The sequence below is a fragment of the Sapajus apella genome, unplaced genomic scaffold, assembly GCF_009761245.1.
Source record: "Sapajus apella isolate SASKATOON/1434 unplaced genomic scaffold, GSC_monkey_1.0 scaffold10, whole genome shotgun sequence".
NCBI classification, from domain to species: Eukaryota; Metazoa; Chordata; class Mammalia; order Primates; family Cebidae; genus Sapajus; species Sapajus apella.
This window is the reverse complement of record NW_022436950.1, coordinates 9,167,928-9,238,555: the sequence shown is the minus strand read 5'-3', so window position 1 is coordinate 9,238,555 and position 70,628 is coordinate 9,167,928. Positions and strand designations below refer to the sequence as shown.

At 48.8% G+C, this 70,628-nt stretch overlaps 2 protein-coding genes, 1 non-coding gene and 1 pseudogene across 6 annotated transcripts in view; all 4 read left to right on the top strand.

The window, feature by feature from the left end:
• The window catches only part of CAB39 (calcium binding protein 39), a 102,491-nt gene extending 97,003 nt beyond the window's left edge, over window positions 1-5,488 (top strand). For both annotated transcript variants that reach the window (XM_032277948.1, XM_032277949.1), the window contains exons 8-9: window positions 2,136-2,279; window positions 2,898-5,488. In XM_032277948.1, the coding sequence (XP_032133839.1) occupies window positions 2,136-2,279; window positions 2,898-3,086 (333 nt within the window). In that variant the 3' untranslated portion in view covers window positions 3,087-5,488. The remainder of the gene's footprint in view (window positions 1-2,135; window positions 2,280-2,897) is intronic.
• Window positions 5,489-20,860: 15,372 nt separating this feature from the next.
• LOC116552100 lies at window positions 20,861-20,967 on the top strand. The gene has a single exon (XR_004269217.1). It is a non-coding gene; the product is annotated as a U6 spliceosomal RNA (small nuclear RNA).
• Window positions 20,968-37,054: 16,087 nt separating this feature from the next.
• On the top strand, window positions 37,055-38,737 carry LOC116551673 (annotated as a pseudogene). The gene has a single exon (XR_004269036.1). The product of XR_004269036.1 is annotated as a 5'-nucleotidase domain-containing protein 2 pseudogene (transcript).
• An 11,744-nt stretch (window positions 38,738-50,481) lies between these two features.
• Window positions 50,482-65,326, top strand: ITM2C (integral membrane protein 2C). Of its 2 annotated transcripts, XM_032277946.1 has the most exons (6): window positions 50,482-50,809; window positions 59,827-59,967; window positions 61,985-62,173; window positions 62,947-63,057; window positions 63,489-63,639; window positions 64,098-65,326. In XM_032277946.1, the coding sequence occupies exons 1-6, from the start codon at window positions 50,690-50,692 to the stop codon at window positions 64,187-64,189; spliced, it is 804 nt and encodes a 267-aa protein (XP_032133837.1). In that variant the 5' UTR covers window positions 50,482-50,689; the 3' UTR covers window positions 64,190-65,326. The 2 variants fall into 2 exon arrangements, with proteins under 2 accessions (XP_032133837.1, XP_032133838.1); XM_032277947.1 differs by lacking the exon at window positions 59,827-59,967 and having other exon boundaries at window positions 50,575-50,809.
• Window positions 65,327-70,628: the final 5,302 nt, after the last annotated feature.

Below are 70,628 nucleotides of genomic sequence, written 5' to 3'. Positions count from 1 at the left end.
GGGTCTCTCCTAGTCTGTGATCCTCAAAGAGCTGAGGTGTACTACTCTTGCTGGTGGTTACACGAATGCACACAGTTCACTGGAGTCAGTATCTTCTAAGACCACAAAGGCCAGGCAGGATAGTCTAGGATAGTAGCTTCCAGGGCCATTATAGAAGGAAGTGGGGAGGGGGGCTACTGGCAACTTTGACCAAATGTTAGATTCTTGGGCTGTTTGGATAAGGAGAAAGGCTTTCAAGACCCTTCTGCCATTCAGAGTTACCAACATGAAAAGAAAGGCCGAGACCACCATTTGCAAGCCCTTAGGAGTGGATATAAAGCAAGTCGCTGGCTCCTGCAGTTCATGTTAGTGGGGGCCTGTGAGTGCCTCCTGAGCACACAGAGTGGCTTCCGCACCACTAGTGCTTTAAAGATGGATTTTAATTTGCACTCTCTTTTTTGTAGCCACATTGGCATTTATTTATTCCCATATTTATTTTGCCAGAAAATTTATATTTCCTATGCAAGACTTCAAGTTTTTTAGTGAAGGATTACATGTTTGGGCTGAGCACGGTGGCTCACACCTGTTATCCTAGCACTTTGGGAGGCCAAGGCAGGTGGATCACCTGAGGTTAGGAGTTCGAGACCAACCTGGCCAACATGGTGAAACCATGTCTCTAACTAAAAATATCCCCAAAAATTAATTAGCTAGCTTGTGGTGGCACAAGCCTGTAGTCCCAGCTACTTGGGAGGCTGAGGCATGAGAATTGCTTGAGCCTGGGAGGTGGAGGTTGCAGTGAGCCAGGATTGTGCTGCTGCACTCCAGCCTGGGCAACAGAGTGAGACTGTCTCAAAAAATTAAAAAAGAATTATGTGTTTAAAGCCATCTTCCTTTAGATAACTGAAATGATCCGTTTTCAGATTTTCTTTGGTTTCTGTGATAGAAAAAGAGTGCCATGAAAGCTGTAAGTCACATAATACAAACTTTTGAGTCTTCCTAAGAGTAGATGCTGGTTGCCTCTCACCGTAAGAATAGATTTTGTGATTCATGTTGATATGAAGCCTGTCTAAGCTTTTGAGTTCTTCCTATGAGTTCCTTATAAAGCCTAAGTAAAATAGATTTGTTTTCTTGCACATCAGCTTATTTTTTGTTTATGATGATGATCAGTTACTTACCCAGAGATCAGTTGTCTGGAGACTTAAGCTATCTAGAACATAGCCAGAAACCCAGACAGGAAGCAACAAAAGCAGTAAAGCAAAGACACAGCGGCGCTGCTCGCACCTTTTCTTCCCTTAGCCCTCACAAGAAGTAGGGAGCCAGGACTGGAACCCAGGCATTCTGGCACCAGGGACCAAGCTCTCCACTGCCCACAAGGACCGCAGCTTGGCACCTGCCCCACTGCCTGCAACCTGAAGAAGTGACTGCTGGTTTTAGGAAAAGGAAAATCTAGAGTGTGCAGTGACATAATAAAAGCTAGGAGTTTATATGGTACAACCAGCTCTCCAGAAATTAGTAAACCCTGAAGTAAACAGATGCTTTTTAGCATAATTGGTATCATTAATGAGGATGAGGGGTCAGAAAACACTGGATTGTCTTCAGGATACTTGAGGAGGAGCAGAAAAATACTCACTGGTGTAAATCTTTCTGAATTCGCTGTAATAAAAATTGAACCTGCGGCATGTGCAGCATACACATATGGAAAACTTCAGACAGAAAACCCTTTATCCTGGGAAGTCCTGCTAAATAAAATTTAAAAATTGTTTTAAATTAGCGAAGGTTTGTGGTTAACAGGAATAATTGATAACTTTGCTTTTGACCATTTTCTTGAATAGTTTTTTAGTGAGCCAACACAGATGCACACGTTAAGTGATAGGCTGTAACAGTCTCCCACCCTGGGCGAAAGGGGCATCTCGAACATCCCCTGCAGAGAGCAGTGTCAGGCCTGCCCTAGATGTCATCTCCTCGAGGAAAGGTGGCAGAGAGTAGGCCCTTGATAGCTTTTGAGTCATAATTCAGTTCAGTTCTTCAAGCTTTTGAGTGCCTGCTAATACTCTATACTTAATGATGATTATAAAATACATTGGTTTTTTTTGAACTTTGATTTTTCTTTAAATCTTAATGACAGTGTAAGACTAATTGTTTAAATGTCTTTTCAGCTTCTCGGTGAACTACTACTAGACAGACACAACTTCACAATTATGACAAAATACATCAGTAAACCTGAGAACCTCAAGTTGATGATGAACCTGCTGCGAGACAAAAGCCGCAACATCCAGTTCGAGGCCTTTCACGTTTTTAAGGTAAAGCAGGAAGGCCGTCAGCGACGCTTTCCACCCGGACTGGTCATCTTCCATTCACAAAGAACCGAAAGTATTAGCCTCATTTTGGTAATCCAGGTGACATAATTAAGTTCAGTCACTTTTCATATTTGTGTGCTATGACTTTTAAACAGAAAGGTAGACCCAGAAACAGGGGCTACTATTTGGATTTGGGAACAAGAAAGTTTACAGAGGAGTGTCACTTATCTTTGGCATAGAAGATTATTAACTGCAAAACAAAAGCATTACTTCATGCTTTCTGTAGAGGTTTCATTCTTAAAATCCAGTCTGACCTCTTGTGCTGAGAAATAATTTCTGCCCATTTTATTCTAAAATCAAAGTCTGTATTTATTACTAGACACTGTGTTCCAGGGTTGGCAGAGTGAGTTTATCAGCCATATTTGTGTTAAAACATGTAATTATTATGATTTTTTTTCTCCAAATTGTAAAATAAGGCTTAAAGCAAAACCTGATTACCCCGACTTCACCACCACCCCCAGAGAGCATAGACGCGTGCTTTTCTGTGCTGTGGCTGCAGCTCACATGTGTCTCTGCATTTTGTTCTTTCTTTGTGCCTGATGTGCATTTCTCTCCATGCAGGTGTTTGTAGCCAATCCCAACAAGACACAGCCCATCCTAGACATCCTCCTCAAGAACCAGACCAAACTCATAGAGTTCCTCAGCAAGTTTCAGAATGACAGGACGGAGGATGAGCAGTTTAATGACGAGAAGACCTATTTAGTTAAACAGATCAGGGATTTGAAGAGACCAGCTCAGCAAGAAGCTTAATCTCCAATAAACATCTATATTAAATCCAAATTCAGCGTTTGCTGTTAGCTATTCAGCATCAGGCACTCTTATTGATTCGTGAGGAACATTACTGCTAATCTACTGTTACGTGAGCGGTTTTCATTTTACCCTTTTGTTTTTCAGTCCAGGCTGGAGAGCGTAGCTGCTGCTGCTTGCACACTAGGGCACATGTGGGCTTTCTCTTGATCTTTGTGTCATTTCAGAATTCAAAGACTCTGTGTGCTACGGGAGTTCTGAACATGGCTGGGTTCATGAAGGCAAATGTGTGGATGAGAGTGTGGCTTAGGGAAGAGGGCATTGATACGATCAGATTAGACCTATGTGTTTGCACCCATCTTTGCTGGCGATCTGAGTGCAGTGTGGCGTGCGCACACCTGGCATCCCTGCGTCAGATTGCGCGCCTTCGCTGAAGGAAGATCACGCAGAGCCTTATCTGAAATCAGAGGGGAACTGTATCCAAAAATGGGAGTTTCGGGGCAAATAAAGTTGACATGCGAATAAATTGATACTGAAACTTAGCAACTTCTTAAAAGCGTGAAGAAGCCTCATAAGGTCATAAGGAAAATGTATATATGCTTTTCACAGCTTTCTAGAATTTTTTGACATTTGATTTTCTTGAGACTTGTAAACCTGGATATGTTGAAGAGTATTTGTTAATTTTACTTTTTGAAGATATTTTAAAACAGTAGAGCTAGCAATGACACCTTGCATTTCATTTCAACACTGCTTACAGGTTTCTTTTGTATATAATTCTTAGAATGCTCATTTCTTTTAAATGGTTTAATTTGTACAGCAGAGGAATGTTATTGTAGTAGTATGTAACTATTACCTAATACTGAGTTTTTGCAAAAAACAATGAATGCTCATATGTAATTGAAATACTTCAGATCACATGAAAATGCTGATTTAACATTTAAGTATCACAGCATTAAAAGAAAAAAAAGTAAACCAATCCTTTGTATTCAGTTACCTAATGGGGTGCCATCAATAAGCCTAGATCCAGCCCTGGAACTCAGTCAGCCACACCTTCCTGCGTCCTATTGGCCTTATTCATTTAAAGTGAGTTAAGAGTCCGCCAGATCTGTGAATGATAGAGATTATGCTAAATTAATGCTGATTCTTTGTGTGTGTGTGTGGGAAACCTCTGTACAGCACCTTTTCTTTCTTAGACTAAGTAACCCAGTACAGTAGTTGTGAAACTGAATAATGAAAACTTCGGCTTCTCTTAGAAAAAGAAAGAGTTCCTAGTCATAGGTGTCCTATGGGGAAATTTATTTTTTTTAATGTCCTGTTCCTTAATGCTGCAAATTATCAGTATTTATAAAGTAACTGATTTTGCACCACTTTTTTGTTACTGTGACCACGGCAGAACAATGTCTTCTAGACTCTATCCATGTCAAGTTATTAGAATGGTATCTGTTCATTTTAGTGATATGAAGATCACAACTAACGACTTACAAATCAGAGTTTGCCAGTTCAAATTCAGCATGGCTGCAGCTGATTAAGAAATTGATATGATTATTCTTTGCTAGCCTCTCTAACTAATGGAATTATATATTGGCCAGTAAAACGGGCCTCCCAATTGCTGTTTCAGCAGGTTTTTAAACCTTCAAGGAACACCAGCTAGGAAGATAGTTCCAGAACATAGAGATATATTTTATTTTTATTAAAACGGCAGTCTGTGTCCTAATTGGCTCTTCCTGAGACTGTCTGTACCAGAATCTGTGTGAATTCATTCATGTTTTTCTAGGGAAAGTAGGAAAGGCAATCTAGTCTCCTTGAAAAGAAACTCTTGGGTGTTTAGGAAGGCAGACTTGGCGGTGATGTGGCGTCCTGGCTATTGTGGTGTCGTGCTGTGTGTATGGAGTTAGTGTAAAAACATGGATTACACCAAGTGGAAGAAATGTCTCCCTGCCAGGCTCATTCTTAGAACCTAAACAGTAAAACAGCTTCCACTTTGGCAATGATGTCGTAGCCTCGGTGGAAGACAGTGGGGGAGGGGTGCAGCGTGGCAGAGGCATTCATGTGTTACTCTTGCATTGGAATCTGAAGGTAGTAAAGACTTCTGGGTTTTGTTTTTAAGCAAAACAATGTGAAAACATTTAAGGATGAAATGTTGCATTTGAAGTTATGATCGTTTAATATATTCATATTACCAAGACTATGATACTGGAAGTGGTTTCTTTTTGTGTTATAAAGGTTTAATTTTACCTAAGGCAGTGACTTAATGTGATTTTTAACCCTTAAAAAAGTGGAGATGTATACATTTGTTAACAATGCCATGAAAGCATTTTCTTTCTCCTGAGGAAAAGTGAATTTCTTATCAGAATATCTGGCTGGCCCTGTAATTTAAATTAAAATAAAATTTTGGAGAAACAGCATCGTCTATCTTTATGGTGTATTGTAGATAGTTGTGTTTGTGTCACTGTGAACAGCTGCATCAGGAGACACACAAGCACGAATTTTATCACCAGCTGAAAGCAGATGGACAGTTAACACCCATTCCTGTCCACCTAACACCCATTCCTGTCCACCTGTCCTATTCAGGGCTTCACTTGACTCTCCCCTGCCCATGTTTTCCATACCTTTCCTAAGTTAAACTAAATGGCACCATTTCTTAGACCTAACTTTGGAGGAGTAGCTCCTCGGTCTTTGGTTCTGTGCTGCTTTGTTGTCAACACTACAAGGCTGAACTAGAGCTCTCAGCCCGGAGTATTTCCAGGTTACTAGAGTGAAAAGATTGTGAAGACGAGAGGACCATGGAAGCAGGAACAAGAACTCTGCCGCCATAAAGAATGTCCCTCATCTGTCTTCCAGGGTGCCTTGTAATCCTTAATTACGGATTTATTTAAACCTGTCTGTAAACGAAGCCTTTATTCTCTGGAATGAAGGCACGGGACGCACTTTTGCCAAAAACATTTCATCCGGGTAACAAGGTCCTATTTGTTATTTCTGCCAAGTAGTTCAATCTCCTTGTATGCTGTAGTTCCCCGAAGACGACAAAGGCCCATTAAGTCATAACCTGTGACTTTGCTACTTCCTGGGATCTCCAGGCTAAGGACTGGATTCACGCTTCAGCTCAAATTCCACTTCCTACACAATTACCAATCAAATGCCCTCATCCCCATGCCAAGAAAGCCCCCGAACATTGCACTTCAGGCAGCTCAGGAGCAGTGCATTTCTCACCCAGCCTTCCCAGTCAGGATCTAACAAGGTCCCTCCAACCCCCACAATCAGGAAAGTGCTCTGAGGCTGCAGTCAGTGTCCAATACCATGTTCATTCTGGAGGCTAGAGCCAATCGAGGTCATGAGAAAGCCAACCCGCCGATATGCCAAAGTCCAACCTTCAGTTGCTCCTGGATGTGTCGGGAGTGTTCTCCCGGGCCATTGTTGTGTCCTCACCACATTTTTCAGGGCCAAATGCTCACTGACCATCTGATTTCCAGAAGACGTGAAGGACAGGGTAAGATTCTCCCCGCTCAGCAATCTCAGTCCTGTTGGCTCCCAAAAACCAAGCCTGCAGAAAACCTCAGGAACAGTCTGAACATATCCCACCGGAGCTTTTCATCTACCTGCTAACATTCTGCTTACTGTCAGCCGGCACACCTGCCACCAAGCACTTAAGACCCAAGAAGTGCCTAATAAGGACCATAAACTTTCAAGCCTCCAGGAACTCTGCCACTGTCATTCACGCTGACTGAAGAGGGTGGTGGTGGTTGCACAAGGCTGGCTGTCGCCGTCATGCTGTGCATGCCCTTAGTGTCCTCTAAAGCCTTGCTCATGTCTGCGAGAACTGGCAGCCAAGTGCCTGTCCCCACCCTGGCTGGAAGGTGGAGCATGTTCCACCTGAGGGGACGTTCCCCAGGAGCTAAATCTCAAAGGATGGTGACCCCCTGGTTTCTATGCAGGAGACTTCCTCCTCTGCAGTTTGTTAAACATGTTTTTTTCCAGGTAGCACTTCAGTGGTAATACCCCAGAGATTGCAGGAAAAGATTGACATTTTTTCAACATTCTGCACAAGATTGACAGGTTTTACAGATGAGCTTTAGCTCCTAAAAGCCCCTTTCCCTTGGTAATAATTTATCATCACCTAAATCTTGGTATTCTGTGGCAACAGCATGGTCTGGCTCTCAGTTTTGGTAGCCGAATCTTCTGTTGAGATGCAACTGGCGTGCAAAGGCGGGAAGAGCCCCAAGTTATCTGGGAAGGCTTCTGCCCAGAGGAAGTTTCCAGGCAAGATTGCACCCTGGTGGCTCCCTCTTTCCCATGGGCTGCAGCTTGAAGACCTGAAGTCCCCTTCAGCCCAAACCAGTCCCAGGGAGCAAAGACCCCGCTCTAGAAACTGCTCACGGAGACCTTTGAATATATCCCCATCATGTTAAAGTCCTCGCCTTTAACATGATGAAAAAGGAAGTGAGAGTCCCACTGCACCAAGCCCCCTCCTAACCTCAGGGGCACCTTCTCATGCTTAGCTCAATCTCCCCCCGCCCCCAAATGGAGCTTCACTGTTGCTGCCCAGGCTGGAATGCAATGGCGCAATTCGGCTCACTGCATTCTCTGCCTCCTGGGTTCAAGTGATTCCCCTGCCTCAGCCTCCCATGTAGCTGGGATTACAGGCGTGTGCCACCATGCCCAGCTAATTTTGTACTTTGTAGTAGAGACGGCATTTCTCCATGTTGGTCAGGCAGCTGGTCTCAAACTCCTGACCTCAGGTGATCTGCGTACCTCACCCTCTCAACGTGCTGGGATTACAGGTGTGAGCCACTGCGTCCAGCCCTCCCTTAGCTGAATCTGTGTGGTCCTGGGCTCTCCCTAAGGTTTCTGGGATCTTGCTCCTTTGAAGATCCAGGGCATGAGGTAGGGTTGGGTGCCAACCTGTGTCATCTGAACCCTGTCAGTCCCCATGCCCTGCCCTTGACACCTACTTCTGCTAATTGTGAACACCTGTGACTCTGCCTCGGCACTCCCCTCTGGCTCCAAATGCAGGAAGGACTGTCCCTAGAAGCAGCCCTCAGCTGATGAAGATGATGATGGCTAGTGGGTAAATACCCCAGTGTCCTTGGCCCTCAGCTGGGACAGCTGCACCCTCACCTTCCAGAGCCCACAGGAGGGCTGAGCTCTGATGCCCACTGCATTAACCAGGTTGCTAGAAACCTTTTGTGAGATTCTTTCCATCCCTGGCTCACATCCCACTCTGTCGTGTCTCCTGGGATCAAGTCCCAAATAAGCAACATTGGAACCCTTATCTGAGGGTGTGCTTCTGGGGTAACCCAAACTAAGACATGCTCATTCTGTTTGTTCAACTCACAGCCATGCCCATGGTCATCCAGGTGAGAGACCTCTCTCCTGAAAAAGGAGGCCAGTGGGGCAGCTAACAGTGCTGCCTGCCCTTCTGGAAGCATCCTTTCTGTCTCTTTTGCCTCAATATTTAGGAGAGGCTGGCCCCGAAATATACATCAAAGCCTGACACCAGGTACGGAGAAGCCCAGCTCAGCAGAGCCGCTGTTGACCACAGCTGCTGCTGCCTAAATCTCATCTTAAATTGTAGCTCCCATAATTCCCTGTGTTCTGAGACCCCAGACACAGGCTGTCTGTCCTCAAGTCAGCCAATGCCTCCTGACTCTTACCTTTCAAAAGCAGCTGGATAGGACACACTGTCTGTAACCAAACAGTTCTTCATGGCCATCAAACATGCTAACAAAACTGGAAAACTCCAGGTTTTCTTGCGTTCTGCCCCCTTTTAAAAAGACTTTTGAAAGGTATACTCTAGCACAACAAAATGATTGCGCAATTGGGAATTGGAGCCAGAATTTAGGAAACGTCCAGGTTGAGAAAAGAATTGGGATGGGGACAGTGGAGAGAGGGCTAGGGTCCGTGTGGAGGCAGAGCCAACCCAGTGGTGCTGGGGCAGCTCAAAGATGCCTGAAGGGGCTCCTCTGCGTTGCGGGTCCCCGTGAGCATTCCCTGCAGTCAACCTGCTTTCATTTTTTTAAAATGTCCACTGGGTGGCAGTAGAGCTCCTGGTTTTTAGCAGGTGCTGAGCGGGAGGAAATGGAGCATTCTTCGGGCAAACCTGGGCAACAACAGAGACCCTGGGATGTCATGACCCAACTGCCCTGAGCTTCCTGGACACCGTTTTGAGCAAAAAGTCAGGCACTGTCTAAGGGGGCTGTGAAAAGAATGACAGAGGGCGGGACGGATGCATGAGAGTAACATGTGAAAGGTAGAATGTAGGTGGTAGGTACCTGGTTGCTTTGTTTGCCAATAAACTTTATTTTTTGGAAGAGTTTCAGATTCACAGAAAACGTTGCAAAGATGATACAGAGAGATCCCGTATACTCTGCGCCCCATCCTCCCTGTTATTAGCATCTCATATGACTGTGGTGTGTTTGCTAAAATTAAGAAACCAATATGGATACACTATTATTAAGTGAAGTCCATACTTTATTCCAAGTTCCTTATGTTTTCCCCGATGTTCTTTTCCTGTTCCCAGATTCCATCCAGGACCCTATGTTCTATTTAGTGGAGAGTTTCTCAGACTTCGGTTTTTGCTGACAGTTTTGTAAAGTACTGGTCAGTTATTTGTGGAATCTCCCTCAACTGGGATTTGTCTGCTGTTTTTCTTTTGAGTAGGATGAGAGTATGGGGTTCAGGAGGAAGACCATAAAAAAGTGCTTTTTTTTTTCTCTCTCTGAGATGGGGCCTCACTCTGTCACCAAGGCTGGAGTGCAGTGGTTCGACCTCAGCTCACTGCAGCCTCGAACGGGGCTCAAGTGATCCTTCCACCTCAGTCTCTCGAGTAGCTGGGACTGCAGGCATGTGTCACCACACTAGGCTATGTTTTGTACTTTTGGCAGAGACAGGGTTTCCCCATGTTGCCCAGGCTGGTCTCAAACTCCTGAGCTCAAGCGATCTACCCCCCTCCATTTCCCAAAGTGCTGGGATTACAGGCTTGAGCCATGGCGCCCAGTGTAAAGTCCTGTTTTCATCATGTCACATCAACGGTGCACACTGTGGACATGACTTCTCCCCGTTGATGTTGACCTTGATCACCTTTCTCCACAATCACTTTTTATTTTCCCTCTTTCAGTTCTGTACTCTGAGGAAGGAAGTCACTATGTGCAGCCCATACCTACCAAGTAGGGAGTTATGCTTCACCTTCTTGAGAACAGAGTATCTACATAAATTATTTAAAATTTTTCTGCATGAAGATTTGTCTCTTTTCCATTATATGGTTTTTTTTCCTGTAAAATTCTTTCAATTTTCTGTATGCTTCAAGTGTTTCATAATGAAAAGGTGGAAGAAAAAATAAATGATAAAAAAAAAAATGGCTGGGGTGGGGGTGATGATGTACACCCTGCACATGCTGCCAAATACAAGGGCATGGGGGCTTCAGGGGCATCTGGGGATACAGCAGCACATGCAGCACCTTCTCCAGAATTCACTTCCCAACTGTTATGGTTTGGCTGTGTCCTCATCCAAATCTCATCTTGAATTATAGCTCCCATAATTCCCACGTGTTGTGGGAGGGAACTTATGGGAGGTAATTGAATCATGGGGGTGGGTCTTTCCCATGCTGTTCTCCTGATAGTGACTAAATCTGACGAGATCTGATGGCTGTATTCATAAAGAGGGATTCCCCTACACAAGTTCTCTCTCTTGTCTGCCACCATGTAAGATGTGCCTTTCACCTTTGGCCATGATTGTGAGGCCTCCCCAGCCATGTGGAACCGGCAGTCCATTAAACCTCTTTCCTTTGTAAATTACCCAGCCTCGGGTATGTCTTTATTAGCAGCATGAGAACTGACTAATACACCAACTGCCCACCCGCTGCAGCACACAGATGTCAACAACAATCTCACCTGCACTGTGTCCAAAACAGAACTAGATGGAGGCGCACCCATCAGGACCCTCGAACTCAGGGCACCAATGCCCCCTGGTTTCTTAAGCCACCAATGTGGGAATCACAGTTCATTTCCTCCCCCCATCCAACTGAAAGCAAATTACATTCTACCTTAAAATGCTTTAGTTTCAAGGTTGCAAGTCAAACATCCTTGAAATTATTAGAGCAAGCCTTCTAAAGTTACAAAAAAGCTCGTTTCCCTTCTTAGGAAACAGAAATGCAATTTTATGAGGAAGCCATGCGGAATACATGTACATTTCATTTAAGTGTTCTGGTAACTTATAGGTAAATCTTTGCCAACCTTTTCCTTATTCATCTAAGAAATCCAACTACATCTTTCTAAAGCACCATGACAGGAGATTTCCCATTCATTAAGTTCTTAGTGCACAGCCAACAATCCTCCTCAATGTTTGCTGAGTGATTGCCAAGGGCTTTGCCAGGCCTACTTCACTCAGTCCTCAGGACACTCAGAAGCATGGCTACTCTATTCTGATTTTAAGAGGAGGAAACAGAGGCACAGAGAGGTTAAGCCAAGACCACACAGCAGCAAGTGGCAGGGAGGTAGGTGCGACATCTTTTCTTCAGCCCAGCCGTCTGCGCCCTCTTCCAAATGCCTGGCTTCCTCCAGAACCTCCAGAGCGCGTTGCTGGGGCCTGAGGAGCAGTGTCAAGGGTCCCGAAATCCCATCTGCCCTGATCCACAGTCACAGAACCACCAGCCAGGAAAGGCGATTTGCCACCGTCCCCTGACAGGCTAGAACCGGAATGTCCCGCCCCCCTGGGCCACTGCCAGGGCCAGGCCGGGGCAGGCTTCAAAAACTGTAGGGTCCACGCCACCCGCCGGGGGTCCAGCGGTCTGGGGTGGGGCCGAAGACTCCAGACGCTGCTGCCGCGAGGACCACACTGGGTGGAGACGGGGGGGCGTCGTGGGGGTAGGCGACCCCAGCCGCGGGGGCGGAGAAGGGCCCCACTCCCGGCGCGCACTCCAGGTGGTGGCGGGGCGGGGGCACACAGCCCGGACGAGTGCCCGGACCGAGGGGGCGTCTCCGGGGTGCACCCGGGCAGACTGCGGCGTCGCTGGGATACTGGATCTCCGGGAGCTCAGCGAGGCCACGAATGGCCACCCGCGCAGAGCCTCGGCTGCGGGCTTTGCCACATGTCCCCCCACCCCGAGCCAGAGCATGGCCAGGTCGGAAACCAGCGTCGCGCGCCTTTCACCCCGACCCCACCCAGGGCTCAGCGCAGCGCCACGGCGAACCGGGCCTCCCACATGGCCGCGTCCCCGCAGAGTGTCCCAGTAGCTGGGAAGGAGGCCGCCCTGTCCTTCCGCCTGGGGTGGCCCTACCCAGGGAGACCTCCAGTGGCTCAAATCCTCGGACTCCCAGGAGCCAAGTGGCAGTGCCCCGGGGCTGGGGACTTGGAGCCTGGGAAAGCAACCGGCTCCCTTGGGGAGTCCTGAGTGCAGGCGCCTGCCCAGGCCAGAATCCTGGCCAAGCCCGACCTGCCAAGGGGGCCTGTCCCTGCGCCCCAGAGCCTGTCCCTGCTGCCCCGAGGTCCTGTCCCTGCGGCTCAGAGATCCTGTCCCTGCTGTGTCGAAGTCCTGTGCCAGACTCAAGGCCCTGTCTCCCACTCAGAGGGCCTGTCCCCGCCCAGGGCCTAGGCCTAGAAAGTGGACACTCAAGAGTCCCCACGTGATGTTTAGCGTCCAGCTGACAGGCAGCCGTTCTGCTCCTATGGCGGTGGCAGCCTCTGCCTCCTGCACTGAGCGCAGGACTCAGGTCTTCCAGGCCTGGCAGTGACCCTCAAAGGCCTAGTTCTTCCTAAGGGCAGCAGCTTGTTGGGGTGCAGTGCGAAGGGCGACCCTCCTTGAGCCCTGGAAAGCACCGGAGACGCTTCTGCAAGAGGCAGCTGCTGTTGAGCCTGGCGCCCAGGGAGGTGGCGACGAGGAGGCACCACTGGGTGACTCTAAGGGACACCAATCCCGGGATTGATAGGTTGGCCCCCCTGAGAGTCCAGGGAAGAAGCAATACACATGGCATCACCCTGCTCAGTATGCTCCAGACCACCACCAGCCAAGCATGGAGACAGGACCCTGAGGACGACTGCTGGGCTCTGAAGGGCTGGGCGGGGGTGAACGCATCCTAAAGGCTTGGTGCAGACCTGGACATGGCCCAGGCGTGGACTCCCTACTTGGTAGCGTTTGTGGAGTGAGGAGAACCCCATGCCACTGCCACATGGCTTTTGTCACTTGCATCCAATCACAGCTCCTGAGGAAAGGGTCCCCGAGACCCCCGTTGGCAACCCTAGGTGCGAGGGAGGAAGCCTGGGCGAGCAACTGTCCCCATGGACACCGCAGGTGGTTTCTCCCTGACATACATGGGAATGTCGGTGAGGTCAGAAAGACAGCAAATCCTTTATTCCTCATGTGAGAGGTGGACCTTTGACCCGGACCTGCAGTTTTGAAGGACAAAGTTTTAATAACTGTCTCAGTGAAAAAACCTGTCAGGTTAAATATTACTACATTTTGCAAATCTGAGAGACGAAATGTCAAGTTCATGCAGGCACTGAAGCGAAGTGCAATGGCAGGGCATGCATTTCCCCTCTCCCCAGCCTGCTTTCCTCCTGGAGGCCAGAGAGAGTAAGAGCTACCTCCTAGGCCTTCTGTGAGCACTAAATAAGCCAGGGCTGGTGAGGACCTCGGAGAGTGCCCAGGTTAACACACGCTTGCTTGGAAAAATCACTGGGTGTCATGTGTGTAGCCGTGACCTTTAGGATACTGCTTGCCTTGACTCATCACCTCTGTTTGATGGATGAAAGCACAGCCACTCACTGGCATTTACTGTGCTAGAAACATCCTGGTGCCTTCCCTGCTTGGGCCACTGTACCTTGTAGCCACTGTTATAGCTAGTGTGTGCTGAGCCCTGCTACCAGCCGTCATGGTGCTGAGTGTGGCTGTGCCTTGGTCCTTCTACTCCCACACAGTGAGGTCAGGACTGCCAGGACGGTGAAGCACAGTGCGGAAGAGCCCAGCAGGTCGCCCTGTCTGCTGCCTAGACAGAGCCAGTTTATCAAGACAGGGGAATTGCAACAGAGAAGAGTAATTCTCACAAAGCCAGTGTTATTATTCCTCAAATCGGTATCCCTGAGCATTCTGGGATCAGAGTTTTTAAGGATAATTTGGTGGCGGGGGAGTTAGTGAGTCAGGAATGTTGATTGGTTTGGTAGGAGATGAAATCACAGTGAGTGGAAGCCGTCCTCTTGCCCTGAGTCAGTTCCTGGGTGGTGGCCACAAGATGAGACCAGCCAGCTTATTGATCTGTATGGGGCCAGCTGATCCATCAAGCACAGGGTCTGCAAAGTATCTCAAGCACTGATCTTAGGTTTCGCAATAGTGACATTATTCCCAGGAGCGATGTGGGGAAGGTCAGAATCTTGTAGCCTCCAGCTGCATGACTCCTAAACCATACCTTCTATTCTTTGGGCTAATGTGTTAGTTCTATAGAGGCTGTCTAGTCCCCAGGTAAGAAAGGGGTTTGTTTTGGGAAAGGGCTGTTATTGTCTTTGTTTTAAACTATAAACTAAATTTCTCCCAGTTTGTTCCACCTACACCCGGGAATTAACAAGGACAGCTTGGAGGTTAGAAGCAAGATGGAATTGGTTAGGTCAGATTTATTTCAATGTCTCAGTTATAATTTTGCAATGGCGATTTCAAGAGCAGTCACCCTGAAGTTCAGGACACCCAAGAAAGCACTCCTAATCTGGCCTCTGCTTCCAGCTCGGATTTAGGTCGCAAGAGACTGCAGTCTTACAGTAACAAAAAGAAAACAAGCAAAATAAGAACCAGCGTGCTTCTTATGAAGCTAGCAGAACGTGGTAGCAACAAAGAACCTGGAAGAAGTAAATTCCAGAGCATTCTGAGGCTTTTGTAGGTGAATGGGAAGCTGAGGCAGCTTCCATACCTGGAGGCGATGCCTCATCTGGATGACAGCAATCCTGCCGAGGATGGAGACTTGGCCAGGATAGGGGAAGGCAGTCAGATCTTGGAAAACAGGGCTTGTGGGACAGACTGGAGTCTGGACAAGCCTCAAACACAAGAACAGATCACTTGGCCCAGAAATAACCTCCTCTGAGTTTTGCTAAGAAAATAGCAATAGGGCAGAGGATGGTAACTAGAAAGAAACTGTGTAATCCAAAACATTCTTGCAGTGATTGGATTCTGGGGCTCTGCCAGAGTTGAATCCAAAGGTGAATCAAAAATAGCTGAAATCGAAACCAATTGGCTCCCAGTCTGTAAGATCAAAAGGCAGTGGCTCAGGAGATTGGCGACTGGGCTCCCCACAGAGAATGCACCTGATTAAAGTGGCAACCCAGTCAAACCTTGTTCTAGAAGGAATCTGGAAGATCCACCCTTGCACCAGATGATGGGAAAGGCTTACCATCAACAACATGATCATATGTGAAATAACATTATCCCACGCATCCAAGAAATTCAACAAACCCCAAGTACGATCAGTGCAAAGAGATCCACATAGTAGGTCCTCAAATATGTTGAACATGCAAAAAGGTGTTAAAGCAAACTAAATATGGCCTGAGAAGGACTCCGTACTTCTATGTTTGAGCTCTTGTGGACAAACTGCAACCTAACTTAATAGGTAGACAAGATTGAAAACCTAACTTAGGAGCCGGGCGCTGTGGCTCATGCCTGTAATCCTAGCACTTTGGGAGGCCGAGGTGGGTGGATCACCTGAGGTCAGGAGTTCAAGACCAGCCTGGCCATCATGGTGAAACCCCATCTTAAAAAAAAAAAAAAAGAAAACCTAACTTAGGAGTATGCACCTGTAACAATAGCTGAGTCTTGGCCAATCCCAGTGGCCCTCCTTCAACCACTCATACACTGCTGAGAGTTCAGACTGTGTTGAAATAAAGCAAATGCTGAGCTGTAACCAATCCAGTTGTTTCTGCACCTCACTTCCGATTTCTGTAGGTCACTTTACTTTTTTTTGGTCTATAAATTTGTTCAGACCACGAGGCACCCCTGGGGTCTCTCTGAATATCTGCTGTGACTCGGGGCTGCCTGATTCATGAATCATTCATTGTTCAATTACATTACACTCCTTTACATTTAATTCGACCAAAGTTTTTCTTTTAACAGAGGAAATCTTGAAAGCAGCAAGAGAAAAACCACCCATCCGTCAGGGAAACAACAATACAATTAATGGCTGGCTTCTCTCATCTGCATCTATAGAAGCCAGAAGGCAGTGGAATGGCATATTCGGAGTGCTTAAGGAAAAAACTGTCAATCAACTCTTCTATATCCAGCAAAATTGTACTTCAAAAATGAAGGCTGAATGAAGATATTTTCAGATAAACGAAGACCGAAAGACTTGATTGCTAGCTGGCCTGCCTCAAAAGAAATACTACAGAGCCCGGCGCAGTGGCTCACACCTGTAATCCCAGCACTTTGGGAAGCCAAGGCAGGTGGATCACAAGGTCAGGAGATCGAGACCACCCTAGCCAACATGGTGAAACCCCATCTCTATGAAAAATACAAAAATTAGCTGGGCCTGGTGGCACATGCCTGTAATCCCAGGTACTCGGGAAGCTGAGGCAGGAGAATCACTTGAACCCAGGAGTCGGATGTTGCAGTGAGCTAACACCACTGTACTCCAGCCTGGTAACGGAGCGAGACTCCATCTCAATAAAAGAAAAGAAAAGAAATACTAGAGAAAGTCTTTTAGGGTGAAAGGAGGAGATTCACATGTTAAGCTGAATCCGAAGGGTAAATCCAAGTAAATAGTACCAGAATCATACATATGTACATTTATGTAACAGATAAATATGTTTTGCTCTTATTTCTTCTTTTAACTTCCAAAAGACTTAAGTTTGTATAAAGCAGTAAGTATAGCTGTAGTGTTATGTCTATAATATATAGATCTACTACCTATGATAAAAATGGCATAAGGGAGGGAGGAGGGACGGATTGAACTACATGAGGCGAAGTTTCTATATTTTAGCAGAATTTAGTATGGATCTGCAGTAAATTGCGGGGCGCATATTGTAATGCCTAAAGCAACCACTAAGGAAAAAAAAAAAACCTCAAAATGTTGTTTACAAATCAATGAAAGGTCAGATACAGTGGCTCATTCCTGTAATCCGAGCACTTCGGGAGGCTGAGGCAGGTGGATCGCCTGAGCCCGGGCGTTTTATTTATTTATTTAGAGACAGTTTCGCTCTTGTTGCCCAAACTGTAGTGCAGTGGCGCAATCTCAGTCCACTGCAACCTCTGCCTCTCAGGTTCAAGCAATTCTCCTGCCTCAGCCTCCCAAGTAGCTGGGATTACAGGTGCCTGCCACCACACCCAGGTAATTTTTGTACTTTTTTTTAGTAAAGATGGGGTTTCACCCTACTGGCCAGACTGATTCAAACTCCTGACCTCAGATGATCTACCCACCTTGGCCTCCCAAAGTACCGGGACTACAGGCATAAGCCACCGTTCCCAGCCTAGCCCAGGAGTTTTGGACCAGCCTGGGCAAGATGGTGAAACCCTGTTTTTATTTAAAAAATACAAAAATTAACTGGGCGTGATGGTGTGTACCTGTAGTCCTAGCTACTCAGGAGGCTGAGGTGGATCGCCTAAATTCAGGGAGGCAGAGGCTGCAGTGACCCATGATCACACCACTGCACTCCAGCCTGGGTGACAGAGTGAGACACTGTGTCAAGAAAAAAAGTTAAAAAAAGTTAAAACGATACACCGAAAATATGTATTCAACACAAAAGAAGGCAGTAATGAGAAACAGGGTAAAAAAATGATAGGAGACATTCAGAAAACAAATAGCAAAATGGCAAATGTAAACTCAAACACGGCAATACTTACATTAAATGTGACTAGTCTAAACATCCTATCAAGGCGGTTACAGTCTAAGTGGGTAAAAAGCCAAATCTAGCTATATTCTATCTAGAAGAGACACATCTTAGATTCAAAGACACAAATCGGTGGGAAATGAAGGATAGGGAAAGATAAACCTTGCAAACAATTAAACCACTTCCCATATGACCTAGCAATTCCATTCTAAGGAATCTTCCCAAGACAAGTGAAAACTTATGCCACACAGATGCAGTACCTGGAGCTCGGAGCGGTGTATTCATAATAACTATAACTGCGAAACAATCCAAACATCCAACAGCTAATAAGTGTAGAAACAAAGTCTGATGGAGTCATACGATGGAATTCCATTCAACAATTAAAAGGAAGAGACGACTGGTACCCGCTACAACATGATGCTCAAAAACATTATGTCAACTGAAAGAATCCAGGCACGAAAGACTTCATATTATATGATCCCATTTATATGAACTGCCCTAAGTTTATGAGAACAGAAAGCAGTTCTGTGGTTGTTTAGGGCTGAGGATAGGGCAAAAAACTAATTGCAAATGGACATGAGGAAACACTTTGGGGTGATTAAAATGTTCTAAGGCTGGGTGTGGTGGCTCACGCCTCTAATCCCAGCACTTTGGGAGGCTGAGGTGGGTGGATCACCTGAGGCTGGGAGTTCAAGACCAGCCTGAGCAACATGGAGAAACCCCATCTCTACTAAAAATACAAAATTAGCTGGGCATGGTGGCACACACCTGTGATCCCAGCTACTCAGGAAGCTGAGGCATGAGAATCGCTTGAACCTGGGAGGCAGAGGTTGCGGTGGGCCAAGATGGCACTATTGCACTTCAGCCAAGAGCAAAACTCTCTCCAATAAAAAAAAAAAAAAAAAAGTTCTAACACTGGATTATATAGTTGCTTAATTCCATAAATTTACTAAAAATCATTGAATTGAAAAAAGTAGCAATTAACCAAAATAATGAAAAAGTAGCAGTTAACCAAAATGACGAAAAAAAGTTTAGAAACACTTTATTATTAGAAAAAAAAGAAAAAAAACAATAAAAGAAAAGAACACTTTATCATTTTTAAAAGTTTGTGTTTTTTTAATTGACTAAACAATCTATTGAGAAATAAAATAATAATTGAAAATACATTTTTCTTAGCACAAAGTAGTGATAAGATACTATTGTAATACAGAAATAAATAATAATTTCCAGGCTGGACACGGTGGCCCATTCCTGTAATCCCAGCACTTTGGGAGGCTAAAGCAGGTAGATTGTTTGAGCCTAGGAGTTTGAGACCAGCCTAGGTAACATGGCAAAACCCCACCTATGCTAAAAATACAAAAAGCTGGGTGTGGTGGCATGCATCTATAGTCCAGCTACTTGGGAGGCTGAGGTGGTAGAATCATCCCTCGAGCCTGGGAGGTTGAAGCTGCAGTGAGCTGTGACCGCACCGTGACACTGGAGTCCATTCTGAGGCATGGGAATGAGATGCCGCCTCAAAAAAAAAAAAGAATAACTTCTGTTGTATCAAACTTTAAAATGAATTTTCAATTGAAGGTGAAATAAAGACATTTCTGAAGAAATTACAGCTGAGATAATTCATAGCCTGCAGACTCGCCAGACAAGAGATGCTATCGGGAGCTCATTAGCTGAAGAGAAATGATCCAGATGAGAACGGGAAGGAAGGCATAAAGACAGCCAGAAATGCGAATCTATGGGTAAATATAAAAGATGATCTTACCTCTTTTCTTCATTTCTTTAAAAGGCAAAAATACTAATAATATATTATGGAGTTTATAACATGTAAAGCAAAGTCTATGACATGGATAGATCAAAGATAACAGAGGAATAATTACACTAATATAAGGTCTTGTGTTATACAGAAGTGGTTTAATATTAATTTAATGCAGATTGTGATAAATTAAGGATGCATGCTTTATTGCCTCCCTGAAGCAACCACTTTAAAAAAATCAAATAAAAGGAAACAAAGACGTGTATCTGAAAAACCAACAGGGAAGATAAGATAAAATACCATACCATGCCGGATTAATCCTCAACAAGACAGAAAAACAGAAGCCGCAAACAAATCGGAAACAGCAAAACTTAACCATGAAACTCAGCCATATCAGTGCTTCCACTAAATGTAAACAGGGTAGCCGCTCCATTTAAAAGACAAAAATTGTTAAGATGACAGCAAGAATGAGAGGAAGAAACAAACAAAAACAATTGGACTGGATTAAAAAAAAAAAAAAAAAAAACAAGCCCCAACTACGTACTGTTTACAATAGATGTACTTTCGGCCCAGGCACGGTGTAATCCCAGCACTTTGGGAGGCTGAGGCGGGCGGATCACGAGGTCAGGAGTTCGAGACCAGTCTGACAAAATTGGTGAAACCCCATCTCTACTAAAAATACAAAAATTAGCCAGGCACAGTAGTACGAGCCTGTAATCCCAGCTACTCAGGAGGCTGAGGCAGGAGAATCGCTTGAACCTGGGAGGCACTCCAGCCTGGGTGACAGAGAGAAACTCCGTCTCAAAAAAAATATATATATATATATATATATATATATATACTTTAAAGATGCAGTAATCACTAATCACACTAATCACAAGAAAGCTGGCGTAACCATATTGATGTCAATAGACTTTGAAGCAAGAAGCATTACCAAAGATAAAGAGAGACAGTTCTTTTTTTTTTTTTTTTTTGAAACAGAGTCTTGCTCTGCTAATTTTTGTATTTCTAGTAGAGATAGGGTTTTTCTGTGTTGGCCAGGCTGACCAACAGAGCGAAAGGTCAAACTCCTGACCTCAGGTGATCCACCCGCCTCAGCCTCCCAAAGGGCTGTGATTACAGGCGTGAGCCACCATGCCTGGTGAGAGATACTTCTCAATGATGATCAAATCAATGTATCAACAAGACAAAAATCCTAAATATGTCTGTACCTAATGACAGCTTGAAAATACATGAAACAGTGCTCGCTTCGGCAGCACATATACTAAAATTGGAACGATACAGAGAAGATTAGCATGGCCCCTGCACAAGGATGACACGCAAATTTGTAAAGCATCCCATAAAAAAAAAATATGTGAAACAAAAATTGACAGAACTAAATGGAGAAATAGATGAATTTGTAATCATTGTCACATTGTCTCCAAAGATGGTCACCAACAGTGCCACCATCATCCAACCACATACCACATCTCCCAACAAGAGACAGAGTTATTTTCCTACTCTTTATTTTTTAATTTTTATTATTTTGTTTTTGAGACAGAGTCTCGCTCTGTCACTCAGGCTAGAGTGAAGTGGCGTGATCTCGGTTCACTGCAACCTCCACCTCCTGGGTTTAAGCGATTCTCCTGCCTTGGCCCCCCAAGTAGCTGGACTACAGGTGTGCGCCACTACACTTAGCTAATTTCTATATTTTTAGTAGAGACGGGGTTTTGTTGCCTTGGCCAGGGTGGTCTTGAACTCCTGACCACAAGTGATCCACCCATCTTGGCCTCCGAAAGTGCTGGGATTACAGTCATGAGCCACCGCACCTGACCGTATTTTCCTACTCTTTAGATCAGCATGATCCTTATGACTTGCTTTGACAGAATGTAGCAGAAATGTTTCTGGGCCAGTTCTAGCCTGGCCCTTAAGAGGCTGGAAGATTCTCTTTCACTCTCTTGAAAGCCAGCTGCCATGTAGAATACCTTGGACTAGACTACTGAGAATTGGGAGATCCCATGGAGACACAGAAGGCACATGGACTAGAACTGATACATCCTAGCCAAGGCCCCAGTACCTAAGTGAAGTTAGCAGTAGCTGAGCTTCCAGATGGTTCCAGCTATCCAAATGACACCAGCTGATACCTCAGTAGGCCGCGTCACCCAGTGGACCCACAGAATCATGGGGAATAATGAATTATCTGAAGCCATGAGATTTTGGGGTGGTTTGCTATGCAGCAGTCTATCAATGAAACATGGCTTTCTCTGTCATTGATGGGATAAGCAGACAAAAGCCAGTGATGACAGCGGCTTCCTCTGCATGCCCCCTTCACTTTGCTGCCACTGCCCAGCCCAAGGGAGTCAGTCATGGAAGTCCCCAAGGAGCAGGATGGCCAGTGGTCTCAGAGGTGGAAATGAGAGATGAAGAGTAAAATGCTAAGTTGACTGAGATTCTGGAGCTCTTGGTTGCAGTTGTTCTTCCAGACCAATAATTAAAAGCTCATGGGCTTTGAACAAGGCTGTAGGAGAAATGACTTACTGCATCCATGAAACGTGGACGCTGACTTACTCTTTCATGAAAACCCTGCAGAGGTCAAAAGCTAGCTCTATCAGCTCTGCCAAGCATGCATTGTCCACACTGAATGGGGCCCTACCAGACTTGAGACTTTTCCGTACATTTTCTATGATTCAGTGGCTGGTGAAGTGAAGGGAGCTGTAGAAACAAAGGAAGAAACGGATGACTACATCTGCTCCTATTCTATATCCTGGTTTTGGAAACTTGCAGCCTTCCTAACAAGGATGACTTCAGGAAGAGAAAAGGTCATCAAAACAATCGCTGGTATCTCCAAGGATGAAAGACACTCATGGGGCAGGACCGAGCACCCCACTAAGCTCAACCTACATCAACAGACACCCAGCCAACCCTGAGACACATGAGCACACCCAGCCAAGATCACCGAAGTCCTCCACAGTCCATTCTCAGAATTGGCCAATCCCCAGCAGCCCCCGAGACATTTGAGCAAGTCAGGCAGAGGACTGTGAAGCTCAGCCAGCCTTCAGCTGACCCTGAGACGCCAGAGTGAGCTCAGCTGAGGTCAGCAGAACTTCCCAGCCATGCCCAGCCCAAATCAGCCAACCTCCAGCTGACCCGCAGCCTCATCAACAACACTCAGCTGCTCGTTAAGCTAGACAAGGCTGGGTTCCCCCGTAACCTAAGGACCAGATTCTATGCTGCAGAGGCGCCCAAGTGGCCCAAACCTCCTGCCACACGTTCCATCCAGCATCTAATACCTTCTAAGAACTTCTGCCTCATCAAACACTTCACTCCTGCAAGAAGAGTTGAATGTCATGTCTTCCTTGCTCGTGTTAGCCGGCTCATTTCTTGAACTACTGAACCCACCTTTGCAAAATTATGACTGAGGCAGTGAAAGAGATCTAACTTCACTGATTCCATCTTGCTTCCAACCTCCAAGCTGCCCTTGTTCATTCCTGGGCGTAGGCTGAGCTAACTGGGAGAAAATTAATTTATAGTTTATAGCTTAAAACGAAGACGATAACAGCCTTTCCCAAAGCAGACCTCCTTTTTGTCCGGAGAATAAATTGCCTTGGAGGACTCACATTAGCCACAAGATTAGGAATTATGGTCTAGGAGTCATGCAGCTGGAGGCTGCAAGATTCTGACCCTCCCTAAACCGCTCCTAAGATCAGTGCTTGAGATATTTTGCACACCCTGCCACCCAGATTGATAAACTGGCTCATCTGATCTTGCAGCCCCCATGCAGGAACTGACTCAGCGCAAGAAGACAGCTTCAACTTCCCATGATTTCATCTCTGACCAATCAGCACTACTGGCTTACTGGCTTCCCCCCACCCACCAAGTTGTCCTTAAAAACTTTGCTCCCCGAATGCTGGGGGAGATTGATTTGAGTAAAGATAAAACTCCTGCCTCCTGCACAGCCAGCTCTGTGTGAATCACCCTTTCTCTACGACAGTTCCCCTGTCTTGATAAATTGGCTGTAAGCACGGGCAAGGTGAACCCCTTGGGTGATTGTACTATTGATGAAAAATTCCACTTTCTTCCTCCTCATTGTTTAAAGAAGAAGTTAGTGAAGTAAGCCAAACCTCATTGTAGGACCCACAATAACCCCTTCCTACACACATTCAAGGCTGGCAGACCCAAACCAAGGAGGGACTGAGCATCAGGAGTGTTGTATACCTTTTTATGAAGTTTACTCATGAGAAGAAAGAGCTTCAGCCAAATCTGCTGCACCTGCCCCGCCTCCACTGGAGTCTGCCCTGGTTGCCAAGACTCATTTGGTTCAGTCTTTGTGTTTTTCTCAGTCCGTTGTAACTGGCAGTGTCCTAGCAACCTGAGAGACTTCACAGTGGTGTCAGGGCCATGTAGGGTCTGCTATGGCCATGATGCTCTGTGTCATGCTGGTCCTAGAGACGCCATGCCATGTGATGGGAGCAGTGCAGGGACTTGGACCAGGCCCAGCTCCCCAAGGGCTGCTGGGCAAGAGGGTGGTTTTGGTCATAGTCGGAGTTTAGCTGAGAGCCTACTTTATGGAAGTAGAGACAGATTGGCCACTGGCATTTCTATCCTTCTAGGAGGAAAACATCACGTTTTTGGAAACTCAGCCACATGGAAATGTAAAAACTGGAGGCCATTAATACAAAGTTTATTTGGGCTTAAAATAGGGGCTTTTAGAAGAGGACATAAAGAGAAAGCTAAACATTCAGAACAAGTTGAGTTGATGGCTGGCATTGCAAGAAACGTTCAGTCTTTAGAAGATGCAGCAAAATATATCTGATAGGAAGAATCTGCAGCCAAAACAGCCTTCAAAATGTGTCAAAGAAAACACAGCACCTTTAGACAGCATGAAAACATCTCTGGATGACCATGATGGTCTTCAGGGATGCATGAGGCTGCTTTCACAAGAAGCCAGAGAAGAGAAGGAAGAGTGGGTGAACATAGTCAGCGGAATGAAATAGAGAAAACTCTAAAGCCTCTGGGTGACCAGTTGCTTAAAGAGGAGGGTTGGGCGGCCTTCCTGGGAGAAGGCAGCATGGATGGTGCGAGCTCAGGCCTTCCTGGGAGAAGGCAGCATGGATGGTGCGAGCTCAGAACTGGGTCAAACAACTGCATTCAAAAGCCAGCGGCTCCTAGATTCTTCAAAAGGAGTTTGAAGAAGTGGATGCCATTCAGAGTTCTTAGCCAGGCGCAGTGGCTCAAGCCTATAATCCCAGCACTTTGGGAGGCTGAGGCAGGTGGATCGCCTGAGGTCAGGAGTTTGAGATCAGCCTGGCCAACATAGTGAAACCCCGTCTCTACTAAAAATACAATTAGCTGGGCGTGGTGGCGGGTGCCGGTAATCCCAGCTACTAGGGAGGCTGAGGCAGGAGAATCGTTTGAACCCAGGAGGCAGAGGTTGCATCACTGCACTCCAGCCCTCCAGCCTGGGCAACAAGAGCAAAATTCCATCTCAAAGAAAAAAAACCAGTCCTTTTTAGACACTTTATTTATTTATTTAATTTTAGACAGGATCTTGCTCTGTAGCCCAGGCTGCAGTGCAGTGGCACAAACATGGCTTGCTGCAGCTTGGACCTCCTGGCAAAAGCGGTCCTCCCATCTCGGCCTCCCAAGTAGCTGGGACTACAGGTGCGCACCACCACACCCGGCTAACTTTGGCATATTTTATAGAGACAGGGACTTTGTAGGTTGCTCATGCTGGTCTCCAACTCCTTGGCTCAAGTAATCCACCCGCCTCAGCCTCCCTAAGTGTTGGGATTACAGCAGTAAGCCACTGAGCCCAGCAAAAACACCTTAAAAGAAACCAAATGTACACCAAATTAGCTAAAGGAGATGAAATGATTGATGCTGTCATATTTAAAGTCGACAAACTGAGACAGCCTCACTGAAGTCAGACAAACACAGACAGGAGAGGCAACAGCTCCAGCAGGAACTCCAAGTCCTTCCTGAATTGCATCAAGGAAAAGAAATCAGTGTGCACCAAATCGCCATTTAGAGAGAATGTGCCCTTTAATGATAGAGGAGACTGTTTCTGAAGCAGATGGCAAGACCAGGCATGCTGGAGACTTGTAAAGTACAAGCCCAAATTCTGTCAGGAAAATGCAGAAGAATCATAAGGCATCACTCAAGCTAGCTTACTTCCTGTAAGAGAAAAAACCCACAATAATGGGTTTAGAGCTCTGTTGCCTGAAAAAAAAAAATACCTTGAAAACTTATACATTAGTAAAAATTATTGGAGAAGAATTTTAATGCTTTCAAGAATATCCCTAATGTTCAAATGGGCATTTGGCCAAGGCCAAGAGAATCACCAGGCAGGGCTGCCACAGTAAACATAGGATGCCCAGCTAAATTTGAGAGACTCATACTACACAAATTATCATTATTATTTTATTTTTTGAGACAAGGTCTCATTCTGTCACCCAGGCTGGAGCGCGGTGGTGCGATCACAGCTCACTGCAGCCTCAACTTCCTGGGCTCAAGTAATCCTCCTGCCTCAGCCTCCTGAGCAGCAGGGATTACAGGCGGGCACCACCATGCCCAGCTAATTTTTAAATTTTTTTGTAGAGAGGGGGTCTCGCTTTGTTGCACAGGCTGGTGTCCAGCTCCTGGGCTCAAGCGATCCTCCTGCCTCAGCCTCCCAAAGTGCTGGGGTTACGGGTGTGAGCCCCTGCATTGGGCCATTTCTGATCTTTATTAAACAAATCTAACTATCTTTTCAGCTGTCTTTAAAGACTTATCCAGATTTGGATTTTCGTTGTCTCTGCCCAGCTCTCCCCCCTTCATTCTGATCATCCTCACCTGCTCATTCTTTACAGCACAGTGAGAGCTCCAGGCTATACGTCCAGTCAGCCTCAGCCCAAACTCTGCCTCAGCCATCCACTAAATGTGTGACCTCAGAAAAGTACTTTAACTCGTGTGTGTGTGTGTGTGTGTGTGTGTGTGTGTGTGTGTGTGTGACGCTGTTTCACTCTGTCACCCAGGTTAGACTGCAGTGGTGTGATCTCAGCTCAACACAACCTCCACCTCCCGGGTTCTAGCAATTCTCCTGCCTCAGCCTCCTGAGTAGCTGGGACTAGAGGTGCATGACACCATGCCTGGGTAATTTTTGTATTTTTAGTAGAGACGGGGTTTCACCATGTTGGCCAGGCTGGTCTTGAACTCCTGACCTCAGGTGATCCACCCACTTCGGCTTCCCAAAGTACTGGTGTTACAGGCGTGAGCCACCGCACCCGGCCACCTTAATGTTTTGTACATCAGTTTCCCCATCTGTAAAACAAGGATTAAAGTGGTACCTTTACATAAGGGATATGTTCAAATTAAGGAAAATAATATGTCAAACACTTGGAAGTATTATCCAACTGAATTTAGTAAGCACTAAAGATGGTAAAGCACATAACCGTAATTAGCAGTAACTGAACAACCGTGTCTTGAGTTAGGCATTGTAGCAACTCCTGGGTGTATGAAGATCATGAAGACGAAGTTGCCGTCACTGGGTCTCTACGTGCAGAAAGGAAGAAAGATGAGAAAACCACAAGCAATGTGATGGAATGGAACATCGTATCATAGAGTAAGAGTTCACCAGTCACTGCTTTCCCTGGGGTCCAGTAAGAGACCCTGACCCAGTCATTCACGAAGAGAAGGAGGGCATTCTGGCAGAAGGAACAGAGGAAGGAGAGGCTCAGTTTCCCAACAAGCCAGATGCTCATCAACTAAAGCCTGAGAAACTTCCATTTTGCACAGTGAGTCACACCTGCTGCCTGTTGACCAGCGCCTCTTCCTCAGCCCTCCCTAATTCCTGTTTTCCTGCATGTGGTTACTAGACCGACAGTAGACCCCTCATCCGACCACCTGCTGCTGCCTGTTGAGCAACTGTTCTTCCTTGCCCTATTTCCCTTCTCCTGCTTTAATATAAACACCTAACTTTTTTTTTTTGGCGGGGGGGACAGTTTTGCTCTTGTTGCCCAGTCTGGAGTGCAATGGCATGATCTCAGCTCACGGCAACCTCCGCCTCCCAGGTTCAAGCGATTCTCCTGCCTCAGCCTCCTGAGTAGGTGGGATTACAGGAGCCCACCACCATGCCCAGCTAATTTTTTGTGTTTTTAGTAGAGATGGGGTTTCACACTGTTAGCCAGGCTGGTCTTGAACTCCTGACCTCAGGTGATCAGCCCACCTCAGCCTCCCAAAGTGCTGGGATTACAAGCAGGAGCCACCGTACCCAGCCTAAACCCCTAACTTTAGTCGGCGAGGGAAAGACATATTTGGGTCTTCCTCCCATCCTCCAGCTGACGCCACCTCTAATAAAGCCACGTTCCCTGGCAATACTCTTGGTCTCAGTGACTGGCTTTCTGTGTGGGAACCAGTGGGACCTAGGCTGAACCGCTAGCAATCAGTTAACAGGCATTGCTGTTTTGAAGGCTCCAAGTCACTAAAGGGGAGGAGCGGAGGTTGAGAATAATAGACAGCAGGACAGATAAATCATTAAAGATGCTGATGGCAGGCAGTATAGACTCTGCAGGTGGCCTGCATGGGTTCAAATCCTGGTTCTACCACTTAGCAGCTTTGTGACTTTGGGAAAATTAAATACCTTCAATGCCTCAGTTTCCAGGTCTATAAAATGGGGACAATAGTAATGGTAGTAATAATGGCCTCATAGAAATGGGAGAAATTGGCCGGGTGCGGTGGCTTACACCTGCAATCCCAGGATTTTGGGGGGCCAAGGCGGGCAGATCACAAGGTCAAGAGATTGAGACCATCCTGGCCAACATGGTGAAACCCCGTCTCTACAAAATTATCTGGGCACAGTGGCAGGTGCCTGAAATCCCAGCTACTCAGGAGGCTGAGGCAGGAGAATAGCTTGAATCAGGAGGTCAAGCGTTGCAGTGAGCCGAGATTGCACCACTGCACTCTAGCCTGTCAACAGAGCAACACTCCTTCTCAAAAAAAAAAAAAAAAAAAAAAAAAAAAAGAAAGAAAGAAATGGGAGAAATTAAGTAATGGACATAAAGTGCTTAGCACTATGCCCGTACTGAAAGTAGTAAATGCTCAATACGTGTTAGCTGCTGCTGCTTTAAATATAGGGCTAGATCTCTGTCTTCTAAGACAATGTAGGTACAGATATTTGGATAGCTATAGATACCTCAGGGAACCGCCTTCCTCACCGTGTCCACCCTGTTTTATGCCGGGACCGAATCATCCTGTCATTTCCTGGTAGACTTTGTTTGCAACAGTTCTGTCCTAGCTGCTGAGAGGAAAGCATGAGATTTTCTGTGCCTACCTTGTTCCCACCCACTAATTATTCTGGACTCCTCAACCCTCCTTTCCAGATACCTGCCCCTGCCCAATCTCCTTTTTAAGTAACTAAGTCAATTAATACATAAAGGTTTAGCACTGAAGAACTGCCAGGAGCAGAGACTCTCCGGTGGCCAAGCGGCCTGTATTCTACCTCCCAGGTTTCCTCCTCCTTCCCTTGGAGGGTTTCTAGTTTCTCTTGCCCTTGTCATCCCTCCATCCCTCCATCCATCCGTCCACCCATCAATCATCCATCCAGCCATTTATTCAACCATCCATGTGGCCATCCAAACATCTATCAACCAGGGGCAGCTTTGCAAGGAACTTCCAGCAATGCCTAGAGATAGATATTCTTGGTTATCACAATTGGTGGCAGGGGACAGGGTGCTTCTGGCTTCCAATTGTTAGAGACCAGGGATGTTACTAATGCAGAGGACAGCCCACACAACCGGGAGTTCATCAGCCTAAAATACCATTGGTCCCAAGGTTGTGAAACTATATCCAACCAGCCATCTGACCATCCAAGCATACCTTTATCTATTCATTCATTCTGTATTTACCTTAACAACTGCGCGGCTCATCCAGGAAAGACTACAGGTGAGGCTTGGTCATAGGCCCACATCCCAATGTCTAGTGGTATTTTATGCCTCCCTATTCATGTCTGAGAAGAGAATTTAATTCTTCAAAGGCAGCAAATACCTTCACAATGTACTTTGGTCTTTGGATACGTCTACTGGCATTGCCAGCTGGGGGGCTATCTAGACAGACACCCGGAAACATTCCCCTCTTCTTGAGCAGGACTCCCGATGGCCAGGGACTGACCTACACTAGGGAATCTCACGAGGTTATCAGTTTGCAGGGACAGTGGCACCATCCTTGTGGATTTCTCCCTGTGGCTGCCAGGCAGGACACCCAAGCCTTGCAGTCTCTGTCCTCGTCTTACCCCACCTCTCTGCATTTGATACAGCTGACCACATCTTCCCTGTTAGAGTATGATCCTCTCTTGGCTTCTGTGCTCCTGATGGAAAGAGGGCTCCTCTCCCTGCTGGTTTCTTCCCCTCTTCTGCTCAACCTCTAAATGTGCACCTGCCCCAAGCCTTCCTCCTGGCCTTTGGCTGCTCCTCATGACTTTCAATTCCCTATAAGCTGAATCCCAAATCTATATTTCCAGCCCAGCCTCCTCCCAGGATCCACGTATTAAACCGCTACTTGATGTCTCCTGGATGCTTAAAGGACATCTCAAACGCAACACTACTGAGACATTTCTCCCCCATTCCCCTCTCCACAGACTTCCATTTCACAACCATCTACCCTGTTCCTTGGGCCAAAAGCCTGGGAGTCATCCTCTCTTTCCTTCCTACCTCCCTACACATCCATTTCTTCTCCAAGTTCTTCAGACTCTATTTAAAAACGTAACTTCACCCAATTCTCTCTGTATCCCAGAATATAAAGCCTCCCTAAAAGCAGGGACCTGCTCAGTCCCTCACAGTGTATCTCCAGTACCTGACACACAGTAGGTGCTCATTAAATGAAACTTCAGATGGGTAGTGAACACCCTTCTCCTAGATCAAGTGAAATTAGAAACCAAAAGGTTTTCTAGTGAGCATCCAACAGGGCAGCAGGCAGGACAGCGGTGGAGATGACTCCAGGACTATTTCAGCAAAAGATGGAAATATCCGATGACTTTCCCCAGACCTACAGACTTGACTTGTTTAGTTCACTTGGAACTTCACATATCCCTTCCTTAGGCTTGATTCACCTCCATCCCTTAGCAAGCAGCTGGTGCTTATTCAGTGTTAGTTGAATGAATGAGTTTTTGAAAGCTTTCAAGTTCATACCCTTTGGGCTCCCTGTTCCACCTTCTCTGAACACATTCTTTCTTTCCTCACACCAGGTACAGCATGACTAATTAGGCCTCGGCTTGCCTAAGACCTATTTACAAATAATTTCTTAGAGTGGGTCATTCCTTTCAACTGTTATACTTTGATTTTTCTCCATTTCATTCTAAAGATCACATTATCTAGTTTGCTAAGGTTGCCATAACAAAGTGCCAAGGACTCGGTGGCTGGAGGTCCAAGACCAAGGTGTCTGCAGGGTTGGTTTCTCTAGAGGCCTCTCTCCTTGGCTTGTAGATGCCATCTTCTCCCAGGGGACCTCATGGTCCCCCTCTTGTGTGTGTCTGTGTCCGAATCTCCTCTTCTTAGAAGGACAGTGATGTAAGAGGAATGAAGGATGAGGGTGGCCAGCATTGGATTGGAACCCAATCTAATGACCTCATTTTAATTTAATTACCTCTTTAAAGACCCTGTCTTCAAATATAGTCTCATTCTGAGGTATTGGAGATTAAGACTTCAACAGATGAATTGAGGACAGGGGTACAATTTAGCCCATCACACTGTCACCAGTTCCTAGACTTACACTTTTATATTGACAGCAATAATTGCAAAGGAAGAAATGTCCTTGAGCATAGGCCAAAAGACAGCTCAGGTTCTAAAGAGAAATGCCTCCCACACCCACCCCAAGACGTCCACACTCCCTAAACAAGTACAAATTGCTAGGGGGACCCACAAGCCCTTATTCCTGTGGATGAACCTGAACTTTACTCTGGCCTTGTGGGTGAAACACAACTGCATTGTGAAACATGAGTATGACAGAATGAACAAGGCAGCCAGATGCACATGCTACACATTTTCCTGATTGAATTTCCACTTCTACAACAAATAGACTCTGGATTTGACAAGAGCAGGCAATCTCTAGTAGACCCATCTTACCCCAGCTGACTCCTATTCATCAGCTCTTCACTTCAGTGATACCTCCCCAGAAAAACCCACCCTGACCATCCTAGCCAATGCTGGCACCCCACCCTTCATTTCTGTTACATCACTGTTTATTTTTTTTCAAAGCACTTACTCTTGGAAATAATCACACTTATTTACTTTATTGGCTGTCTCCTTTCACTAGAACACATAGATGAAAAGGAACAGTCGGGCCCTTGTCTGCCTTGGTTCAAGTCTGAATCCCCACAGCCCGGTACATAAGACACCTTGCTCAATCAACAGGCATCGAATGAATGAATAAGACACTGCTGTACTTTTTAAGAGTTGGTTTGACTGGCTGGGTGCGGTGGCTTACGCCTGTAATCCCAACACTTTAGGAAGCCAGGCTGGCAGATCATGAGGTCAGGAGTTCGAAACCAGTCTGGCCAACATGATGAAACCCTGTCTCTACTAAAAATACAAAAAAATTAGCTTGGCGGAGTGGTGCACTCCTGTAATCCCAGCTACTCAGGGGGCTGAGGCAGGAGAATCACTTGAACTTGGGAGGCAGAGTTTGCAGAGCTGAGATAGTGCCACTGCACTCCAGCCTGGGCAACAGAGGGAGATTCTGTCAAAAGAAAGAGAGAGGAAGGAAGGAAGAAAGGAAAGATGGAAGAAAAGATTTGACTGTCTTTTTTCTTTTTTTTTAATTTGAGACAGGGTCTCACTCTGCCACCCAGGTTGGAGTGCAGTGGCAAGATCTCAGCTCACTGTAACCTCTGCCTCCCAGGTTCAAGTGATCCTCTCACCTCAGCCTCCTGAGTAGCTGGGATTACAGGCATGAGCCACCACACCTAGCTAATTTTCGTATTTTTAGTAGAGATGGGGTTTCACCATTTGGCCAGGCTGGTCTCAAACTCCTGACCTCAAGTGATCTGCCCACCTCAGCCTCTGAAAGTGCTGGGATTACCTCTCAGAGTGCTGAGCCATCGCGACTGGCCTCAAGTGACTTTTTCATATTTTCCTTCCAAACTATATTTGTATTTTTCTGAGTCTAAAGTGGTTAAAAATCATTTGCCTTCCTCCTGGGCAGTGACTCAAACTTCTGGCCAGGAAGGAACACCAAGGAGGGGAGGTCAGAGTGGAACTGAAGCGCTGCCCTGCGGGCGACCACAAGGGGGCGCCGCCGGAACCCAGTTTCTCTCGGGTCTCTGCCCCACGAGAAGCCCGGGCGGGGGGCTCCCGGAGGCCGCAGCGGCCTCCAACTAGGCGCCATCACCTCCAGGCCTGAGGTCCCCGAACGTGCCTCTCGCCCTCTGCAAGTCCCCCAACCGCGGGAAGAGAGGCCCGGCCCGCGACGGCGTCCCCAAGATGAAGGCTGGCTGTAAAAACATTCCCTTCGCAGCAACTACAAATACCACATTCCTGGGAAGAAATTTATGATCTACCTAAAGAAAGGCACAAAGCTTTACAACAGACCATAAAGCTTAAAGTAAAGGGAGAGACAAACCGTATTCCCGGCTGGGAAGATTATGAAAATGCCGATTCTCCCCGAAATTAAAGCAAATCCAATCTAAATCCCAACAGGTTTTGGCAAACAAGAAGCAAAATCTGTCTCGAAAAGCCAACACATTACGTTAGTCAAGATCATTAAACAAAAAATAGTAATGATAACTACCAGTTTTGGTGTTTGTGTGTATCAGTAGGAAATGGTGAATACATAAGGAGAGGAACTTTCTGCGTGCACAAGCAAGGAAGCAATCATAATAGAAAAGTTTGATAGATTTACGTATCAAAAGAGCCCATTTATGCAATAAAGAGGCAGATGTCAATGGAAAAATACCAGTGACTTCTGATAGACAGGTAATATTCTTAATATACAGAGGGGTCTTCTCTGTTTTTCATGAAGATCAACAGACAAATAGAAAACTGGGAGAGGACACAGGCAGGCTATTCAGAAAGAACTATTTGACCAATAAACACATAGGAAAATATTCCAGACCTCCCAGTAATCAGAGAAGTGCAAATTAAAACCACATGATGGCCAGCGCAGGGGCTCAGGCCTGTAATCCCAGCACTCTGGGAGGCCGAAGTGGAAGGATCACTTAAGGCCAGGAATTTGAGACCAGCCTGGGCAACATGGAGAAACCCTGTTTCTACAAAAAATACAGAAAAGGCCGGGCGTGGTGGCTTATGCCTGTAATCCCAGCACTTTGGGAGGCTGAGGTGGGCGGATCACTTGAGGTCAGGAGTTCGAGACCAGCCTGGCCAACATGGCGAAAACCTGTCTCTACTAAAAATACAAAAATTAGCTGGGCGTGGTGGCAAGCAACTGTAATCCCAGTTACCCTGGAGGCTGTGGGAGGAGAATCGCTTGAACTCGGGAGGTGGAGGTTGCAGTGAGCAGAGACAGTGGCACTGCACTCCAGCCTGGGCGACACAGGGAGACTCCATCTTAAAAAAACAAACAAAAATTAGCCAGGTGTGGTGGCATGCTCCTGTAGTCCCTGCTATTCAGGAGGCTGGAGTGGGAGGATTGACTGAGCCCAGGAGGTCGAGGATGCAGTGAGCCAAGGTTGCACCACTGCACTCCAGCCTGGGCCACAGTGCGAAACCCTGTCTCAAAGCAAAAAACAAACCCCCTTTCAAAAGCCCATGACGCTCTCTTGCCTGCCAAACAGGCAAATGTTAAATAAAAAGATGACCCCAGGCCCCAGAACCTGGGAGATCCCTTCTTCCAGCCAGTTTCTACAGCGCATCTCCCGTGGCCCAGCTCCCTCCCAGGCGCGGGCGATGCGCAGTGAAAACGCTGATTGCTCCTGCTGTCCTGGGGCCCACACTCCAGGGACTGAGGCGGGAACGCGTGAGTGTTCCCGAGAGTGGGGGGAGTGCCATTCGATGGGGAGGCTGGGGAGGTCAGGGGATGCCGAGGGGACCACAGACCTGGATGACGTCAGACAACCAGACACAGGTGCGGGAAAGGATGCTCCCGGCTGCAGGGGCCATGGCCTGTATGCAGGAGCGGGCCCGTGTGTTCAAGAGACGGGAGGAGGGGTGGCGGGGCGCGGGGAGACCAGGGCGCCGGCCGGGGCTGGGGAGAGTAGGTTCTGGAGCCCCTGGCCAGGCTCGGGGTTAATTCTGAACGACAGAGAAAGCCGGGGAGGGTGTTCTGCAGGGGCCTGGCAGGATTGCATTACGTTCTCAAGTGCGCCCGCTGGCGGCTGCGGGGAAAACAGCCTGGGCGGGGGCGGTGGAGGCGCCAGGTGAGAGAATCCCAAGGAAAGGATGGTGTGGACCCAGGTGGGAGAAACGGTCCCATCTGGACAGACTTTGGAGGCAGAGACTGGGGACTTACTGATAGATTCGGTGTAGGGTGTGAAGCAAAGAGGGGAGGCGAGGATGGCTTCAAGATTTTGGCTTCGGCTGCTGGGACAGAGTTGTCCTGGCGGGAATGGAGAAGGCCGGAAGAGGACCAGGTGTGGAAGAGAATGTACTGGGATGGCGTGAGTGTGAAGAGTCGCAGCTTTTTAGAAGAGCAGATTGTCAATATCTGTCAAATATTTTGCCAGGTGCTGGCCATTTAAACCAGCCAACCCGCTTGTAGCAATTTATCTTAGGAAAACAGCAGGCTGAGAAACAAGGAAGGGCAGGGGGCATATAAATATCTCCAAGGCTGCTTTGCTTGTAAGAGCAAACATTTGGAAAAACATAAATACTTTCAATCAAATAAAATACAGTGCACCAAAAGATAGAACCCTCTACATCCATTAAAATATAATCTGTCCTGGATGACATGGGGAGGTGATCAGAAAATTTGAGGTGAGGAAGAGCCAATCAGAAAATTATACAATCTGACTTTTCACAAAGTCAACTTTGTAGGTGTGCATTTGTAGGTAGAAAAAATCTGGAAGAATATACACTGATTGCACATTGAGATGGATATCAGCAGTTATCCTAGGAGAGTGTAATTACGGTCAAGGCATTGGTATGGGTTGAACTGTGTTCCACCCACCTGTAATCCCAGCACTTTCGGAGGCCAAGGCAGATCACATGAGGTCAGGAGCTTGAGACCAGTTTGGCCAACATGGTGAAACCCCATCTCTATTAAAAATACAAAAATTACCCAGGCATGGTGGTGCGTACCTGTAATCCCAGCTACTTGGGAGGCTGAGGCATGAGAATCGCTTGAACCCAAGAGGCAGAGGTTGCAGTGAGCAGAGATCACGCCACTGCACTCCAGCCTGGGCAACAGGGCGAGACTCCAACTCAAAAAAAGAAGAAAAGAAAGAAAATGTAATATGTTGGAAATAGAGTTACAGATATCACTAGTTAAGGTGAGGTCCTTAGGATGGGCCCTATTTCAAGATGACTGCCATCCTCATTGAAAGGGGAAATTTGGATACAGACACACAGGGAGAACATCGTGATAAAGGCAGAAATCAGGGCAATACTTCTACACACCAAAGAGCGCCAAAGATTGCCAGTAAGCCAACAGAAGCTGGGAGAAAGATATGCAGCCAATTCTTCTTCACAGCCCCCAGAAGGAACCGACCCAGCTGGCGCTTTGAGCCTCCAGAGCTGTGAGACAATAGATGTCTGTTGTTTGAGCCGCTCCACTCCGTTGGGGTATTGATTACGGCAGCCTTAGCAAACTAATATAGCTGACTTGCTATCTCATCTGAAATTTCTACACTATGCAATATGTTTATCTTCAGAAAACCTAAGTATTTTCATTTTAAATAGAAAATTCAATTAACGAGTTATCTGGTGAACTTATTTGGGTAGAAACAAGTTTCAAATTTGTATTCCTGTTGATGACATTTTCATTTTCTGAGCAGTATTCTGAAAAGGTCAGGTAAAACAATGTAACTGTTTTTAAAAATGTTTTAAATTAAAAAAAAAAATTAACACCCTGCTGGGGAGGCTGTCACAGAAGGTGGCAGTAGTGGCAGTGCTGGTTGGTTTGACCGAGGAGCCCTCTGTGAAGAGAAATAAGATCTCCATTGCAGTGTTGTTTATAACAGGGAAAAATTGGATGCAATCCAAACAAACAGCAGCTGAAAGTTCTCTGGGTTATAGTACTTCCCAGCTCTATGCCATTTATCTCATTTAATCCTAATATTATTATTTAGCCATGATTACCTATGAAATAGTATTTTCCCCAATTTGTAGACAGAAACATAATAAATATGAGAAAAGGAGTTCATCTTCACTAGCAATTTTTTTAAGTAAGAAAAAGAAGAACGGCAGTCGGAGGGCGGCGGGCGGTGGGAGGGCTGAGGGCAGCGCGGGCTGCGGGCGGCGCGCAGTGGGCATAGCGGGTGCGGGGCTGCGGGCGGCCGCTCGATGCTGGCTACTGTGCGGAGACCACGGCGGGCCGCGAGCCGCCTCGTCCTGCCCTGGCTGCGGCCCCCCAGGTCCCTGTGCCCCCTGCCCGAGTGCCCCAGCACCCGCCGGCGGCGCTGACCTCAGCGCGCACCTATGGGCTCGTTACCAGGACATGCGGAGACTGGTGCACGACCTCCTGCCCCCTGAGGTCTGCAGTCTCCTGAACCCAGCAGCCATCTATGCCAACAACGAGATCAGCCTACGTGACGTTGAGGTCTATGGCTTTGACTATGACTACACCCTGGCCCCTTATGCAGACGCATTGCACCCCAAGATCTGCGCCGCCCGCGACATCCTAATTGAGCACTGCAAGTACCCAGAGGGGATTCGGAAATATGACTACAACCCCAGCTTTGCCATCCATGGCCTCCACTATGACATTCCAAAGAGCCTCCTGATGAAGATTGACGCCTACCACTACGTGCAGCTGGGGACAGCCTACAGGGGCCTCTAGCCTGTGCCAGATGAGGAAGTGATCCAGCTACATGGGGGCACCTGGCACATCCCATTGTACCAGACGAGCGGATTCTACAGCAAGGGTCCCTCCATTAGGCAGTTCATGGACATCTTCTCGCTGCCAGAGATGGCTCTGCTGTCTTGTGTGGTGGACTACTTCCTGGGCCACGGCCTGGAGTTTGACCAAGCGCACCTCTACAAGGACGTGACGGACGCCATCCGAGACGTACATGTGAAGGGCCTCATGTACCAATGAATCGAGCAGGACATGGAAAAGTACATCCTGAGAGGGGACGAGACGCTTGCCGTCCTGAGCCGCCTGGTGGCCCAGGGGAAACAGCTGTTCCTCATCACCAACAGCCATTTCAGCTTCGTAGACAAGGGGATGCGGCGCATGGTGGGTCCCGATTGGCGCCAGCTCTTCGATGTGGTCATCGTCCAGGCGGACAAGCCCAGCTTCTTCACTGACCGGCGCAAGCCTTTCAGAAAACGCGACGAGAAGGGCTCGCTTCGGTGGGACCGGATCACCCGCCTGGAAAAGGGCAAGATCTATCGGCAGGGAAACCTGTTTGACTTCCTACGCTTGACAGAATGGCGTGGCCCCCACGTGCTCTACTTCGGAGACCACCTCTATAGTGACCTGGCGGATCTCATGCTGCGGCATGGCTGGCACACGGGCACCATCATCCCCGAGCTGGAGCGTGAGATCCGCATCATCAACACGGAGCAGTACATGCACTCGCTGACGTGGCAGCAGGCGCTCACAGGGCTGCTGGAGCGCATGCAGACCTACCAGGACGCGGAGTCAAGGCAGGTGCCAGCTGCCTGGGTGAAAGAGCGGCAGGAGCTGAGGTGCATCACCAAGGCCCTGTTCAACGCACAGTTCGGTAGCATCTGCCGCGCCTTCCACAGCCCCACGTACTTCTCGAGGCGCCTCGTGCGCTTCCCTGACCTCTACATGGCCTCCCTCAGCTGCCTGCTCAACTACCGCGGGGCCTTCACCTTCTACCCGCGCCGCACACCCCTGCAGCATGAGGCCCCGCTCTGGATGGACCAGCTCTGCACCGGCTGCATGAAGACTCCCTTCCTCGGCGACCTGGCTCACATCTGCTGAGAGCACCTTTATTGTCCCGGAAGGCTCCCCACCCTTCCTGCCCCGTCTACCCAGGGCATCCACCCAGACAAGCAATAAAAATGGTCTCCTCCCTGAAAAAAAATAGAAAAAGAACAGAACAATATGAATAAAAGGGAATTATTGTCATTGTTTTAAATACAGAAATAAAGTAATTAGAAAACAGAAAAAAATATGATACATCCCAAAGCTGGTTCTTTCCAAAAGAAACTCATAATCAGCAAATATCTGACACTTCAGCTTTTTTCGAATTAAAACCAATCATTACAATATTGAAGTGTATGTTATCAAATTAAAGGACATGTTTTAAATGACTTCACTGTTGATAAGAGCATGGTATCACCAGTTCTCATAAGTATGGCTGATGATAAACAGAAAAAAAATTCTGGAGAGGAACTTAGCAACGTTTATAAAAAAGCCTATTACATGGGAATGAAGATTTGTACACAAAGATGTTTATGCAAGCTGGAACTCTTCAGCTCAAGTGCTCCTCCTACCTCAGCCTCCCAATTAGCTAGGACTTCAGACACGTGCCACCATAGCCAGCTAATTTTTTTAATGTTTTATATTTCTAGAGATGAGCGTCTCACTATGTTGCTCAGGCTGGTCTCAAACTCCTGGCCTCAAGCAATCCTCCCACCACAACCTCCCAGCAGTGCTGGGATTACAGGCAGAAGCCACCTCGATTGGCCTGCTCAGCTCTTCAAGGGCACCTGCCTTCCTTGTCACAGAGCCCTCCTCCCACGTCTTGAAACCAGCAACACTTCATTGAGTCTTGCATTGAGTCCTTCCTATGTTTTGTTTTTATTATTTTATTTTTTTGAGATGGAGTCTCGCTCTGTCGCCCAGACTGGAGTGCAGTCGCATGATCCCTGCTCACTGCAACCTCCATCTCCGCCTCCAGGATTCAAGCGATTCTCCTGCCTCAGCCCCCCAGGGAGCTGGGATTACTGGCACCCACCACCATGCCAGGCTAAATTTTATATTTTTAGTAGAGGTGGGGTCATGAACTTAATTACATCTGCCAAGTTCTTTTCATCATGTAAGGTAACAGGTTCACAGGTTCCAGAGATTCGGATACGGATATCCTTGAGAGAAGGAGGACGCGTTCTGCCTTCCACAGGAGACAATGTTGAAATTATCTTCAAGAGAAAAAAAGCAGGACAGTAACCAGGGTTTCTCAACCTTGGAGCTGTTGACATTTTAGACTGGATAGTTCTTTGTCATGGGGACTGTCCTGTGGGTAGAGCAGCAGCCATGGCGTCTACCCACTAGAGCCCAGGGACACACACAGCCCTCCAGTTGTGACAACTGAAAACACATCCTTGTTGAGGGAGGTCAAAATCTCCCCCAACTGGGAACACACACACACATACACACACACACACACACACACACACACACAGAGTGGCCCTAATTCTGTGAAAAACACAGCACACACACCCACATGCACGCGTGCTCGTATATATGTAGAGTGCAAACCATTGAAGAAAAATAATAACGTATTAATAGTGGTTATCATGAATTTTGTCATAACTGTTGTTTTTTGTTCTTTATGCTTTTCTCTGCCTTTCAAGTTGAAATAGCTGTTACTTTTAAGCATTATTAACAAAGCAATTTTGCTCCAACTAGATTTTCGAACATGAAATTTATGTTTTTATTCCTAGGAGAAGTGCTACATGTTAGCACTTTGCTGTTCTAATGTACTGTTCGATTTTTTAAATCTCTATTCATAACTTAAGTGATGTTTTTCTTTTATTTGTCAGATTTTTGTGTCAGAATATATAATCTATGCTAAAATTAATTGAAGCATCAATAGACTTGGCAGTGCCTTTTGTCTGAAAGAACTACCCAGTTAAATGATTGGGCTGCTCAGAACGGTTTTTTGGAGATAATTGCTTGAGAACTTTTCTCGGTAGTTTCCTTGATTATAGGGTATTATCATTTTCCACTTCTTCTTGAGTGCATTTTGGCCATTTTTGCTTTTTCATAAAATCACCCACATCAGGGCATTTCTATTCATTAGATAGGATTGTATAGAAAAATACCTCATGATTTGTCATATCCACTATATCTGTAGTTTTCTCTCTTATTTATTCATTATGTTTTCCCAAGATTTGTCTCTCTCTTTTTTTTTTTTTTTTTTTTAAGATGGGGTTTCACCATGATGGCCAGGCTGGTTTTGAACTCCTAACCTCAGGTGATCCACCCACCTCAGCCTCCCAAAGTGCTAGGATTACAGGCGTGAGCCACTGAGCCCGGCAATTTGTCTCTTTTTATTGATTTTTTTTTTTTTTCAGAAGGATTGCCTCTTCAATATACTTATCAGTTCTTTGGATTTTATATTTTCTCATTAATTTATTTTCTTCCTTCTGGGGGCTTTTTTTTTGAGACGGAGTCTCACTCTCTCGCCCAGGCTGGAATGCAATGGCGTGATCTTGGCTCACTGCAACCTCCACCTCCCAGGTACAAACCATTCTCCTACCTAAGCCTGCCAAGTAGTTGGTCTCTAATTTTTGTATTTTTATTAAAGACAAAATTTCACTGTGTTGGCCAGGCTGGTCTCGAATCTTCTGGGTTATTTTTGGTTTTCGTTTTTTGTTTTGTTGTTTGTTTTTTGGGATGGAATCTCGCTCTGTCGCCCAGACTGGAGTGCAATGGCTCAATCTCGGCTCACTGCAACCTCCACCTCCCGGGTTCAAGCAATTCTCCTGCCTCAGCCTCCCCAGTAGCTGGGACTACAGGCACCCACCACCACGCCCAGCTAATTTTTGTATTTTTAGTAGAGGCGAGTTTCGCCATATTGGCCAGGCTGGTCTCAAGCTCCTAACCTTGTGATGCACCTGCCTCGGCCTCCCAAAGTGCTGGGATTACAGGCGCGAGCCACTGTGCCCGGCTGAATCTTCTGTCTTCTTTAGGTTTGTTTTGTTGTTCCCTCCTTGGATTCTTGGCTGGCAATACTTAAGTCATTTGCTTTATTTTTATTATTTTATTTATAAATTCTTGTTTTTTAAATTATGGATTTTCACAAGGACTGCTGGGTCCCATTATCCATTCCCCTTTCTTCTTTAGTAATAGAAATGTATTTAACTAAGTTCATTGCTACCTCGTTAATTACATTTCTCAATCTTTAGCTCTGTAGTTTTTCCCGTTTGACATCTGCCTCTTTCTTTCTTTGTCCTTTTTTTTTGGCAGTCTCACTCTGTCAACCAGGCTACAGGACAGTGGCATAATCATGACTCACTGCAGCCTCATCCTCCCCGGCTCAAGTGATCCTCCCACTTCAGCCTCCCAAGTAGCTGGGACTACAGGTGCACACCACCATGCCCAGCCAATGTTTGTACTTTTTGTAGAGACGGAGTTTTGCCACATTGCCCAGGCTGGTCTTGAAATCCTGGGCTCTGATCCTTCTGCCTCGGCCTCCCAAAGTGTTGGGATTACATGTGTGAGCCACCGCACTAGACTCGCCTCTTTTTTTCATTCATGACATTTTCAGATATGTAAATATATCAAATTTTCCATCATGATTTCTTGCCTATAGAAAGTGCCTACTTTATATTCACCAGTGTTTTCTTCTAGCACTGTTATTTCCATTACAGTGAAATCTTCAGTCATCACTACAATTTTTATTTTAAAATTCTTGGCAACTACATAGTATTGGCTTTTCAAGATAAATTTTAGCATGATTTTTTTTACTTGTCCCCAAAAGTGTATTAGGACTTTGATTGGATTTACTTTAATTTGAGCAAGAATTGACATTTTCATAATCTTCCCATCTAGAAGTGTGGTTTGTCTTTCCTCTTACTTAGCTTCTTCCCCTCAGCAGAATTTGTGCCTTCATTTATATCATTTATAAAATTTCTGCCCGGGCATGGTGGCTCAGACCTGTAATCTCAGCACTTCGGGAGGCCGAGGCAGGCAGATCACTTGAGGTCAGGAGTTCAAGACCAGCCTGGCCAAAACGGAGAGACCCTGTCTCTTTCAAAATACAAAATTAGCCAGGCGTGGTGGCGCACACCTGTAATCCCAGCTACTCAGGAGGCTGAGCCACAAGAATAGCTTGAACCTGGGAGGCAGAGGTTGCAGTGAGCTGAGATTGCACCACTGCACTTTAGCCTGGGTGACAGAGTGAGACTTGATCTAAAAAATAAAAATAAAAAATAGATTTTAAAAACCAGGTGTGGTGGTTCACGTCTGTAGTCTCAGTACTTTGGAAGGTTGAGGCAGGCGGATCAGTTGAGCCCAGGGGTTTGAGACCAGCCTGGGCAACATGACAAAACTCTATCTCTAAAAAATGAAAACAAATGAGACTCAGTTCCTAGATAGTGATGTACGTAGCAGTGAGGTGCACATACATTCACTGAGGACACGTGCCAGAGCATTTGTAGCAGCACTGTTCGTTATAGCCCCAAAATGGAAACAGTCCAAATATCTATCCACAGTGGAATGCATAAGAAAACTGTAGTACACTAAAGAATACCCACAATCATGAGAATGAACCAACTGCCAATATACCCAACACAGAATCTCACAACCATAGTGTTAAGGATGACAGGCAGAAGACAGCACATAGTGTGAGATTCCTGAATGTGAAGTTTTAAAAAAACAGGGAAAGCTCCTCAATGTGCAGGAAATTAGGATAGTGGTTATTTGTGGGTAAGAAGTGGTGATGAGAAGAGGAATGAGGTGCCATCAGTGGATCTGTTAATGTTCTGGCTCTTGACCTGGGTACCTTGTTACATCAACCCTAGGAAACTAATACAAAAGGCATCTATGAAAAACCTGCCACTAAACTACATTCCTAGTGAAACAGCAAACACTTTCTCTCTAGGATCAGAAACAAGGTGAGAATATTCACCATCACGACAGCTATACCACATTGTACTGGAGCCCTTACTTGTAAGCCAAGAAGAAGAAAAGGCATAAAGATTGAGGAAAAAAGGTAAAACCGTATTTGTTCTCAAATGATGTGATTATGTATATAGAAAACCCAAGGAATCTATTTAAAATACCATGACTAAAAATGAATATAAACAGATTATAAAGAATAAAAGGTCCACTTTCCAAATTCCATTGTATGTCTATATATTACCAATAAAAAATTGTAAAATGAAATAAATGCAATAAGATCAAAAACATAAAATACTCTTACATAAATTGAACAAAAGATGTTCAGGACCTCTATACTAAAAAGTACACAACATTAGTGAGAGGAATTAAGCAAATGGAGATATATACCATGTTCATGGATTTGAAATAAAAATTGTTGAGATATCATTTCCCCCAAAATTGGTTTATAGATTTAACATAAGCCCAATTCATACCAACAGGTTTTCTTTTATAGAAATTGACAAACCAATTCAAAAGGTTATTTGGGTATTCAAAGGATCTAGAAAAGCCAAACAGTCTTTAAAAAGTCAGAGTACTCATATTATCTGATTTTAATACTTATTAGAAATCTAAAGCAATCAAGACAGTGTGAAATTGGCATAAGGATAGAAAAAAATAAATTAATGTAACAGAAAAAAAGAGTCTAGAAATAAACCCATATATACATCGTCAATTGATTTTTGACAAAGACGCCAAAACAATTCAATGAGAAAAACAAAATTTCTTTCTTTTTTTTTTTAAGATGGAGTTTCACCATGTTGGCCAGGCTGGTCTTGAACACCCGACTTCAGGTGATCCACCCGCCTTGGCCTCCAAAGTGCTTGGATTACAGGCAGGAGCCACCACGCCTGGCCACAAAATTTCTTAAACACATGGTGCTGGGACACCTGTATAACCATATGGAAAAGAAATAACCCTCAACCCTACCTCACCCCATACATTGAAAACTCAATTAAAAATGGATCATAGACCTATATATAAAACTGAAAACTGTAAAGCTTCTGAAAGAAAGAATATGAGAATGTCTTCAAAGTTTGGACATGAGTGTTTAAAGAATTTTTAGACAGGACATTAAAAGCACTAACAATAAAATTAAAATTGATACATTAAACTTTACCAAAATTATAAATTTCTACTCATGAAAAGACAAAGTTTAAAAAGTGAAATATCACAGTCTGAAAGAAAATATTCACAGTAAATATATATGACAAAAGACTAGTATTCACAATTAAAATGAATTCCTACAAATCAACAATTAAAAGACAATCTTAATGACCAAAAGACTTGAACAGACACTTCACAAAAGAAGATATACAAATGGCCAATACCACATAAAAAGATGTTCAACATCATTAGTCATCAGAAAAATACAAATCAAAACAATAAAATAGGCTGGACATGGTGGCTCATACCTGTAATCCCAGCACTTTGGGAGGCGGAGGTGGGCAGATCACGAGGCAGGCAAATCACCAGTTTAAGACTAGTCTGGCCAACATGGCAAAACTCCATCATATGTCTATATATTACCAATAAAAAAATTGTAAAATGAAATAAATAAATGCAATAACATCAAAAACATAAAATACTTGTACAAATTGAACAAAAGATGTTTAAGACCTCTATACTAAAAAGTACACAACATCAGTGAGAGGAATTAATTTTTGTAAAAATACAAAAATTAGCCAGGCATGGTGGCAGGTGCCTGTAATCCCAGCTACTCGGGAGGCTGAGGCAGTAGAATTGCTTGGACCCAGGAGGCAGAGGTTGCGGTGAGCCAAGATCACACCACTGCACTCCAGCCTGGGCAACAAGAGCAGAAATCCATCTCAACAAAATAAAATTTTACTAACTAGAATTGCGAAAATTAAAATGACTGACGGCACCAAATATTGGTAAGGTTGTGTAGCAGCCAGAACTTTCATACATTGCCAGTAGGAGTGTAAACAGCACAGACATGTTGGCAGAGCTGTACTAAGATGGGGAGAGCATCATGTGAATGATCTGTCCAGATCAGGCAATAAGGGAGTGCAATTTCTGCATAGAATTTAAAAATGATAATAAAACAAACTAAAAATTGATCTGCTTTACATTATTGCAATGCACTCACACTTCTAAACAATGTCAGTGATAAAATATGCCTATCTTGCAGGGTGGGCCATTTCTACCTCATCCTTACTGGTGTTATTTACCGAAGAGAAATTAAAACAAAAATACATGTAAAGGAATGTCTGTAGTAATTTTTTAGTGAAAGATTGAAGGTAACCCAGATGTCCATGCCAGGAGAATGGATAGACAAGTTGTAGTATATTAACAAAATGGAATATTACTCAGCAAGCAAAAAGAACGAACTATTATGGATGAACTTCATAAACATTATATTGAGTGAAACTAGACACAGAAAAACACATATTGTACAGTATATGAAATTCAAGAACATGATCGGGTGTGGTGGCTCACACCTGTAATCCCAGCACTTTAGGAGGCTCAGGTGGGTGGATCATCTGAGGTCAGGAGTTTGAGACCAGCCTGGCCAACATAGTGAAACCCTGTCTCTACTAGAAACATTCTTTAAAAAAATTAGCCGGGCATGGTGGTGCACACCTGTAGTCCCAGCTACTCAGGAGACTGAGGCAGGAGAATCACTTGAACTCGGGAGGCGGAGGTTGCAGTGGCGAGCCAAGATGGTGCCGCTGCATTCCAGCAACAGAGCAAGACTCTGTCTCAAATAAAAAGAAAGAATTCAAGAACAGATGAAACTTAATCTATAGTGATGGAAACCAGAACAGTGGTTGCCAGTGGTGGCAGGGATGTACTGGAAAATAACAGGAAGAAGCTTTCTGGGATTATGGAAATGTTCTATATCTTGATTGGTACGTTGGATATGTGGATATGTATCTTTGTCAAAATAGTTTTTAATTTTACCTAATTTTTTGTTTAAAAATTACGTCCAACAGTTAGCTCTCAGCTAGCTCCTCAGTGGAAAAGAGGGGCCTCGGAGGGGTAGGTGGAGGTAGGGGAGGTGGAGCTGAAGACAGCTGCTGCCCTTGTCGGAAGAACAGGGTCTCAAACTCATCCACTCCCTTATTCAGAGCACGTGATTAACGGAGCACACTTCTCCTTGGGAAGAATTCTGAGAGCAATAGGCATGCCCCTTGTCTGAGTATGTGACATTTCCAGAAAGCTAATCTACTGACCCTCTATGGATTCACTACAACCATAAGTCTTAAATAACCAGTGCTTTAAATTGTAATAAACTGGTGTCTTTGCAAACAACATTCAACTTCTCAATTTGGAGAAAGACAAATACATGCTCACATTTCTGATTTCATTTTAACTAAAGATGGGGATCTCGCTATGTTGTCCAGGATGGTCTCAAACTCCTGGGCTCAAGCAATCAGCCCACCTCAGCCTCCCAAAGTGCTAGGATTACAGGCAGGAGCCACCGTGCACAGCCTGGGATTTTATTTTCAAAGTGAACTGTTGCGGGATTGATGCCAACAGCCCTTCCCACTGAGCAAATCACACCTGAGTTGTTGAGGGAAGGAAGGGTTCGTGGAGAGGGCTCGGCCAAGAGGCTCAAAGTCAACCCAAGGAAGATGAGGACTGAAAAGCAGCTTCGAGATTTCAGGTGGAGGTGGAGGAATAGAAGCCAGATTGAGCTCGATGAGTGTGGGGAGTGATAAGGAAATGGAGACAGAATTTTCAAGAAGTTTGGCGAAGAAGAAAATAAGAAAAACAGCGTATCAAGTGGAGGGGAACGTGGGGTCAAACAAGGACTTTGTTTTTAAGGCTAATATGAGCGTGTTTCAGAGCTGATAGAAAGAGCTGGCAGGTTAGGGGGTGGGGGCTGAAGGATGTCTCAGGTATCTGAGACGAGGGAGGGGTGGAATCCTCACCTAGAGGCTGGCTGGATCTGAGAGGAGAGAAAAGACAGACGCCTCTTCCACGGGAGAGGTGGGAGGAGCATGTGGGCAGAAGGGCAGCTGCGGATGGGGGCGGATGTGCTGGCAGGAGGGCGTTTTCCCAGAATGCCTTCCAGATTCTCAGGGAAGAAACTCGAATTCAGCTGCTGAGAGGTGCGCGGCATTCTGAGAGCGCAGGAGGCAGCCGTCGAGTGTGTGGATGGAGTGACAGAGCAGCAGTTCCCAAACCTGTGTGTGTGTCAGAATCACTAAGGGCTTGGTAGACACAGAACATGCCCTGCGTTTCTGAATAGAAATAAAAGGGCTTGCCTTTCTAACAAGTTCCCAGGTGCTACCGGGACTACTTCGCGCGGTCCTTGCTTGGAGAATGGTTGGCTAAAGAAGCCACACCTGTCCCGCCCCATAGCTCCAAGGGGCCTGCTTTACACAGCGGCCACGTTGCCCCCAAGGGGAGGTAGCATGGTGGTCCCAAGAGGCATGATGGCATCACTTTCACCAACAAAACTGAACCTGGAACCAGAGGGGGCAGGAGAAACTCTGCCAGTTGGGTAAGGTGAAGGAAGAACAAAGAGGACTCCGGTGCTGGCAAGAATGGCTGTCAGAATGAGTCAAGGGCCCCGGCCCAGAGTCACTCTCTCACTCCCAATGCGGACTCTCATTTCCCTGCCACTTGTCCACAGCCTGTGTCTTTCCAGTTGCCACCCAAATCTCCTGCCTTACATGGATCCTGGGCTGCACCACGACCCCACTGGCCCTGCTGTCCTTCCCTGAGTCCACAAAACTCAGTGTGCGACATGGACCTCCCGCTGCCTGCTGGTGCCCCTTGGATTATTGACTGGCTGTACTGCACTCCAGCAAATCTAAGATGCTATCGCTTGTCAGAGACATTACTTAATCAGTGCCAATTATCATTGTAAAAGATATCGTGATTCCCAAGATGTTGAAATGTGAAGAAATGTGTTTCTTATAATCCATGGAATATGGATGATTGAGCATCTACCAAAGCAGCATCTCTGAACGGGTGATCTGAAGACCACGGTGGTCCCCAAGACCCAATCAGGGGGTCTGCAAGGTCACAACTATTTTCCGAAACAAGATAAGGCGGTATTTGCCCTTTTCACTCTCATTCTCTCATTAGCATACAATGGAGTTTTCCAGAGGCTACACGTGTGATGACATTGCTTTGACGGTCAATGGAATATGTGTATTCTTGTGTCTTAAAACTTTCTGGGTTTTAATTTCTAATATGGTAAATGTCGATAGACATAAGCCACCTAAACAAAAGCTCTTGGGGTCCTGAAACCAAAAAATGTAGGAATCACTGCCCTAGGTTGTACCCATGGCACTTGGCCGGCACTGAGCCCATGGTCAAGGGTAAGGAGAGGCATGAGGGGACGTACATAGTGCTGAAGGTGCGCAGGAAAGGGGCTTAGGCCAGCCAGTCGGGAAGGTCTTCCAGGGGAAGTGGGACACTCTCCTGCCAATCTCAGGCATGTGGATGCTTCACCCAGGTGACCCTGTCTTGCTGACCAGACATGCGTGGCACACCAGCTCTGCGACCTTGGGTTTAGTCATGCTACTTTCTATCACTATTAACACGAGGCTAATGTGTAGGTCACAGAGACTGTGATGAAAATGAAACAACCCAACGCATGTGAAAGAACGCAACACAAAGAAGGTTTCACGTGATCCCATCCTTGCTTGCTGGGGTGCATCTTGGGCGTTTCTGTTTTCTGCCACAGAGCTTAACACAATGCTTGGCACACAGGGGTGCTTGCAAAAACACTGAGGGAAGGAATGCATGTCGGGGGTGTGGCCTAAGCAAGGCGTGGAGCTTGCCTTCTCCAAAGCCCAGGGCTCACGTCGGATCTGAGCAGGTGGTGAACACTAGTCCACACCACCTTCTCTCCGGCTCCAGGCCAAACAGATCCCTCCTTGGCTCCTCCAAACCATCTGTCTTCTTCCACCTCCCCATTTCCTCCCCCAGTTCCCCAAGCTGGTGCCCTTAGCATCAATTAGACTTTCTTCTTTCTGCACCTGTCTGTCCTCACCGCTGCTAGGTTCATCCAAGATCTGAACCAAGATGTTCAGGTCTGGGACGTGGGCGCTAAGGGCCCAAGGCAGCTTCAAAAGACCTGACAGGTAAGAAGAGAGATCAGTGGAGGACTCTGGACTGTTCCCCTCAAGCTGTCGGACACCCCTTCCCTGTCAGCCCAACAGCAGAACCAAGGTGGACCATTCAGCACCTGTGTGTGTGGCTGAGCGCTGTCCCTGGACCAGGGTCAAAGAGGAAAGATTCGGGGCTTTAGTGCCAAGAGCAACCGTCCCAGCAATAGAAGCCCCTGCCTCCCCAGTACCCGTGATACTTTGCAGGAACAGTCTTGAGTGGAACCCGAGCCTCTGACATCCGCCTTGGGAGTCTTCCCACCACGCTCACCAGGGTCCTCCTGGATGAGCGAGACAACAGCAGTTCAGCTGGTCACCCAGTAGTAACTGAGGTCGGGGCCAACACGATGGAGCCAGGGAGCAGGAGCGGCCTCCCCTTCTCCACTCCTGGCGGCTCCAGCCTGCACCCCAGGGCCCCCTAGGAAGGTTCTGCAGGAAGAAAGAATGAAGGCAGAAGCAAGATAGAGAATGAAGGAGGCGTGGATGGATTCAGAAGGCAGGACCGAGGCAGCAGTTAGGCGCCTGCCTCCAAGCCTCCTCCCTCGCCAAGGCCAGGTCAGCTACAGCGGAGGCTCCAGCGTTTCTAAAGGGGAGGATCTGAAGTGGGGCAGGAGAGACGGGTGGGGGGGCGTTGTCTGGAAGCTGCATTTGCCTGGCAAACACTGGGTTAACAAAGCCTTGCGCTGCGGGGATGCTGGCCGCGGAGGGGGAACGGGAGAATGGATCCGAGCGACTGGCTGAATGAATAAGTGAGCGAGTGAGTGACGGTGCGAGCGGACAGCGGAGGGAACTCGGATCAGCCCAGGTGCGGAGCGGCGCGCCCGGCAGGGGTCACTGCGGGCTAGGCAGGCAGGAAGGGGGCGCAGGCGCGGCGGGCGCCGGGGCCCTCCCGCGGGGACGGGGCAGGGAGGGCTGGGGGTGGGGCTAGAGAGAGGGACGCGAGCTGGATCCAAACTTCCGGTGCCTGCAGAGCTCGGAGCGGCGGAGGCACCGGCGGAGGCACCGACCGAGGCTGCACCGGCGGAGGCTGCTGGACGGACGCGCGGGCTGGCGCAGCCATGGTGAAGATCAGCTTCCAGCCCGCCGTGGCCGGCATCAAGGGCAACAAGGCCGACAAGGCGTCGGCGTCGGTCCCGGCGCCGGCCCCGGCCACCGAGATCCTGCTGACGCCTGCAAGGGTGAGGGGCCGGGGCTCAGGCGGGGGGCGGGGGACCCAGGCGCGCCCCGTCGGCCCTGGGGACTGCTCGAGGCGCATCACGGCTCCCGGGCCCGGCGCGGAGCAGTGTCGGGAACTCTCGAATGGTCGCTTATCCCAGACTGAGGAGGGGGCTTGAGTCTCGACCTAAAGCGGCAGCCAAAAGCCGAAGTCCGAAGAGTGGGAGGGGGCCTGGCGTTGGTCTTCAGGTGAGGGAGCGCTCTTCCAAAAGTGGGGGGCCTCTCGCCGCCTGGACCCCAAATAGGGGGATGGGGCTGGTCCGAAGAAGTTCGAGGAATGTTGGTGGGGGGTACGCGTCTGGTTCCAATCAACCGGGAAAGCCGCGAGTCCGGTCCCCAGGTGGGGGATGGGAGGAGGGTTAGACGTAGTTTTTCCAAAGTAGGGCGCTGGGACCTGATTGGCTGGGGAATTGGGGGGGGGTGGTCTGGTACCAAGGAAGAGGGAGGGGCTGTTGATTTCCTCCCAACCTGGGGGCTGCGGGGAACAGAGGATGTGCTGCTGGCCTGCACCGGAATTGACAGACCAGAAAGTGATGAAATGGAAATCAGCCAGAACCGACGGGGCTGCGCCTGTGGACGTCGGGGTTCCGAGGCCGGGCGCCCTCATCCCACCCCACGCCCTGCCGTCTGGGCCTCCCCGCTCCTCTCTCCTCTCTCCCAGTCTGTGGCTGGGCTGTCCCCCGTCCCCGCGGGGAGGGTTCCCAACTGCCCTAGTGCCCTTACATCCTGGGTCCCCGGGCTCTGTGCGCCCCGCCCCCCTGGCTTCCTCCGCCTTCCCTCTGGCCTGGGGGAGAGAAGGCATTTCCGCCCTGGAAAACTGAGCTGCTTGCCTTGTGTCTGGGAAGGGCCCGCAGGGGGCAGAACGCTTGGCGGGCAGGGACAGGGAGGGAGGGACAGCTGGCCTAGCCAGGTTTTATTGTGCCCTGCAAAGGTGTTTACGTGGGCGCCGCCCCCAGCGGTCTTGTGGTGCACCAAGCCCTAGTCCTCCCCGCCTCCCACCCCGCGTGGAGGCAGGACTGAGAAAGTCTTTGTCCGCTGCTTCCCCCCCTCCCTCTGCAGGCATCTGAAGTCTACCCGAACGCCTAGCCCCCTCCCCAGGTTTTGTGGCTCAGATGCAGCCTTGCCTGGGGCATTAAGGGGCCTGCAGAGGATGACCTCGACCCTGGAAGAGGGGGCGCTGGAGACGCCCATCAGAGTTGGGTGTCAGCCTGGGCAGAGACTATAAGTGAGGAATGCCAAGAGAATGAGAACTCCCCTGCCCTTGTATGGGGGGGTCCCTGCAGCAACCAGTGGCCCAGAGCCACAAAGATTCAACAACCGGCTAGGCCAGGTTGAGGGGTTGCTGTGCACCCAATCAGAGCCGGTGCTCGCTTCATCTGAAGCTCAGGTGGGTAGGGGGAGCTCCATATTTGCAGAAGGTGGTTCTGCAGCTTTAAAAGTTTGCAAGGGGCTCTTCAAGCCTCCTTTTCTATGCAAGGGAAGCTGCCCTCCACTCAGCCTGGGGAGGGGCAGGGATGGGGCAGGAGGCAGCATTCTTGCCCATCTCTTTTCCTAGCCACCTCCTCCTGGAGGTATTTGAGAAGGAGGGAGGACCAGGTCAGACAGTGGGAGAGTGTCATTCCGACTCCATCAGAAAGTCCCCCAGATTTTGCAGGAGCGGCACATTCTCCGGCCACAGCCTGCTGATGGCATGGGGTTGGGCAGGGTGACAGAGCCCTGCATCTCGGGGCATAACTGACATCCCAGCTTCTGGGTGCTCCTCAGGCTCTGAAATTGAGCGTCCTTTCTTCCCCCTCACCCAGCATGAAATGGAAATATCAACATCTTCTCCTGCATGCTGTTTGTAATGGCCTTGAGCCTGCTGAGTACCTCCTCCCCCAAAACTTTGTTAGTGGGGCAGGGTCCCCTCCCTCTCTAATTGGCAAGGGAGAGCTTAGGAGTGTGCAATCTGGGGAAAAAATTAAAATCCTGGCACCATTAGGACAGAACGGCGTGTTAGTAAACTTTCACAGCTTCCTGAGGCCCTGGCGTGCTGCAGAGGGACTTCAGGTGTTACAAGTTGGCTCTGCCCATCACCTGCTAGATTTGGAGCCTCGGAGACAGTTCACTTCTGCTGGCCTCCTGTGGCCCCACTTGGCCAACGGGCATATTTCCTTCTCAGCCAGTTTCTGGCAAGGGGCCAGCCCTCCTCTCCTGCCCCCAGCAGTGAGCAGGCAGGAGGCCCATTTCCCAGCTGTAGCTCAGTGCACTGGAAGAGATGGCAGCCAGGAGCTGCTTTTTCAGGGCAGGGCGTGTAGATTTTTTTCCCATACTGTTGGGGATGCCCAGGAAAGCTTATTAAAATGTTTCTTCAGGCTGGCGGTGACCCCAGAACCCTCCTTGGTGTCTCAATTGGACTCTAAAACAAGATTTATTTTATATTTTATCTATTATTATTATTTTTTTTTTTTGAAGCGGAGCCTCTGTCACCCAGGCTGGAGTACAGTGGCATGATCTTGGCTCACTGCAACCTTCACTTCCCAGGTTTAAGTGATTCTCCTGCCTCAGCTTCCCAAGTAGCTGAGACTACAAGCACCTGCCACCATGCCCAGCTAAATTTTGTATTTTTAGTAGAAACAGGGTTTCACTATGTTGGTCAGGCTGGTCTCGAACTCCGGACCTCAGGTGATCCTCCCGCCTCTGCCTCCCAAAGCGCTGGGATTACAGGCGTGAGCCACCAAGCCTAGCCCAAAACAAGATTTAAAAAGTGATCCCTGGGAGGAGCACTCAGTGAGCAGATGATTGTGCGTTGGGGCAGTTCTTGCCCTGTGTCCAGGCCAGGAGTGAGTTCGGAGTGGGGCTGGGTGAGGCGGCTGGAGCGCCCTCTCGGTGGGCACTGCCCCTGCTTCTGAGAAAAAACTGCAACACAAGGAGGATTTTGTCTGCGAACCTGAGGCCGGAAGGAAGTGCCTCAGTGGGCCAGGGAGGGATGGGGGTGGGGGCCAGCTGGGCTTCCAGCTGCCCAGCCTCCCCACAGGGTGTTTTAACCCTTAGATAATGAGGAGCCTGCACTGATGGGCTGCTGGGGCACTGCCAGCTTGGGAAGTAGGCTGGACCAGAATCACCCCCTGGGGCAGCAAGGCACCCCCCTCACAGCGCCAACTGGATCCCTCTTCCCTTTTGGGGACCCACTGGCTGGCCCTGCCCCTCTTAGCCCACCCCTTCTCCCCACACCCTGCCTGTGCCAGCGTTCAAACACGTGCGCACATGTGCACACACACACGAACACACAGATGTGAGCATGTAGAGGCTCACGAGCTGGGGTCTGCAAAGGGAGAGAAACAAGTCAAATGCAATCATCTTCTTACCTCTGTGATTTTCTCCTTGGCATTTGCCTTTGATTAATGGCCCTGTGTCACCCCCTCCCCAGCCTGCATACCTGGGGATCAGATTTCACTTTCCTTGTGTGTCCTGGCCTCAGGCCCTTGGCAGGAGGAGCTGGGTCTCCTGGAGCGGTTGGGGGAGGGTCCGCTGCCAGCCAGGAGGGCGAATCTGGCCAGCCTGGAGCCCTACCCCAGTGTCCACTGACTGTGAGGGCCTGCCCCGAAAGGACCTTATGAAGCGGCTGTTCTGCTCCATCCAGGTCCTTCCCTGTGGCAGCGCGGGGACTTTCAGGACTGTTGTCGATTCCTGAGATTTGGCGTCTGGGCAGGCCCCACGGTGGCTTCTCTGCTTCGCTGGCCGCTTCCCTCTCCATTCCCTCATTTCTGTTCACTTCTCTCAGCAGTCCTTGGATGTTTCAAGACCATCAGCAGATTGCCAGTGAGGATGAGTTTCTCTTAGTGCAGGAAAAAATGGTGAAATCACAGAAGCACAACCTGGCTGCCCGCTCTGTCCCCCACCCCACGCTCTCTCTCAACAGGGCTCCTCCAGCAGTGAGCTCTTGTTCTCTGCAGATACCTTGACTATCAGCGGTGCGAGAGAAGAGGGAATTCTCCTGGCCCAGCCAAGCCGAGAGCACAGCTGCATAGATGCTGCCCACGGGGCCTGCATTCTGGAAGGGAGGACAGGAGGGTGATGGGAACCCCCAACCCTGTTGGCAGAAGGCATCTAAGCTTGTGGACCCCTGGGCTCTGTGTGCTCAGGTGGACAGTGGGTGTTTGCCCACTCCCTCTCCCCCAGCTAGGCTCTGTCTTGAACGCATACAAGACACATATATTCGATGGATTCCCTGGCCTCTGTGGTCTGGAGCCTGGGAAAGAAAGCTGCTGAGGACCAGGAGAGACATGGGGGAGGTGAGATGAGACCTCCAACCCCCATCTTCCCCATTTTCAGCCTTGGCCTCAGGAGTGTGTTTCTGGCTACTGAACCCCTCCAGGCAGGCTGCAATCTGCATAGTTTGATCTGCTTGCAGTTAATTAAGTTAATTTGGACGTTGTTACTGGGGGACCAGAGCTGGGGTGCGCTTCCCTCCAGCTGTGGGGGTCTGCTGAGTTAATGCCACAGTTGGCCGGTTTCCCCCTGAAACCATTTTGGCCCTGGTTTTGGTAATCATAATGAGTGCCACTCTGGGTCTCAGTTTAAGTTGGCAGGGAGAGACCCAGCCTCTCTCCGGTCCCTGGATGTCCGGCTCACATGCCCTTTGCTCAGAGAGCTCTGTTGCCTTGGAAACAGTATGCAATATTTTTCTACTTTCTACATGGGAGCCCCCCAGATGCCTCTCTGTCAGTAACTGCTCCCTGCTGGCAGCAACATTTTTCTGGGTCTCCAGCATGATTGGTGGAGCAGCTGGGGTCTCAGGAAGGCGGGCCACTCAGCCATCTTTCTAGTGAGCTGGGCACCAGGGATCCCGAAGGGCCGGGGCTGTGGGTTGAGCACAGGCTCCCTGATGCCCAGCTGTCCCCAGACAGGTGTAAATAGCCCAAGATCACAGTCTGCTTCGAGGGCCAAAGGGACAGTGAGGGTTCCAGGGCTTTGGAATTTGAGCCTGAGTGGTTTTGGTTTCTTTTGCGTGTATGTGTGTGTGTTTTGAGATGGAATCTCACTCTGTCACCAGGCTGGAGTGCAGTGGCGAGATCTCGGCTCACTGCAACCTCTGCCTTCTGGGTTCAAGCAATTCTCCTGCCTCAGCCTCCAGAGTAGCTGGGACTACAGGCACCTGCCACCACGCTTGACTAATTTTTGTATTTGTAGTAGAGATGGGGTTTCGCCATGTTGGCCAGGCTCATCTTGACCTCCTGACCTCAGGTGATCCACCCACCTTGACCTCCCAACTGCTGGGACCACAGGCGTGAGCCATCGTGCCCGGCTGCCTTGGTGTTGATTGTGTAGCACTGGGCACCATAGGCAGAGGCAGCTCTGGGGAGGGATTTGGGGGTTCTCCCTCTGTATGGGGCTTTATGGAGGAAATGCCTTTGCCTCCACACGGGGACATCGGTGCCTTTCTGTCCACTTCCTGGTAGCCTCTAATCCTGCCTTCCGTGCTTCTCTGCTCATCATGGTGCCTCCGAGGGTTTGGCTTTGCCAGCTGGAGGGGAGCTGGGAGGGTGGCAGGGCGGCTGAGCCTGAGTACGTGCTGGGGGACATCAGCAGGGCCAAGAGAGGGAAGTGCCCATCATCAGCCTAGGTAAGGCGGGGGTCCCCAGCCTTCACAGCGAGGGGTCTCGGCAGGAGCCACGCCCTTCTCAGCCACACCTGCCACTGCTGCTCTTCAGCGGGCTTCTGTGGCCCCACCTTCTCCCTGCTCTGTCTTCTCCAACCTTCCTCTGTGGGGCCTACAAGCCCAGCCCCTCCCACAGGACAGCGAGATGCTGGACCGACCCAGCGGAAAGGCAAGTCCGCCCTTTGCCATAAAGCTAGCAGGCCGGCGGTCAATTTAATTCTGGAGCAGGCCCTCAGGCTCTCCCATGTAGTGCTTTCACTTTTTTTTTTTTAACCTTCTCTGTCTTTCTGGTTGTTAGCGATCTCACAAGCTAGTGTCTCTGGTTTTCCAGAACACAGGAGCAGAAGTCTGGACACAGTGCAGCCTCAACAGCTGTCCACAGAGGCAGCCCTAAAAAGGAAAGGCTCGGCTGATAAAGATCTGCTATTTTTATCTAGCACTTTATCCTTCACAAAGGGCTTTTAGGTTCTTTGTCTCGTTTAATCCCAGCAAAACCCCTGTCACACAGCGTCTGTTCACATTTTGCCTGGGAGACCCAAGAAGGGGGAGGTTGCAGTGCTCCACTGGGGCCGCAGCCCCGCTTGACCCCTAAATACAATCTGAGCCTTAGGGTATGTCGTGCCCTCGGCAGGATTCACAGCTGCTGTGGGCAGCCTGGCCTGTCCCAGGGTCATCCACCTTTCCTTAAGACCTCAGCAGCACCAGAAGGGCAGGAGGTCGTCACTGGCCGCCTGGTTTGCAAGAGCTCCTGGGTGGCTCGATCCCTGGGAGATGCCAGCGAATGTGTCACTGGTCTCTGCTCCCAGGAGTCCATTGGAAAATCAAAGCCATTTAGTCCCCACCCCCTCCAGTCAGCTGCTGTCCCTGAGGGCCCTATGCACCGTGGATGTGCACATCACTTGCTGGTGACCTTGGCTGGTGCCCCTGGCTGCTGAGGGCCCGGTGGGGGGAGGCCCCAGGGCTGCTCATGGGAGGCGGTGAGGGCAGCAGATCGACCTCCCATACCCACCAATCAGGCTCCCTGCGGGCAGACTTGAGTGTCAGGGTGCCGGACGGGCAGGGGCACCCCATGACGAGGATGCTGGGGTTCGGCTGACCTGCTCACAAATGTCCCCAGAGAGGGGAGGGTCCTCCAGATGTTTTCTGTCCTTTTCCTAAGCAGGGCGGGTCAGACCCTCAGCTCCCCAAGGTGCAGGCTCCACACTCCCCTGTGCTCTAAAAGGGTTGGGGGTGAAACCTGAGGAGCGCAGCAGGCCCCCCCAGGCAGGACCCCTGTGCTGTACTGAGAGATAGGGCCTGTCCTGGATCACTTAGGCCAGAACCATGCCCTCCGGGAGGAAGGGAAAAAGGAAATATGTTCCAATCCCAGAATGTCTGGCTGGAAGGGGCCTGAGAGGTCACTTGGTCTGACCTGCTCATTTTGCAGATAGGGAAGCCAAGGCCCAGAGAGTGCTAAGCAGGCAGGCAGTGGCAGAGCCGGAATGAGAAGCTTCAGGCTTTTGGGCTGGATCCCCTCCCCTCCCCTATACCGTGGCCATCCACAGGGACTGACATCAAACTTCACACTTGGCCGTATCTGGACACCACAGAGGAGGGTTAAACTGTGGACATTGGAAGCAGAGACTGGCCTGGGGCTTTTGCAAATATCTCCAAGGGTGAGCAAGGGCCTGGGGGAAGGCAGAGGAGGTCGGGAGGAGAACAGACAGAAAATTGACCATGCTCACCTGCCTGGCTCTCCATCAGTGCTCTGGGTAAAGCAGTTTTGGTGGGGTTTTTTTGAGACGGAATCTCTCTGTTGCCCAAGCTGGAGCAGTGGCATGGTCTCAGCTCACTGCAACCTCCGCTTCCCGGGTTCAAGAGATTCTCCTGCCTCAGCCTCCCAAGTAGCTAGGACTACATGTGTGCGCCACCACGCCCTGCTAATTTTCTGTATTTTTAGTAGAGACAGGATTTCACCATGTTGGCCAGGCTGGTCTCAAACTCCTGATCTTGTGAACCACCCACCTCGGCCTCCCAAGTGCTGGGATTATAGGCGTGAGCCACCGCGCCCGGCTGTAAAGCAGTTTTATTGGATTTTATATTCACACACCTACGTCCACCAGCCCACACACGTGCGACCTGGAGTTGGGTTAGGTTGGCTCCTTGGCAGCCCTGCAGCTATGATCTTGAGCCCAATTCTGGCTCCAGAGCAGGTTTTTCCAGGCTCCTGCTAGCCTGACCTTCCAGACAGCCACCCTTCTCCTAACAGGAGCTCCCTGGCGTGTGGAAGCTTCCAGGCATCATCCTGTAGCTGTTACACCATGTGTAACTGCCTGCTGGACTGTGCTGGTTGGTGCCTGTGGGGGGCAGTGTCCCAGAGATCCCTGGCTGGGGACAAACACTCATGCCCAGACCCTGCGTGGCTTCTGGAGCATCTGCCCCCATCAGTCAGGTGCTCCCCGCATGGCCGCCTTGGTGGAGTCCAGCAGCCTTACACAGCCTGCCCACCTCCGATTGCCCACATTTTAGTCTACCCTCTGCACCTCGGTTTTAGAGCAGAGATGGTCACTCTCCAGCTCAGAAGCCTTCCAGGGCTCCCCATCACCCAAACCAGCGGCTCCCAGCCTGCCTGGTGCATCCTGATTCCTATAGAGATTTCCTTTTTTTTCTTTTTTTTTTTGAGATGGAGTTTCACACTGTCGCCCAGGCTGGAGTGAATGCAATGGCACGATCTCAGCTCACTGCAACCTCTGCCTCCTGGGTTCAAGCAATTCTCCTACCTCAGCCTCCCGAGTAACTGAGATTACAGGCACCCACCACCATGCCCAGCTAATTTTTTGTATCTTTAGTAGAGACGGGGTTTCACCATGTTGGCCAGGTTGGTCTCAAACTCCTGACCTCATGATCTGCCCGCCTCAGCCTCCCAAAGTGCTGGGATTACAGGCGTGGGCCACTGTGCCCAGCCCTCTATAGAGATTTCTAAGTTCCATGAAGTCACCAAGGCCAGGTCGGTGCATCCCCCATCTTATATTTGACAGAATATACTGTGGTCATGGCTGGTGTAAGCGAGGGGACTAGGCTCAGCTAACTCAAAATGCACCTGCTGAACCCCATGAGTCCCTTTCGGTGGCTTCGAGGTGTGTTTCAGTTTCTCTTTGGAGGCATGTCTCAGTTTCTCTTTAGCCGGGAGGAGTCTGGACCACCCTGGCGGGGCCTCCCTTGCCTTGCAGTTGTCATCTCCTTCCTCCCCTTTCCCCCAAGACTCCCTCTGGGCCCAGCCAGCGTTGAAGCCTCACTTAGGGAGGGGGGATTTCCAGGAAGGGGCCCCAGCCCCCGCTGACCCAGCATTGTTATCCACAGGAGGAGCAGCCCCCGCAACCTCGCTCCAAGAGGGGGGGCTCGGTTGGCGGCGTGTGCTACCTGTCGATGGGCATGGTCGTTCTGCTCATGGGCCTGGTGTTCGCCTCCGTCTACATCTACAGATACTTCTTCCTTGCGCAGGTGAGGGGCCGGTCCGGGGGCGGCAAGGCCTGGAGAAGGGTCATATCTAGAGAGGCGTGGAGGGAAGTGTCAGCTGGGGTTGGGGGCAAGGAAGCCCTGGACATGGCCTCAAGTGGGAGTGAGTGCCCGGCCAGCCCACAAGACTGGGGTGCCCCTCCTCCTTGGGGCCTCCTTGGACGCAGGCCAGTCCCACCTTTAGCCCCTTGTCCTGGGGAGCCAAGCAGGAATCCAGGTGACAGCACCAGGCCCGCCCCACAGGGCCTCCCTGGGGAGTTCTCACCGGAACTCAGATCCAGCAGAAACTGGAACTGGAACTGCAATCGCCCTCCAGAGCTCAGACCCTGTGCCTGCAGGTCACGCTTTAAGGCTGAGCTAATTCCACTCAGGCATGGACATTTGGGTCACCAAACGAGAAGGATTGGGGTGGGTAGGGACAGTCTCCACCACCGCCTTCCAGAAGCAGGAGGGTGGCCTTGCTGCCACCTCTCACCCCCGTCCCCAGGGTACCTGGGCACAAAGCTGGGCCAACCCAGCCCTGGAAGGGAGGGAGCGTCGCTGTGTGGCTGGAAATGAAGGTAGGTATATTAAAAGGACAAACCTAAATACAACTCACAGGGAATCTCAGGGTGACAAAAGGCTGAGACTTGCCAGTCATTTATGACCCAAGTGACTTCCCATTCCTAAGCATTTAACTTTGTTTTCCCCCAGTTTGTCCACAATGGAAATTGCTGAAGAGTTTGCATTTGATGTGGCTTTCCCCTTGAAAGCTCAACTCCCACACGCTTGCCAGCTTCCCTTTTTGTCTGCCGCCCGCTCCCACCACGGCGTGCTTCCCCCTTGTTCCAGGGTGGTGTGGGACCCTCCCCCGGGCCTCTTCCTGTTGTGGCCCTACCCTAGGACCTGGTCTAGCACTTCCTGCTCTCTGTTCTGCCCCTGACTCACACCCTTCCCCTCCCACCTCAGTTCCCCGGGTGTGTGACACCTCTGAGCAGCCCCTGGGTCTGTGCCCTGGGACACTATCGGGGTGTCCAGCCACAGTGGATGCAGCCCCAGAGCCTCGCCTTCCTTGGCCTCTCATCCCTGCACAGCCCATAGGAGCCCCTCATGCTGTGATGACTCACCCTCCCTGGAGAATTTGCACTGAATAAAACAGAGACGGTAGAATCCTGCCGATCCCAGGCCAGGCAGGCCCCATTATGTATCTACAGCCCCCTCCAGGAGCACCCCCAGAAGTAAGAGTGGGCAAACTGGCCCACCCAGCTGTTCATCTGATGGGATTGTACCAGGCGCCCGGCCCCCCTTACTGATGGAGTGACTGGACTGGCCCACCAGACACAGTGTCTGTCAGGGTTTCCCCAAGACAAGGGTTGGGGATGTCCAGGAAGGGTAATGGCACTTGACCGAGGCCGGGCGTGGAGGTAACCATGGTGGGGGCATGAGAATCTAATGGTGTCGCCTCCAGCTCCACCTCCCGACCCCAGGCATTGGGCCCCTGTGGCCAGGACAGCAGGTGACAGGAAAGGCAGGTGTGTACAGGCCTAGGTGCCCAACTCTCAGGTTCGTCCCTGAGGACCCCCTGCCAACCCCAGGCTTTTTCTCCAGTGTCTGTACCTCTGTGGAGGGCACAGAGGTGGCTGGGTCCTTCTTCTACTTGTCAACCCCATTTCCCAGTCAAGACTCATGGACTTGGAGGCCAAGAGAGACCTTAGGGCTCATCACGCTTTACAGATGGGGAAACTGCGGCCTAGAGAGGTCTGCTCCCTAGGACCTGGCAGACACAGCTCATCCTCCCTCCCATTTGTGAAGCTGGGCCTCAGCTTATCTCCTCACTGACAGCCCCAGACTCTAACCTGACGCCCTACAGTCTCAGTTTCTCCATCTGTGAAACGGGTCACACAGTCTCCACTCTTCTCGCTTCCCCAGGTTTTTGGGGCATGCAGTGGATGGGTAGGCAGAGAGGGCCTCACAGAGTGCACTGTGTGACCAGCCTCTCTGTCTCTCTGTCCGCCTTGCTCAGCTGGCCCGAGATAACTTCTTCCGCTGCGGTGTGCTGTATGAGGACTCCCTGTCCTCCCAGGCCCGGACTCAGATGGAGCTGGAAGAGGATGTGAAAATCTACCTCAATGAGAACTACGAGCGCATCAATGTGCCCGTGCCCCAGTTTGGTGGCGGTGACCCTGCAGACATCATCCATGATTTCCAGCGGGTGAGGCTGGCCAGGACCTGGGGGTGGGGGGTGGGAGGGGTCCCAGGGACCCAGGGCAAGGGGACAGGTGTGAAAGGAGAGCCCTCGGAGTACAGCAGATGTCTATGGTTAGGCTTACCAGGGTCTTCAAGACGCTGCTTTTCTCCCTTTGGCGACAGTGGTTCTCGCTGAGTGTAAACTAACCGAGGCTGATGTGCTCCTCGGCCTCCTGCCAGCTGCATGCAGGCTGTCATGGCAGGGCTGCTGTTCCCTGTTTCTGTTGACATCGTATTGAGGGGGAGCACATACACCATTGAGTACGCTGCCGGTACAGCTCAGTGGGATCTGCAGCGGGATCTCTGCAGAGTGGGTCTCATACATATTCATATAACCCTCATAGGGCCTGGGATGGGGCATCTCTCGCTGAGGTCCAGGCTGTGCCCAGGCATGGCTGGCCCTCACAGGCTTCAGAAATGCACAGCTGGGATGTTCCCATGTTCCCCAAACCTCAGCTCTGTAAACACGAGAAGCAGCTTTGTAACAACAGAGGCGTTTAGCAAACAGCTGCTATTCTCCTCTGTCATGTGGCACCTTCCACAAACAGGCTAAGAGAAGAGCAGGAAAAGGGAGCGCCCACCCAGGTGTTCTGGAATCTGGGTGCCCTGTTCCTGAAGGCCCAGGGCCTCAGGAAGGCATGGTGGGATCCCTGCCCCTGCTGGGCAAAGCTTCTTGCTGCCCTGCCTGGGTCAGCTGTCACCTCCTGCAGAGACTGACCCGGCCCCTTCTCCTGTCAGGGTCTGACCGCCTACCATGACATCTCCCTGGACAAGTGCTACGTCATCGAGCTCAACACCACCATCGTGCTGCCCCCTCGCAACTTCTGGGAGCTCCTCATGAACGTGAAGGTGCGCAGGGAGTGGAGGGGCTCTCTGCAGCGTCCTGTCCCTCCCTTGTCCCCTGTCTCACAAAGGCTAGGTCTAGGGTACAGGAAGTGCCCATGTCAGGGGTTAGGGGAGCAAGAGACGTTGCTGGCAGCTGGGCCTCGTACCCAGATTGGTTTCACCTCTGCCATAACCCGCTTCTGCATCTCCAGAGTCAGTGCCCCAAGACCAGCTTCCTTAGCGTTCAAGCCCGTACCCTGAGCACAGACTCATGCACACGCCATAGCTCCTGCCAGCACAGGCGCAGGCACTAGGCGCAGGCAGGAAGTCCCTGGCAACATCAGAAGGGCCAGCCCAGGGGCCTCTGGAGGAAGGAAGTGGGCTGGCATTGTGGGCGAGGAGTTGGAGGAGATCCTGAGGGGCTGACTCAGTGCCACGGCCACCTCGCTTTGCAGAGAGGGACCTACCTCCCACAGACGTACATCATCCAGGAGGAGATGGTGGTCACGGAGCACGTCAGTGACAAGGAGGCCCTGGGGTCCTTCATCTACCACCTGTGCAATGGGAAAGACACCTACAGGCTTCGGCGCCGGGCGACGCGGAGGCGTGAGTGGCTGGCTTCACCCACTGTGGCCCTGTCCTGCGCTCCAGACCACAATTATCTTCAGGCAGTGCCTGGCCCCGCTGTCAGAGAGCTCACATAGCAGCAGCAATGACAGCTAGCGTTAGCTGAGCACTTCTACGTGCCTGCAGGGCTGTATGCTCTTTATGACCTTTTAAGAGTATAAGTCATCCTCATCCTCATTACTTTTGCTGCCCATTTGAAAGGTGAGGAAACAGGTACCGAGAGGTTAACCAACACCCCTCAGGTCACACAGCAGGGAGGTGGCAGACATGGGCAGGCTGACTCCAGCTCTCGAGCTCTTCCCGTTTGTCACTGTGCTCTTTGGGTGAATTTGGCCTGCTGTCACTTCCTGCACCTCCAGGGGCTCAGGCTGAGGTTGGTGGTCTTTGTGACTCAGCCAGGATGCAGGCCTTACTGGGGTTTTTCTGTTTCCTCCCAGGGATCAACAAACGTGGGGCCAAGAACTGCAACGCCATCCGCCACTTCGAGAACACCTTCGTGGTAGAGACGCTCATCTGTGGGGTGGTGTGAGGCCCTCTGTCCCCAGCCCCCCTGCCGTCTTCCTCTTCTTCTCTCCAGCCGCTTTCTCCTCCTTCCCACTGCTTAGCTTGTACTTTGGACGTGTATCTGTAGAGGTGACATGTCTCTCTGTTCCTCCCCAACCCTGCCCACCTCCCTGTACCAGAGCTGTGACCTCTCGGGGGCCCCCATCTCTGCTGCTCCCCACCCCAGGTGTGATGGAGGGAGAGGGGACACAACAAAACGGTTTCTGTGTCCCACTGCCTTGAAGCCAGGCCTGCCAAAGCCTGGGCCCACAGCCACACTGGGAGCCCCAGGGGAAAGATGAGTTGGGGGAACTGGGTATGAGAGCCCTGGGAAAGGGATAGGGTTGGGGGACTGGCACAGGCTCCAGAAGTATCTGCACAATTAGAAAAGTTCCCAGAAGCTTTTTCCTTGGAGGGTACACTTCCTTCACTGTCCCTATTGCTAGGCCTGCGGCTTCAGCTGAGGATGGGACGATGTGCCCAGGGACGGACCCACCAGAGCACAAGGGAAGGTGGCTGCCTGGGGGCGTCCCCAGGACCCCCCTCAGTGCCTTCAGCCCACCAGCGGGACTTGGAGTTTGGGGAGTAGGGATGAGTCCGTCAAGCACAATTGTTCTCTGAGTGGAACCAAAGAAGTAAGGAGCTGGGGCCCCCAGCCCTGGCCCGCAGGAGCACAAGTGGGGTCCCCACAGCCAAGGCAGTGGGGTGGGCTGTTAAGGAATGGACAGGCAAGGTCACTGCTCAGTCCTGTCCACAGGCGATGAGCCGTGGGTTCTGCTGAGTAGATGGAGCTCACTGCTTTCTCCCAGCTTGGAGCCATTTTGAAAGCTAACGCGGAGGGAAAGGGAGGGCCACCTGGTACTTGTCCACCCTGCCTCCTCTGTTCTGAAACTCCATCCCCCTCAGCTTGGGGGAATGCACCTTTTTCCTTTTCCTTCTCACTTTTGCATGTTTTTACTGATCATTCAATATGCTAACCATTCTCAGCCCTGAGCCTTGGAGAGGAGGGCTGTGAGCCTTTGGTCAGTCTCTGAGGATGAAACTCTTACATGCTTTGTATATTTTCTCAATTAGATCTCTTTTCAGAAGTGTCTGTAGAACAATAAAAATCTTTTACTTCTGACCTTGACTTGAGCATGGCTGGAGGGGAGGTGGGTCTAGGGGGGTACTCTAGGCAGAGTAAGGAGCTGGGCCTCGGGGGCAGCCTGCAGACCTTGACATCTGGCCTCTAAAGGGCTGGGCTTCCTGGGCTCAGCCATGGAGTGTAGGATATCCCCTTCATAGCACCCCAGTTCCCATGACCACTCTCTGAGCCAGGTAGAGTTCACACTTTCTGGGTGAGGAGGGGAAAGGGCTGGGAGAGCTTAACCACTCACCCAAGGTCATGCTGCTTTAAGTGCCTATAATCTACCCCATAATGGTGTACATGGCAGATGACATAATTATTGCATGTCCTTAAGCACAAGGGCGGTGTCATATTCTCCACGACATCTGGACAGTTTGTAACCATTCCTGGAGGATCTGAAGTGAGGTTTGGTATGATAATCACAGGGTCACATTCTCCAGAGAATTCTGGAAGCAGCAGGAGAGCTGGTCAGAGCCATGGCTAAATGGACCCCAGAGGTGGGACCTGGACCCTGCCTTGGGGACCAGGTTGGGTACCTACCCACTTGGTGCTGTTCAGTCTCAGTACCCAGTGAGGGCCATAAAATACTCAAGTTAGTACAGACACACCTTGTTCTTCAATCCAAAGGCAATCACGCAAAGACATCAGGTCCTTTTTACATTTGCTCATTGAAATGCAATGCAATCACAATTAGAATGCCAACTGGATTTACTTTTTAACTTGATACAATAAATTCTTTGAGGAAAGTAAACATGGAATAGTCAGGTAAATCCTATAAAGGCTAACGAGCAGCCCTCCAGATATAAAGCGTTATACACCACAATAATTAAGGAGTTCGGTGTAGCAAAGGCAGAGCCCAATGCAGCCCAACAGAGGGACCAGATATTGACTTAAATTACATGGAAATTTACTATGGGATTATGGCGGCATTTCCAGTTAGTGGGAGACGTGGGGTTTTTGTTTTTTGAGATGGAGTCTTGCTCTTGTGACCCAGGCTGGAGTGCAGTGGGGCGATCTCAGCTCACTGCAACCTCTGCCTCCCAGATTCAAGCAATTCTCCTGCCTCAGACCCCCTGAGTAGCTGGGACTACAGGCTTACACCACCATGCGCAGCTAATTTTTCTATTTTTAGTAGAGACGGGGTTTCATCATGTCGGCCAGGATGATCTTGATCTCCGTGATCCGCCCACCTTAGCCTCCCAAAGTGCTGGGATTACAGGCGGGAGCCACCGTGCCCTGCCCTTGTGCTTTCTATATCAGCAATTCTGGTGATTGATTATGCGTAAGTTTTGTTTCTTCCATTCAAGCAATTAAAACTTTTCTGTATTTTTCTTGTACCATCTTACTGGGTAGGAGCTCTGGCACCATGGTGATAGCCACAAATCTTGTTTTATTCTGGATTTTAAAGGAAATTCGCCTTGTATATAGTTTAGTTGTAAATATTAGAATATTCAGATCTAAGTTCTCTATTCTTAGTTTTCAAAGTGTTTTTATTGTTAATAAAGGATTGATGTCACGTTATTTTATCAAATGTTTTTTCTGCATCTATTCATATGTTTGCGTATCTGTTAACGTGGCAAATATTACTAAGTGATTTAGCCGTGTATTTCCTTATATCTGTGCTACTGGATTCCATTTGCTAACATTTTGTTTAGGAATTTTAGATAAATGTTTTTTGTAGCACTGGCCTGTAATGGGAGTAAATTAGTTTGACAGTATCAAATTTTAAAGTACAATGTCTTCGACCCAGAAATGTCACTGCTATGAATGTGTCCTATGGATGTACTCCACCAAGTATGCAAAAGTATTTGTACAAGGATATTTATTGTTACAGTAGCAACAAACTGAAGACAAATGTCCTTTAGTTGGAGACTCGATTTTTTTAAAAAGTACAAAATTTTGTTGCCATTACAAAGAATGGGGTAGATCTATTTATGCTGCTGTGTATGGCAAAGCAGGTGGCAAGAGCAAGAGTATTCATTTGTCTCCATCCCATTTGTGAATTTTTTAAGCGATAGCACTATGGATGTGCATATACTATCTCTGGAAGTGCACTCAAAGCCTTGTCAAGCCAGTTCCCTCTAGAGAGCGGGGCTGGCAGGGGGCTGTAGGCCTGTGTCTCTGTTCACACCTTTTTATAATTCATAAGCACGTGCATGTCTTGGTCCCTGTTCACCTGCCCTTGAGCTGGAGCAGGACCTGCTGGCTGCGACGTCTCACCTTCACCTAACTGCACAGAGTCTCAGCCACTTCCCTCCCGCCCTTGAGGACTGTCACCCAGCCTAGAAAGGAGGCCTTGCATTAGGCCTGGGTTTGGCCAGAAGAATAGAGCAGTTGGAAATGTTAAATTGACATAAATAGGAAGCTCTGTAACCTCGTGCAAGTGTTGTCTTGGAAACCAGAGCCTGGGTGGTCTCCATGGAAACCGTGCTCAGCCTTCTGCCTGAAGGAGTTGCCACCCACTGGTGCTGGAGTCTCTTGCTTACCAGGGACCTCAGGGCTCCAATAAATGCTTCGGGAGTGATTATGGAATAGCCCCTGCTCACCATGGCCATGTCAGGTGTGGGGCTCTGGGCATCTCCACCCCTGCGAAAGAAGGAGCCCATTCCTATGGGACGTACCCTCATGGGGAGGCACCACAGCAGACCACCCAAGGCAGGACATGCAGGGCTATGAATGTGCATATACTAGTTCTGGAAATAGTATACTATGCTCAGAGTGAGGGGGGCACCTGTGTCCGGTGGTCACAAGTGAATTTCCTTTGAATCAACTTTAAAGGTGAATTTCCTTTAAAATCAAGAACAATACAAGATTTGTGGCTATCACCATGGTGCCAGAGCGCCTACCCAGTAAGATAAGACACGAAAAATACAAAAAAGTTTTAATTTTTTTTTTTTTTTTTTTTGAGACGGAGTTTCGCTCTTGTTACCCAGGCTGGAGTGCAATGGCACGATCTCGGCTCACTGCAACCTCCGCCTCCTGGGTTCAGGCAATTCTCCTGCCTCAGCCTCCCGAGTAGCAGGGACTACAGGCACACACCACCATGCCCAGCTAATTTTTTGTAGTTTTAGTAGAGATGGGGTTTCACCATGTTGACCAGGATGGTCTCGATCTCTTGACCTTGTGATCCACCCGCCTCGGCCTCCCAAAGTGCTAGGATTACAGGCATGAGCCACCGCGCCCGGCCAAAAGTTTTAATTATTTGAATGAAAAAAACAGAAATAATATAATACACTATGCCCAGAGTGAGAAGGGGGACTTGTGTCCGGAGGTCTGGGGGATCTGGACTCTGCCATTGTCCCCTGGTGCAGCTGCACAGCTGTGAGGGGCTGGCACCGTCTCTGCGCTCCAACTTGCCTTTCTGTAAGATGGGAAGTTTGGACAAAGTCATTCTGAAGGTCTTTTCCAGCTCTAATGACACATGTTTTGCATGTGGCCTGGCAAAACACCGATGGGGTTCAGAGGAGAGAGAGATTAAAGAGTGACTAGTGTGGGCTTCCTGGGAACCATTTGAGCTTTGAAGGTGGGGAGGAGGAAAGTCAGGGAGTGGGCAAAATACAACAGAGAACCGGAAGTTCACCCTCTGAGGGCCAGTGGGCGCAGGGCAGCCTACGATCCTCCAGTGGCCCTGTTCCCTCCGGGGACTGGAAGGGAGACCTTGAGTCTAGGGCCTGGGGCAGCAAGGATTGAGTGGGATGCAGTCCTAGAAGGGTCAGCAGTCACAGCTGCCTACCACGGCATCTCCTTATCCTTGCTGCATGCTGCACCCACTCCAGCTGCCAGAGAATGGAGGTGGAGACGTGGGAGCCGATGAAGGTTGAATGCCAGCCTCCCACCTGTGAGACAAAGGGCCATGTCACTGGAAGTTACGTCGGGCCTGGCCCTGTAGGAGCCAGGGCTCTGCGCCTAACAAGGATTGATGGGAAGGGGAAGACTGGCGCAGTGAGATCTTGGGGTTGGGGTGGGGGATGGGAGGCAGGGGGAGGTGGGGAGGACAGGGAGGGGAGGGAGGGGACTGGAGGGACTTTAGCCAACACTCTTGTCCCACACTTACGGAGTGAGTGCCCACAGTGTTCAAGCAGTATGCCAGCAGCTTTTCATTGGTTAATTTTGTTCATTTCTCGCATTATCTCTGGGGTGAGTATGAATTTCATAGCTACAAACTCAGGTGTCCAAAGTATCTTCATTTTTCTATAATAGCGTGTTTTGTGTAACCATCTAGTTTTCAAATCTCCCTTTGGTCTGGTGGCAGAATGTGTCATCTTGATAATTTCCGGGTAAACTCTCATTACTTCAACTTACCCTTTTCCAAGATATTAATTTTGGGCCTCTCTTCCCCCCAGGGCCCATCATCTGAACGATGGTCCTGTATTTGGAATTTGCCCCTCCGAAAGAGTTTTGATGGGAGACACCAACCCCGAGTATTATGCGGCCATGCACCACATAGCAGCGTTTCAGACAACAATGACTGCATATGCCACAGTGGTCCCATAAAATTATAATGGAGCTAAAAAATTCCTATTGCCTAGTGACGTCATAGCCATTGTAAGGTCGGTATAAACAAACCTATTATGCTACCAGTCATATAAAACCATAGCACAGCTGGTTGCGGTGGCTTATGCCTGTAATCCTAGCAATTTGGGAGGCTGAGGTGGTCGGATCTCCTGAGGTCAGGAGTTCAAGACCAGCCTGACCAACATGGAAAAACCCTGTCTCTATAAAAATTCAAAATTAGCCGGGCGTGGTGGCGCGTACTTGTAATCCCAGCTACTCAGGAGGCTGAGGCAGGAAAATCGCTTGAACCCAGGAGGTGGAAGTGGCTCACCATTGCACTCCAGCCTGGGCAACAAGAGCAAAACTCCTCCGTCAAAACAAAACAAAAGGATAGGACATACAATAATGTATAGGACATAACACTCAATAATAATAAAAACCTATGTGGCTGGTTTACATATTTACTACACTGTTTTTAAATGTTAATAAGAATGTACTCTTTTTACTTATTAGAAAAAAAGTTAACTGTAAACAGACTCAGCAGGTCCTTCAGGAGGTACGCCAGCAGAAGGCACTGTAATCATAGGAGGTGACAGCTCCAAGCACACATTGCCTCTGAAGACCTTCCAGTGGGACGGGATGTGGCAGTTAAGATGGTGATACCGATGGCTCTGACCCTGGGGAGGCCTAGGCTCATGCGTGTCTGGTTTTTAATGAAAAAGTTTAAAAGTAAAAAAATATATAACAAATTTTAAAAATGGGAAAAAAGAGGCTGGGTGTGGTGGCTCATGCCTGTAATCCCAGC

What these genes read in the sequence shown, in the direction of transcription:
- ITM2C (XM_032277946.1), top strand. Translation starts at nt 50,690, where the DNA reads ATGGTGAAGATCAGCTTCCAGCCCGCCGTGGCCGGCATCAAGGGCAAC. An exon ending in GATACTTCTTCCTTGCGCAG is followed by an intron (nt 59,968 to 61,984) that starts GTGAGGGGCCGG and finishes CGCCTTGCTCAG; the next exon opens with CTGGCCCGAGATAACTTCTT. An exon ending in GCGCCGGGCGACGCGGAGGC is followed by an intron (nt 63,640 to 64,097) that starts GTGAGTGGCTGG and finishes GTTTCCTCCCAG; the next exon opens with GGATCAACAAACGTGGGGCC.